The 60,948-nt window shown below is 39.0% G+C and overlaps 1 protein-coding gene across 1 annotated transcript; it reads right to left on the minus strand.

The window, feature by feature from the left end:
• Nucleotides 1-5,413: 5,413 nt before the first annotated feature.
• On the minus strand, nucleotides 5,414-56,554 carry NDFIP1 (Nedd4 family interacting protein 1). Its single transcript, XM_027546127.1, has 8 exons — nucleotides 56,210-56,554; nucleotides 28,870-28,957; nucleotides 22,872-23,002; nucleotides 19,013-19,100; nucleotides 17,943-18,067; nucleotides 15,670-15,736; nucleotides 12,444-12,549; nucleotides 5,414-6,458 (listed from the first exon to the last, which is right to left on the minus strand). Exons 1-7 carry the CDS (start codon nucleotides 56,270-56,272, stop codon nucleotides 12,446-12,448), a joined length of 666 nt encoding a protein of 221 aa, XP_027401928.1. The 5' UTR covers nucleotides 56,273-56,554; the 3' UTR covers nucleotides 5,414-6,458; nucleotides 12,444-12,445.
• Between the last annotated feature and the right edge of the window lie 4,394 nt (nucleotides 56,555-60,948).

The raw sequence follows: 60,948 nt of genomic DNA on the forward strand, positions 1-60,948 counted from the left end.
ACTTCTTGGAGACATAATCATATGTAAAAAAAAAAAAAAAAAAACTCGAATAAGAGAGAAATTTTTTAAAAAAATTTTAGTCACTCTTTAAATTTATTCTTCAATTTAGACCAATCCTCTTTTATAGGGGGCTCCCAGCAACTAGTTGGCAATCTTATCCTGTGAGTCTGAAGGATTAAAGCAGAAGCAAAGAACAAAAGGAATGGATTTGCTACACTCTTCCGCAGGTCTCCTCTCTTAACAAATCAGACTTCATTTCCTCCAGGGCCCTCCCTACCCACCTAATCTTTTCTTTCTTTCTTCCTCCCATGGTCCTTTAGGAAAAGGAGTCTTAAAGGTAACATCATGGAATGCCATCTTAACTAAAATCCTTCAGAATATGCAAAGGTTGAAAATGAATTTGGCAACTAGAGTGTGCTTTTTTGAGTCCTCATTTTGGGATTCTGACAAAGTACAATTTTTTGATTACTGGATCTTAAACTGTAGCAGCAGGTAAAAAGCCACCCAACTTAGGTTTCCCAGAAGTTTGAACACACTCCCTTCCTTCTTGCAGGCTATTTAGGACAGTGTTCACAGAAGGTCACGACATTAAAGACAGCATAGCCTGGGAACAGCAGACGTGACATCTGTCGAACTTACTCTTCCATCTGTCACGGACATGGGCCACATAAAAACCTCTAGAGCTCTCAGGGACTTTCAGGGGCCTGCTAATCCATTCCTCTTCCTTTACCCTTAAGCCATTCCAGAGAAGGATTGACCCTATTTTTTAAGACCTCCAAGGAAGAGTCTATGATCACTCTTAGACAGCCAAATATTCAGAAATTATTTTCCCTATGGCTTTTCCCCATGGATCTGCCAACACATTCCTTCCAATAGTGCTGCCATAAAAAGAAGAAAATATGGTAGCCATGGGCTTTGAGAAGACCTACATGAAGACAAAATAACTCTTAATTTTACTGAACAGTCAGTGCCATGAAAATACCCTAATGAAAAATTAACTCATAATTTTAAGTGTAGGTATACATGCTCTGGGCTTCCCTGGTGGCTCAGAAGTGAAGAATCTCCTGGAGAAGGAATAGCAACCCACTCCAGTATTCCTGCCTGAAGAATCCCATGCACAGAGGAGCCCGGGGGCTACAGTTCGTAGGGTCATGAAAGAGTCAGACATGACTGAACGACTAAACAACAACAATGCATGCTTTTCAGGTTTCTTCCATGAAAAGTAGAGGTTTGAGATGAGTACTTACCCATTATCCTTATTCGGAAGCTCTGTGGAACTGCAGCAAGAACCAAGCCTGACCATTGTAAATTCCACAGATGAGGATTAGAAAAACAAGTTTTAATACCTAAATCTAGAGAACTGCTAAATCACAGAAGCATTTAAGGACAAAAATAATTGGGAGACCTACATACAGATTAAAATGTATCTCACAAATATAGCCACAGGGAAAACAAATACAACTATCCCAAAAAGGGCTTTTCTCATACACATGACCACGGTTACAGGGACCCAGGGTTAGACACTCACTGAGCCAAACCCACACCCCCAAAAAAGAGACAGCTACTTTTGCTTCTGTAGCCCACCAGTAATCACTTTTTAAAAGAACTACACACACAGTACCAAATGATGCTAGTAATAAAAGGATTGGTGAAAATATTCATCTATCCAGTGGCTCACTTAGTAATTTATTGGCAATCCTAGTTAAAAAGCAAACTGGAAAAAAAAAAAATAACCCATGAGTATAAAACCCCTCAATGTCAATCGATAATCAGAGGAAAAAAACCAACATACTAAAATGACCAGAATGACATCTAAACCCAGTGACTGCCACATACAACCTAAGAAATGTTCTGTCAAAATAAAATGTGGAATCAGGAAGCAGATGGCAAAATTCTTTCTAAAATCTCACTTAAGGGGACATTTTAGGTATTTCGGACTCTTGTGCAAATGAAAAGAAGAATGTTTCATCAAGTGTAACTCTAGCCGAGTTATGATAATAGGTTGCTCCAATCCTCTTTCCTTGGCTCAGGAAGTAACTGGCTTAAATGGAGGAAGCAGCTCTCAGTAGGGGATGTGAATGCAAACCCTAACTAGCAAGGTGAAAAATCAGTGCAGCGCGGGATGAATTTCAGAAGAGAGGCTGGGTTTGAGTCAGAAGGCAGCACTCCCTTAGTTCTATAGTTTAGTTGATAATACTTTATGGCAAGAAATCAACTTCCCTATATCTGAGTTTTTTGTTTTGTTTTTTTAGGTTTTTGACCCACTGGTGAACCTTCCAGATAACTAATGAACAACAATGAATACGGACCTCTCAGCAGTTCCGCACTAATCTTTGTATAAGATTTAGGGAAACCGCTTTTCTCCGTTTTGTTGTCTATAAACCTGCAATCACATAAGGATGGGAAAAAGTCTGTGAAATATTTCATTTCTCACATAACTGGTAAAAACGAATCACTTGTAGAGCGGAATAAACACAACGCAGGGTTGGGAGATGTCTGTTTCACAAAACTACATCCCAGTTTCTGACCTGGATGAAATCCTGCATAAACATAAGATGATTCTCATTATTTAACACATTCTATATTCAGGTTTAATAGGTTTGCCTTTAAGTTTACATCTTACAAATCTGCCAACTGAATTAAAACTCTCAAAATCAGAATGCAATGCTTTTTGGTAAATAAAACATACTTTTAAGCAAAAAGAGGCATCAAAACAAAACTGAAGTAATGTGTCTATACTACAAGTGACAAAATCTGAGACTAACTGGAGAGCTGAGGGGACCAAAATGCCACGAAGCAGACGGGACGATTTCAAATTTCTAGACAGAGAAACTGTCTCAGGAGGACAGCTCTCCACTTAGGTTGTCCAAAGAGCAGGTTTTCTACAGGTTATAAAGCTGTACTTAAGAAAGGAACTGGGTTATCAAAGAACCCCTTTTTAGAATACAAAATCAGTTTCTGTAACTCCTTTCCTCCTGAAAGTCTTTTATTCTCGACCTGAACTTACCCTTCCCTTAAAGAATTTCGGTGTCTTTCTTTGAGATGTCCTGCATTTCAGCAGCAGAACATAGAGTCAATACTCAGAAGTTCCCTGTCAAACAGCACTTTTTGTGGGTGCTCTAAATGGGGACAACCACACAGTATAGAAAAGTTACACCTCCAGTACTTACCTTTAGTACTGGTGGTGCACCAAATGCTCTCACTTATCTCACCTTATCATCCTTAGAGACTGTAACTGCTATTTAGGCTTAATAATGTGCAAAGCAAGAATTTTTTTAAACACACAAACCATCTACAGAAACATATTTGCATTTTGCTACACCTCTCACCATCCCTCAAATTATCTTCAGAAAGCCTGAAAAGGTGAAAATCTAACTAGCTAAAAAACATCAGCCTAACTTGAAAATTATTAAGCTACATCTTATATTCATACATGGTTTTCCTGTATTCATAATTAAGGTTTCACAAAAAAACAGATTCAGGTAGGCAGTAGGACCCATATTACTTTTTCATAAATTATTCTCTCGTATTTTACATAAACGTACAGTTCTGTGTCTACCCTTGGCATGTTTTAAGTTAAAATTTGATTATCGGTGTTTACTAGTATTAGGAACAGGTGATTTTTCAGTATGGACTATCCAACCCCTCAATAAGGTCAGACATCCGTAAGAGGTGGTAGAGTTGGACTCAAAGCTGAGGCCAGCACTCCATTTGTTGGGTGTATTTTTCCTGATTCTTACCTAGAACCCTGACACCTCAGGCAACCGCTTACTTCATTTGGCCCTGAAATTCCCTTTCAGGAGTTCTTTCTACCTTTAAATATAGTGTAAGAATATAATGAAGGCCAAAAGAAATTTCATTTGGGTTACTAATAACCCACAGCGGGACACAGCTCAAGTCAGATAACTTTGTTTGCATCATTCCAATTGGCAACAGTAAGTCAGAGACAAGAGGGACCTCTGAAGTCATAGATGAGCCCCAGCTGTCCCTCAGCCCAAGGTCAGAGCCAATTTATTCCATAACCTTGTGCAAATAACAGTGGTTCCTCAGTATTCTCTCTCAAATAATTTAAACACTTCTCCTTTATCTGAAAGGGTTATTCTTAATAATGAACCCACCAAAGGGAGAGAGAAAAATAAAAAGTAATACTGCAGAACAAACATTTCCACCCTAACAGTGAGGACCCCAGGTAACTTATATATCTGCAAAGACTTGAATTTTTAGAACATTTAAGAGAGAAATCACCATCCTAATTAATTTTAAAGCATACCAACCTTAGGTTTACATATAACAAAGTCTTAAGGACTTTGCAGAAATATGCAGAAATAAGAATTCCAAATATTTCAGCCCTCAAATACAAAGTCAAATAAGGCATAAGACCTAAAGAGTAAACACAAAGCAAAACTACAATGTTTTAGTTAATGTGATCTAGGGCCCGTCTATTTTGTCCTGTAAGATAATTTAAATAGCTCTCTCTGTTGCAATGTCCAAATTTATTCAGACTGTTAGAACATGATAGGCTATAAACGCCTCCAAAGTCTATGGTTGGTACAATCTAATTCAAAATATTAAAAAAATCTTCAGAGACTTTCAAGACTGTATCCATTGTAAAATATAACTTGTAAACAAGAACATGATGTTATATTACTTACTGTAATCAATAAATGAGTTAGAATAAGTAGTCTTTGAAACACTGTTCCAGGAGGCACTCAGTTTTCCTGTTTGGCTTTCAAATAATGCACACTTCTATGCATTACCTACTGATACCCCTGAACATTCACTTCCTAAGCTGATCCTGGATGTTCACATGCAGCAAATAAATGAACATTTGCAGCTATCATACCATGCTAGTGCTGGTTTGTGTAGTTATTTAACCATCTTGCTACATTTTTTCTTTATATATTAAGTGGAGGGGGAAAAAACCAAACAGCTGATATTATAAAAACTACTGGTCTCTAAATTTAACACAACTGAGACAAGAAGAGAAAATCAGGAGGAAGGAGAAAGCTTTAGCTTCACCTGGGCACTTGCTCACAGGACTTAAACCAGCTGATTGTGTTCAACTGAGAAAAAGGGCAAATGCAGAGAACATGCAGAAAACATTAGAAATAAATTATCTAAGATTATGTCTAAAAATGAAGCATAATTGGAATTCCAGAATGACTTGCAATCTCTACAACTCCTCCCTTATTTTAGCCCATCGTCTTTTGAAGAACTAATACATTTTTAGAAATATACTGAATATGATATGAAAGTAACATCCCGTGCTAAAAAAGAAAAAAACTGGTCCAAGAGCAGTTTTTGTATTTATTGAATGATTGTGTATGTATCTATATGAATGAAGATTAGAAAAAACTGCCTTGGCAATTAATAAGTGCAAACCAAGAAATTAAATAGTAATCCACAGCAAAAGTTGCTACACAAGAGACGTTTATTAATGTTCTGTTGTATTTACAGCTTTAACATAGCAAACCAGGGTGAATTACCACTTGGCAGAAAGCACGTCACTCTACATTTATAACACATTGGTCTCTGCTAACACATTGTAAAAGCAAGTAGTACAGTATGTTAGGGATCATCTCAAAAGTTCCACGCTAATTCTTTCTTTGCTCCTAGTACCTAATCCCCTCTCTACTCCTAGCCCCTGGCCTAATCATCAGGAGACAAAAGAAAAAGAAAAAAGGGGGCAGGGATTCCAATCATATAGAAAGTGTCGAGAATTGCAATTTATTAGTCATTATGCTGCATTTGTCCTTGTCCTTTCTATTTTACACAATGACAACACCTTTACAATCCCTTAGGTACACAACACAGAATAAGGTACTGCAAAATTAGAATACAGACTATAAGAAATTAATACTTATTTTTTACCAATTAAGAACATATTCTTGACCACACTTTAAATGTATTTTGCACTATGATTTTGCTTCCAGGTGTTCACAGTACAATTAAATAAATTTCTAGATTAATTTTAACAGCAAAATGGATTATGTGCAGAAATGCAGTCATAACAAGTTTTTACTTTTGAGAAAACCCCCTTTTTAAATGGCCAGCATTATACATATCTTACACTAAAATATTTAATTCCAAATTCATTTTGAGATGGAGGATGAATAAAAGCAAGATTGCCCCCTACTGACTACAGGGACAAGGCTCATGCTATTTAAAATGACTACAAACAATAGATAAGGCATTATTAATACATCACAGACTTGACTGCGAGAGCTTTTTCAAACATTAACCACTAATGATTCAATGATTACAGAATTTTGCATTAACTATTAAAATTTTACACCTAGGAACAAATAGAGAGAAATGATCTTTGTCAACAGTACTTTATTTTTTTAAAGCAGGTGATGATTCCTCTGTGTTCCGCATCTTGATTCACTTCCTGCAGGTGTTCTCTTGCTTCTTGGGAGAGAATTCATAAATGCAGGAAGGCCTTCGCCAGAAAACATCTGCCAGAGAAGGATATTGAATATTGGAACTCTGGTTAGGTTGTTATTTTGGCTAAAAGAAGGATGTAGTCACAAAAGAAGGCAGGATGTTTGGAGACATGAGTACATTTTAACATAGCTTTAAGATTACTATACACTGACATCATAATATTCAAAAAACATTACATTTTTGGTTCTTAAAGTTATCAAGGTCTCCAGAACTAGGAAAGACTTCAATGCTTTCTCTAAATCCCATGAGGTCAGGGATCTCTCTCTCTCTCTAAACCTAACACACGAACAGAATTCAAGGAGCACTGCATCCCACACTTAACACCAATGGCAATGACTGAAACTTGGGGACAAAGAGACAGCAGAATCCAAATGCGTAGGTAATTTTCCAAACACACTTGAAGCTGTTTACCCTGCCAGATCTCACATGAAAGATTTCCAATAAGGATGCCAGTGATGTCATGCTATCCTTGGAGCACAGCAAAGTTAGAAAACAGCTGTAAACTCATAGGAACCACAGGTACTTCTTCCCAATAATTAGGGGAAAAAAAGTTACTGTATTTTGGGAGAGGTATCTCTGGTAGACAAAAAAAGTGTGTGCAGCCCCTATTCTATAAAGCAATTTATATGACTGACATAAATACTCTCAAAACAATGTCCATCTATTTATTATAAATGCAATTTGCATATAACACTTTGATGAATTTTTGTATTGGCATATAAACTGGTTTGGTTCTCATGGAAAAAATACAAATAACTCCCTGTATTAGTGTCAAAAAAAATACTCTAAAGAGATACATTATTGATGTATGGCAAAACCAATACAATATTGTAAAGTAAAAAAATAATAATAATAATAAAATTTAAAAAAAAGAGAGATACATTAACACTTAACAAAAGCTTATTGAGAAACTATGTCATGGTACCCTACACCAAGTGAAAGTTGGATGGGCTCATACCTAGGCCCTTCCATCTTTCAAAATTACTGCAAAAGCCACAAGCAGCCCTTTTATAGACCGATTAGACTACTGCATACATCTTTAAAAAGTTGACAAGATGCAGAGAAGCTACAACTCTGGAAGAAATCAACATATTCTTTTTGAACATTAATATTTTCCCAAACTCCAAATTCACTTGGTGTTTTGATCTGAAGCAAACCAATGATAGTGATATAAGAGCAACTCTTCTTTAGGGAGATTTCAGAATGTGCAAGGACAAAGACACAAGAATATAAGGATTCCTGAAGCCAAGTAGAACCAAAAATAAAATCTGTCTGGTAGGCATAAGACAAATAGAGATTTCTGCAATGAGGCTAGTTAGACTCATTACAAGCCTAAGTAAATTCACTTTTATCAGTTACCATTAATAAATAAAAATTGATATAATAATTACTATTAGGTCAAAACACTAGAGTTTTGCAAGAATATGAGATACAGTCCAGATAACTACCAGGCCACTTAGTTCACGCTATGTGCATGGAGATAAGTTAGTTTTAGCAGATCCCTCAAAGTCAGAGCCACCCAAAAGACACTAAAAAATCCATTAAGAGGTCCTACCTACTGTATAGCAAAAGGAACACTATTCAACATTCTGTAATATCCTATATGGGAAAATAATCTGAAAAATAATAGATATATGTGTATGTATAACTGAAAACAACACAACACTGTATATCAACTATTCTCCAGTATTAAAAAAAAATCCATTAAAAGGTCCTAGATAGGTCTACTGATGGGTGATCTCATTCATCAAACAAACTCCAAATGAAAAAGATTGCTATAGAGGCATTCACTGCTCTCTACAACTCAGGCCTGTTGAGATCAATTTGATTCACAGGTTGCTAAAAAAACAATGATGGAATGTAAACTGGAAAAGAGACAGGTTTTAGGGACTTTGAATATCACCACTAAGCTTTAGATTGGATCACTTAAGAAACAAGGGAATCCAACAGCCTACACAATTTCTTCTTGGACCCTGTGTGATTTTTTTTTTAAAGCAAAAATTCCACTGGCAATATTTTCTACTGTCTTGCTACTTTACACAGCCCAAATAAGTCAAACTAACCTGAGGTGAATTGGAAATAAAGATGTATTAAGGAGGAGGGGGAATATTATAGAAAAAAAGAAAATGAAAACATTTATCATCATATGCAAAAAAGGTAAGATATCTGATGCCTAGAATGTATAACTCACCAGATCACAGCAATTGCTATCTAATTATGAAGGGCCCCATCTCATTAATGCTATCAGGGCTTATACACTTTCTTCCCCTCCTATTTCAGAAGTAGTGAAGGTAACATATTTAAGATCCATTATACTTTGTATATATAAGTACTTTTGGAGTAGTGTTAGATATCAGGCTAACTGTGTTACCACCTTATAGTTACTATGTATAGCTAACTCCTCAATTATCTGGCGGTATCAGAGGAAGTGAAACTTGATGAAAATTTACTTTCCAGTTAACTGGTAAATAAGATAAAGTATGGACACTTTATATTTTTGACCATTTCAGATAAAGATGTTTCTAAAAGGGATATGTTTCTTTTCATACAACATAGAAGGAACATATTGTTTTTCCTGCTTCCTCATAGTCACACACCTCTTGATGCCACTGTGCCTCGCTCTAGCAGTGTCTTTTGGCTTTTCTTGCTGTGAGGCAGGAAACCAGATTTCCTGTATATGCTTAAATGAGCTCCAGAAGGGAACCCAAGAGCCACCCTATGACAGTAGTATATGAGCTTTAGTGTTCAGCTCTTATAATACCTACTATGGCTGGTAAGAAAGAAGATCTTTTGAGGGTATTTCCAGGTTTGTGTGTGTGTATCCCATATTTTGGGCAGCCTTGTGTGTGTGTGTGTGTGTGTGTGTGTGTACACTGTATTTTGGGCCGTCTAAATAGAAAAGTCACTATTCTTATACATTTTTCTAGTACAATGCCAGACCTTAGCATGGGAATTGAATTATTTTTATCTACAGCAAAGTTATTTTAGCAATTTCCTATCTGTGGCTTTCTGGCAAAAGTAAGCCCACAGCTAGCTTTTAACTAGTGATACCTCCAGTAAAGAAAGTAGAGGTCTCAGTGAAAGAAAATCTTCATATCTTACACAATGGTTTTCTACCACATCTTCAAGCTAAACTAAATTTCCTCTGAACTAGAGAAAGAAAACATTCTATTTTTGGTTCTGGATGAACAGTTCCTACCTGTGTCAATGAATAAAGGAAATTCAGTCCCATGGGATATTATAACTTTGTGGATTCCTTCTGAGGATACTGAAAATTAGTAAGGAAGTCATTAAAATTCTAAATGCTGCTCTAAGTCTCTAAACCCCTAATTTAGAGCTCTGAGTCCTCTAGGCATGTCAGGGATGATTTCAAATCAACTAGGATATCAAAGTCAGACAGGAAAGCAACGAAACCCCATTATGCCCTCGACTGAAACACCTCTAAGTTTCCGACAACTCCTAAAGCACTGTAATGGTTCTGACTCCCAAACACAGAGCACCAGGTCTATAATACCCCTTCACAGCTCCAACGCCATTACTGCTTAACTAAGGGCTGCCTGCTTCAAATCATAACTCTAAAGGCACGTTGTTTTACATTTAGAATATACCCATAAAACATTTCAGAAATTTTAGGAAGTCAAAACAATAACAACAAATTTTACAACAGGAAAACTGCCAAGTTCAGGCTTTCTCTCAACTTCCATTGTCACATCAACCTGTCCTGTATTAGATGCAAGATAAAGAAGGTATGCATCCCCTAAGGAAGCCAGAAGTTGCCTTCAACCAGATGAATGAAGTGACCAGACAGAGGTGTGGCCTCAGTCATTTAGAAATTCAAAGCCACCAATACACCAGACCTACAGAATCTGTGAAGGAAGGAAGGCAGAGAGGGAGGGAGCGATCTGTCCTCTCAGGGTATTGTGGGCACCAGTGGATGAGGGGAACTGTGGAGGTGGGTTCAGAAGCTCATCATCAGGAGAACTGTGACTACACCAAAGACTTAACTTTGAACCTATGGTAGGTAAGAGTTAAAGCTAAGGATCAGAAGTAACTATAAATTATAATCAGACACACAGAAGGAGAAAGAAGATGACAATGGTAACTACATAAACTACTAAAACCACACAAAACATCTGACAAGCCTCTTAAAGTTAGGATGTAACAGAAACATCACAGGGGTTAGGGCCCAGGTGAGCGTGTCAATGTCCATCTGCACCCAGCCTGTGTAACCCAATTCAAATTCAGGACACACCACCTCTCACGACATTTTAAACATGTAATAAAACATTCCTTTTCTTGGGGAAAAAAAAAACCAAAACAGTCATAAATGTAAGTGGTAATCTTAAAGACTAAACTGTCTCGCAAATAAAAGTACACACTCTTTTGAAGAAACTGACTTTAACCAAAAGAACATAGGTTCTTTACATGCTTTAACTTTATAAAAATGCCTTATGAATATACTCTACCACGCATGTATCTGAGCTTATCTGTCACTAATAACCTTTTGTTGTTTATACAAGCACATTGTACATGTATATGCACAAATACATGTATAATGCTTAATTCAGTATCTGACATATTGAAAAGTTGGCATGCTTGAAAAATTTTTATTTCACTTATGAAGTTATCGTATTATTCTGTTGCTTAAAGACTTTCAACACCCTCTCACAACCTGGCAAATTAAATATGATAGATATTTTCTTTTCTAGAAGCATATAGTCTGAGACAACCATGAAATCTTCAAAACTGAGAATGCTACTCTGCATCCTAAGACCACAACAAATCTTCAAAATTGAAAACTCCACTCTTAGCATATGATTACTTACAAAAACTATGAAATAACCCAACAGCAAATACAGGCTCACATGGAATCAGCCTTGTGTTGAGCCAATATGTGACTGGGTTTAAAGGGCTGCTCTGTGAGTTCCACTGCAAATGAGCTTAGTGCTCAAGATATTTGAGAATGCTCTCAGCTTGACTTTTCAGCCTTAATCCTCAACACTCCTTTATGTTACAAACTGCTTCTTTTGAGCCAGCTGCATACTTCCCTACCTCTCTTCCTCTTCAACACTGCCTCAGGTGACTCTAAAAGGCTTCCCCACCCAACGTTTTCCTATTATACTTTCTAGGTTTATCTCAAGGTTTATCTCAACTGTTACAACCTTCACAAATCCTTGCCTATGTCTCAACTAGCCTGGCTCTACCTGTCCTCAACAGTCTTAAGGAACAAAGAATCAGTTCCAAGGAGGCCCATCAGACCTTGTTACTAGAGACCTCTCTCTGGTGTACTCTTTCTCAAGATTCCCTGTCTCCTCCTTTTTGCAGCTGGTGATGCAAGATGGAGCCAGCCTCTGGGGAAACCCATGGGGGAACCAAACAGCCTTGGCAAGGCTTAGTCCTCCTGTTCTAGGCAGGGAAAAGGCCCTTTTCTCCCCTTCCTTTCTTTCCTTGGGTTTGACCCTCCCATCAGAATGGTAACATCAGGATGTGAACCTGAAGAAAATGCCCAGGAAAGTCCCTCATTGATTTTAGGAGATGGAAGCCTTGGTAGGCTTGTCAGTAGCCAAAAGGAGTTCCTCAAGTACTGTGGACTCTCCCAGCTCTGGATTTAGGGGCCCCACCAAACAGAGCTTAGTGATTAGGCCTGAAAGGTTCCTTCTCACTACTTACCTCTGGAACTAGTACAACCCAAACAGTGGCTTCAGGATTCATGATTCAAAGATTAAGGACCCTGAGTCCTAGTCAAATCTCTTCTGCATTGTCCAAACATGAGATAATGTCTCCTCTGGTAGTTTTTAAGATAGTTTTTTAAGATAGTTTTTTCATAGAAACACTCCTTACTAAACTAGAAACTAAAAGGCAAAGACTATGCCTTCCTTACTGTCTCTATATCCCCTACCACAGGTTGTTAATATTCTACTCTAAATGTGAACAGTAATCTACCCATGCATCACATGATTACACTGGGACTGGAATAAAGTTTTTTTCTTTAATACCTTTAATAAATAAAGAGAACTCTGGTCCTGGGGAGATTTGAGAAATTTTCTGGCATCTTCCGAACTTTTGCATAATTGATAAATCCTCTGAGAAACAGGAGAAAGCCTAATTTAAAAAAGAAAAGTCAAGAATGAGTTTATAATTCGCATATTAAGCCCAGTCCCCAGAAATATCCCTCCTGATACCAAATACTTCATTTTTCTGTTATCAGAAAAGCAATCAAAACATAATTTCCTCTAAAAATTTCAAAGGATTTGATTTTACACCAAGTTTTCTATTTCTCAATGAGAACATACAATCTCAAGAGCCAAAAAAAAGTCTCTTTTGCGCATTCATAATCTAATTTGTGTAAAAGAAAACAAAAAATAAGATGGGGCCAAACATTTACATCATTTACTTTTGGAAGTCTCACTGAGAAGCATCATCAAAACCTACTCTCCCTACCCACCCTAGGATCTTAGTTCCTCAACCAGGGACCAAGCCTAAGCAGTGAAAGTGCAGAGTCCTAACCAATGGACAGCCAGGAGTGCCAAAACCTTCTGAGCTCCCAAAAAGTATTCCAAGATAATTAACACGAAAAACAGAGAGGTTATAAACAGTGTTTTTCTCAAATAAAAAAATGTCATCCTTTCTTGTTATGGCTTCTTTTTTTTTCTGTCAACAGTACACAATGCTGTCCACTAGATGTCAGGCTGTCCTTACCTTTACAAGAATTCTGTCTCAACTCTAAATTCTATTTCTCTATTCTTAATTTAGGAGTCAGCAGGGAAGATGATGAGCTCCCTCCAGTGGTAGCTCACACACTGCTGGCCCTCCTCCTCCAGAGATGGCCCCTGGTCTTAAGACACATTTTTTTCAAATGGCTTTACAGAGCTATAATTTACATATCACAAAGCTTACCCATTTAATGTGTACAATTCACTGGCTTTTAGTAGTTAAAACTATAATCCAATTTCAGAATTCTTTATCGTCCCTAAAATTATCTGTACCCATTAGGTAGCCACTCCCCATTTCCTACCCTCCTCCCATCTCACCGGCTCTGAGCAATAACTTTCTTTTGGATATATTTTAAAATATACTCAAGCAGTGGAAGATGCTTTGCACTCAGTCAGAAATGATTTCTGGCAGCAACCAAGAGTCATCAGCACTGAGCACAGTGAAAACTACCCTGTTTGGCATCAAAATCATCGACAATACAACCTAACTCCAGTCAAAGGATGGGTGCCATGTGGGAATATAGGTCAGTTTTGCTAGATATTTCAATTTTAAAAAGGTAAAAAAATTCAGATATTTTATGTGAAAGTTCTTGGTTTTTATATGATGTGTGTGTTAAGTGTGTGTGTTAAATCACTCCAGTCTTGCCTAACTCTGCAACCCTATGCACTGCAGCCCATCAGGCTCCTCTGTGCATGGGATTTTCTAGGCAAGAATACTAGAGTGGGTTGCCATGCCCTCCTCCAGGAGATTTTCCTGACCAGGGATCGAACCCACATCTCATGTCTTCTGCATTGACAGGCAGGTTTTTTTTACCACTTGTGCCACCAGGGAAGCCCATTTATAATGACAACTAAAAAAATAACTTCTGAAAGTAACTATGGAACATACAAGTCACAACTACAGGCTAGATGTAGCTTATGAGCTACCAGCTCATAGACCTGGTCTTTGCAGGAAACCATCCCCCCTTAAAAAAAAAACCAAAAACAGTAACAACAACAACAACAAAAGATTCTCTCTGCAAGGAGTTCCAAAAATGACTCAAACATTGGATCCAAATGTATGAAGTACATCTGAAGTCTCACCATTTTCTGCTTACCACTAAGCAGTAAGACAGCAAGAATGATCAATTACAAAGTACTATAAACTCATCTCCCATGAAACTTTAATATAGGAAGGAAATCAGCCTATTAGATTTTTTAAAATTATCTATGTTGTCAACAATCAACCTAAAATTATGCTTAATGGCTCTTCTTTGGCTTATTCAGGATTTGCTTAGACTTTAGGCTTGGGAGAAGATGAGGAGTCAGACTTTCTCTTAAAGATACAGTCTGGAGAATAAGCAAGTCAAGGAACTACTTCTCTAAAGTGACTCCCCTGTAGGTTGTTTTTTTAAATTATTAAGTTTCTCAGTAATCAAGACAAGAAGTAAAAATCACTATGTCTCTTTCCTTGGAATGCTGTGACTAAGAGTAGAATAAAATGATGCTACTGGGGAGGTAGGGGATGGCATCATGAATGACTTGTATTCTCTAAGTAAAATTTAGAGTCATCAGTGCATGACTCTGTTACCCAAGGCAAAGCAGGTAGGCCCTGAATATATGAAGCAGCTTTTGGTCATGGGCTCTACACTGTGCTAGCCAGACCCATTAGCAACCCTGGGAACCAAAGATCCAAACTGAGGAGATAACAAAAAGACCTGAGACAGAAGAAATGTTAGGATAGGAGAAAATGACGCCACAGAAGCAGAGTGAGACAATTATACCACCCTTAACAGCCACAAGATGCCCCTTCTATTTTCTTGTAGAATGATAGCAATGATGATGGTCTGCTATTGTATCATACAAATTTTCTCTACAAAGAATGAGGAAGCCAACAGTATTCACCACACTGCTCATTTCTTTAAGATGTCTTGGAAAAAAGTTACACTAATAAGTACAATCTTAAGACCAACTACCTGAAATGGCCGGTATGTTTAAAAAAAAAAAAAAATCTTATTCTCATCAAGAGCAAACTAAAGAATTCTGGACAGCCAATGGTGGTTCTTCCAGAAGTTATGCAAGACAATATATTTTCTGTTTTCTACTGATATATTCAACTGAAGATAGGCCACATACACTCATGAGTAGTTCAGTAGGTAACAGTATACCTATAAGCAGTTTGGGGTTGAGCTTGTGAACCCTTTGAGGCAATAACCCACAAGGCGGGAAAAAATCTAAGGACTATAAAAAGTCATCTTATTGGTACACCCCTCTGGCTACATGGAAAATGTGACAAGTGTGTATGGATGGGTTAGGAAAAATTTACCACCACTAAGAGACATTCTATAAATATGTATGTTACTCTGATGGTGATAACAGCCTAACCTTTGACATATTTTTAAAATTATACTTATTATCACTAATATATTACTGTATAGTAGTAAGTGAGATGAAGGTTTACTAAAAGTAATTTTACTTCTAAAATTTAACATAATCTTTTCTCTCCTTTGTCTTTTTTAAAAGCACTTACCTAGAACAAGGAACACCCACCAGAGCCAGTACTGACCATCAAAATATCCAGGGAAGTAAGTGGAAAACTGAAAAATAAAGCAAAATACTTTAGAGAACCTCTGCAGATATTATTTCACATTTTAGCTTAAGAGTTTACAAAACACAAGATTTTACCTTGTACACAAATGCTGTTGCTCATTTAGTCTTACAAAAACTTCTAAAAATTTAGTCAAAGTATTTTATATAGTACAGATTTGAAATGATTACAATATTTGCTAATAAACTTCCTTTCGTGGAAAAGCAATCTTGAAATATGGTAGCTTTCAGCTTTACATACACCTTGTTTTGAAAGTGCTCAAACCTGTTTGTTTTTTTAAAAATATTTTTCCTCTTTTAGAAATATGTCTTTTTTAAAAAGAAATTTTATTTATTTTTGGCCTTGCGGGGTCTTCGCTGCTGTGCAGGCTTTCCTCTAGTTGTGAGAGCTGGGGCTGCTCTCCAGTTTCAGCACACGGGCTTCTCACTGTTGCGGCTTCTCTTGTTGCAAAGCACAGGCTCGAGAGCACGCAGGCTTCAGTAGTTGGTGGCCTGTGGGCTCAGTAGTTGAGTCTCCCTGGCTCTAGAGCACACGCTTATTAGTTGTGGCACATGGGCTTAGTTGCTCTGTGGCATGTGGGATCTTCCTGGATCAGGGATCAAACCTGTGTCTTCTGCATTGGCACACGGATTCTTTACCACTGAGCCACCAGGAAAGCCCCAGAAATATGTCTTGATGATACTTTCATTTTGCTTACACAGTGCCAAACTCAACTATATTTGGCCTCCTTTCTAATGATCCCTGATTTTGTTCCTGCCCTTTCAGCCATGCCTTGACCTTGGAAGCTTTACCATGTACATGATGATAATCCCATTCCTTTGCCAGGGACTATATAGGACATGATACTATTGTGGCCAGTGGGAACTAAGAGCTGCGAGGAAAGCTTCTTAGCTCTTAAAAAGAAAGGGAGAGGAAATAGTTTCCTTTCTTCTGCTGAGCACTGTTGTGTTTCTGACGAGATGCCTGAAACTGCCATGGCCAGCTATACCAATAGGTTGAGCCACCTGTCGGCTGTCCTTGATATCAGTGAAACATTTAACTGACCTCCATGTCAGGACTTATTTTCACTGGAAATAAAATTTCCCCAATGTTTTCTAAGCCATTTTTGAGCTACATGTTCTGTTACTCCAAAGACCATCCTAATTGATAAAAGCTGATTAATTCTTTTAAAAATTTAGTAAAAATAAAAAGATTGGTAACTACTTTGATCTTGCTTTCTGTTGAAGACTAGAGCTTAGCACAGTTTGAGCATTCAAATAGTTTTACTTCTTGATTAATAAGATTTAGAGAAGGAATGAAAAACTTCTTTATGGCTTGAGTTCATAACCTAAAGACCATGTTTTAGGAGAGTATATGTTAGTTGTCTAGGAGAAAAGCCCATAATTTTTATCAGATTCTCAAAGGAACTTGGAATTCTAAAAATGTTAAAGGCCATAGAATAAATAACTTTGAAAAACTCTATGGCTCAGTCAACACCCATTAGTTTAATAATGCCAGTTTATGATAAACACCTTGCTTTTATATTATAAAGCTAACAATGGCAGTAAACTTATCTCAAATCAGAGGACACTTTAAGAAACTAGATCTTTTACAACTTTAAACTACTTCATGCAATTCTAACTAACTGGTAACTCCTACATCACTTAAGATCTCTCTCTTATTTACTTTAGAGATAAGGGCCCCTAATGGAGTAGGGCTTGTTGAACAGTTCTGGCTCTCCAAATATCCTGGCATAACCAATGATGCTACTTACAACCAATCTTGGAAGAGAGGAAGGTTGAGAGGGAGGAAGGAGGGAGAAAAGAATAGAGGGGAAGAGAGAAGAAGGACTCAAACTTCAGCAGCATGAATGAGAGAAATGTCTGCTTTTGATGAGATACCAGAAAGTTAATAGACCCTTATTATAAAAACAACTAATTTCAGAACAAATACATGTAGTATCACATTATAAACATTAAAAACAGAGAAAGCAGCTGAACAAGGATAGATATCCTAGGGCCACCGATATTTTGCAGATTTGACTACAAAACTTGTGTGCATGAACCAACTACAACTGATCTAGGTTCAATTTTCTGAAACCAAAGACAAACAAAAAATCATTTTAAATGTTGAGATAATTCCGAAGTCAAATATTCAAAATTATTCCACTCGTTCTTCTCCAGAGACTATCACTGCTGGTGTACAACTTAACTTACCCTCACAATCAGGATCCACTTAATTAGAGAGAGACCAAATCCTGAAATGGCCCCATACCTTCCTGCAGCTGAAGTGGTCAGGCAAAAAGACAGGAAGAACCCAATCCAGTTAAAGAGGAATGCCACTGTAAAAGCCAAGAGAAGAAAAGAGGCAGGTCAGACACATCCTGTTATCCAAGAAGCAAGAGTTCTAAGGGTGCACTCTGGATTTACTTCTGCTTAAATGGCTTTCTCAAGGATAAACGAGCTGAGCCCACCCTCCACAATTCTTACCTCACCTCCCCAAAATGGCCATCCTCTGTCTTCCTCCCAAAAGCAAACAAGAAAGCACAGTCTCTAAATATCAGGTGTTTTATTATTACATCTACTGCTATACACTTTAAGAAATAACTTAATATCACCAAACTTCATACTTATGACTTGCACCCTTTACTGTATGTGTTATACCTGAGTAATTAAACATTATTTGAACATTAAATTAATGCCCCTAAATACTCTGATTCAAGTCATTCATCCTCTTGCTTCTGTAAACTTTGACAGCTTACATAATTCGTTACCTTTAAAAGCACTACATTTCCTTCATATCTTTTTAATACAGCAAATAGAATTTCTGAAATGGTTGCTCACTCCCAAGTCAGGCATATGGAAAGTTAAATGCAAAATAACATCAAGGGGGAAAAATCAGGCTGACTTTGATGTGTTAGAAAATAGAAGCATGCAAAACAGAATTCATCAGACAAAGGCATTTAATTCCTATTTTACTGGTCAAGAATGAGTAGGAGGAATGCTTAAGGGGTTCTGAAGATCAGAAAAATGAAGCTCAGCTCAAGAAAAATGTAGCATCCCCCATAACTGCTTTAAGTATATTTTCCATAGATATTCACAGAAATTGAAGACAGAGACAGGAAAGATGAAAGTGTACTGTGCTTTGAATGTGTCAGTAAAAGGCATCAAATACATATAATTATTAAAATATTATCTTAATTAGTTCTTTTAATTCAGTCATATTCACTCAGAATCTAAAGCACTCTGGTTTGCGGGAAGGGGCTCTGCTGTGTGTATATACTTACTGAAGAAAGTTAACATGAAAATCCCATCGTTTCCTATCCTCATCTGGTCAGGATCATCAAACTCCTCCCGACCTGCAAACTCCTCATCCTAAATGAAAAGAAAAGGTAAGTTCACAATAAATTATTTCAAGGCAAAGGAAAGACATCAAAAAAAATTGAGAAAGGGACAAAAGTGACTTCCAAGGGTAAAACGTACTGCTTTGGCTCAATTTAAAACTAAGAGCATTAAGCTTTAGTATATGTTAAATTTTTCATTGGTCTTCTAATATAAAATTTTTTTCTGAAATGAAAGGAATTTTTCACTTTCTAACCCAAGTTCTTTAACAATATATTTCAAAAATTATAAAGTTCACAAAGAACTATTCACTCTTCCTTATTCATACACACACACATATATATAAAAACATAAAGAAATATACGTATAAAGAAAAAGAAAATTCTCTTACACATTTGGCTTTAATGCTAGAATATCAGTAATCCAGGGCCTGTTTAGCCCAGAATATTAGTAATCCTGGACCTATTGAGAAAATACCATTGATTAGCTCAAGAGTTTTATGAAACTGACTTGGTGGGGGCAGATGGAAGAAGATACTGTGATCACATATGAAGAGTCTAACAGTGTTGCCCATGCTCAACTCCAGAACTATTTATACCAGTATACAGGTCTGAAACAACCTCACTTCCAATCTTACTGGCAGAGAGAATCCTTTCCATCCTAACCAGAAAACATAGTGTTGCAAGTCTAGAAGGAACATGATCTTGACCAACACTGACACCAACATATGTAGCCTACCTTTTTCTTTTCTTTTTAATTTTTAAAATTTATTTATTTATGGCTGTGCTTGGCCTTCGATGTTATACACGTGCTTTTCTCTAGTTGTGGGGAGCGAGGGCTACTGTTCATTGAGATGCATGTGTTTCTCACTGCAGTGGCTTCTCGTTTCTTCTCTTGAGCACGAACTTCAGTGTGCGTGGGCTTCAACAACTGTCTTAGTTTGCCTGCACGATATGGGATCTTCCCAGACCAGGGGTTGAACCTGTGTACTCTGCACTGGGACGTGGATTTTTAGCCACTGGACCACCAGGAAAGTCCCCTACCTTTTCAACTAATTGTAGGTATGTGCTGAAATATTGAAAAAAAAAAAATGAATACACACTTAAAGTGGTAGACTTGTACACAGTCCAATGAGGGTTCCTCAAATGAAAAATAAACAAACAAATAAAGAAAACTTTAAGGAGAACCAAAACTTGCCCTACACAGAAAAGGGACTGGGACATTCCTAATAAGCTGTTAACTCATTCCCCTGAAGAGGGGAACCAAAGAAGAAGTGGAAGTAGCAGCTTCATCTAATTTACTATCTTTCCTCTAATGTTTGAAATTTATACAAGAATGGGTTCTTTCATATTTTTAAAAATAAGAAATACTTAGTATTCTGAATTCATAATAGCAGGAAGAACAGGCTTTGCCAAAATAGAAAGTAACTGTTTTGTGGGCGTCCCTGGTGGCTCAGTGGTAAAGAATCTGCCTGCCAATCCAGGGGACATGGGTTCTGGTCCTGATCTGGGAAGATCCCACATGCTGCAGAGCAACTAAGCCCATGAGCCCAAACTATTGAGTCTATGCTCCAGAGCCCAGGTGCTGCAACTACTGAGCTCATGAGCCACAACTACCGAAGCCCATGTGTTCTAGAGCCCATGCTCTGCAACAAGAGAAGCCACTGCAATGAGAAGCCTGTGCACTGCTATAGAGAGCAGCCCCCACTCACAACTAGAGACAAGCCGGCACAGCAACGAGGACCAAGCACAGCCAAAAATAAAGATAAATAAAATACAAAAAGAGAAAGTGTTTTGTGCATAACTATTCAAAATAAACTACCAAAATACATGGAAGTAATGCCTAGTAATACTATAAATGTTTTCTAACCATTCTTTCTATCTTGGTATCTCTAGTCCCAAAATTCCTCCTAAAATTGTCACCAGGTTAATGTTTCTAAAACACCATACTTGTCTTATCATACCCACACTTAAAAACTTTGAAGAATTCAGTGTGACCTACATGTAAGTCTAAATGTCTCAGCCTAGCATTCAGAAGATTCTATGACCTACAGTTCTGGCCAAACTCTTTGCTGAAGCAACACCAATCACTACAACCACAGAAACTGCCCTGTACTTGGCTGAATCACATCTGCTTTCCGAGCTTTCCCCTCTGGAATGTTCTTCTCCATCAAAACTCAGGGCCCACTTCAAATCCCATCTTCCCCATGATCACAAGGTTAAAGTCACAATTCTTAATGCTCACTGCTCTTGTGCTGCCCCTTAGATAATAGGTCTTTGTGGGCCTGTTCCCCAGCTGGACTTTAAGCTCTTGTATGGCAGGAGCATTGCCTTATACAAAGCCTTCTATCTATCCACTGCAAAATACATAGCAAATTATATATAAAAGTGTTTCATACATATTTGTTGAATAACAAAACCCCTTAAGAAGTTCTTAAATGTGTATATTTGTCAAATAAAACAGAGTTCTGTGATTAAGCCGCACTAATCTCCTGGTCTATTTCTATGGGACAGTTATCATAATTCAAGAGATCTAGAGAGTAGATACAAGGACTTTGGAGTCTAAAATGTCTGGGCTTGACTAACCTATGCTACTTATTAGCTATATGACTTTGGGCAATTTTTAATCTCTCTGGGTCTCAATTTTTGCATCTGTAAAATGGAGATAATATAATCTCTACCTTGCAAGGTTACTGTGAGGACTGAAAATAATATATACTATATACATAAGCACGAAACACAGTGTCAACCATGTTGTTTGCTTCCAATACATGTTAACTATATAAACACTGTTTTCTCTTTAGACAATGAGCTCCATGAGAGTTCTTCTTCCTTGCGCCTGTAAGAAGTGAATGCATGTCACCATGCAGAATCAGCGTAGACTACGCTCATCAACTGTAACTTCTGCCAATCAGTGGTTTTAGGAGTGTTACCCCTCATGGAAGATGTGACCTGCAAACAGTCTACCATCCTAAGGCCTGAACTTCTGGGCCTTGTGTCACTGCACTGCCCAGACTGAACTTATATTCTTATTCTTATATTTTACTCTAGCTTCCTGCCAGGCCTAGGGTCTGGAGCCCTGACTGCCCCATTTCCAGGGACTGGATGCCACTCTCCTTTCTCTCAGTATCAGGCCCAAGGTCCCACTTGTACCAGCTTCAACCTGAATGAATATGTGTGATACCACAATTGTATCACTTATAGGTCTGACATTATGAATCATGAGTGCCCAAAATTCTCCACTGGTTTTCATGACATCCCACCCCCACTCCCAAGAAGTAACATCAGGCCAGACAGAATCTGAATTCATTATGCCTCCACAGATGGCATCATCTGGATTGCTGGTGGCACAGGGTTCAACCAGATGATTGTTAGAGCCCCTCTGAGTTTAATATTATGAAGCTGCACTTATTTATTCTCTCCACAAATTCCTAAGCAGCTATCTACTTAACACCAAAATATTAAGTGTGCAGAATCAAGGCAAAATTGGTATATTCCTATATCAGCTCTGCTCCAAGATGTTTCAGCCATGAAAGGAGACTTGAGAAAGTGAAGGTAGTAGTAGAGATACAGGGGAAATGAGCTGGTTTGACTAGTGATTTTTCTGCTCTTTTATACTGTTTACCTCCATCATCTTCAGGAAAAGATAAGAGTCTATTATCCCAAAAGAAAAACGTATCTGATTTTAAAGATTAGTTGTACTTTTACTAATCAATTTAATCTAAGTAATATCACAAAGTTGATAACGCAAAGAACTTAATTCCCATAAACTAGTACCAAATAACAAGGTCTAAATTGGACTTACTCTTCCAGGAACCAAAGGGATAGTGGCTTCAGCTTTGGTTCTCTCAGCTTCATCATAACTGGGCAGTGTGGTAGCCACATTGTAAGATGGGGGCTTTGGAAACCCAGACTCGTCTTTGTAGTCAAAATATGCTGCAAAATAAAAAGAAGTCGCAATTACCCAGTGATTAGCTGAAATGAGGAAAAAGGATTTCTGCTAACTCTGGCAAACAAAAACCAACCATTCCTCTAAAATTTTGCTGTTCTTTTAGTCGCTAAGTCTGACCCTGCGACCCCATGGACTGTAGCCCACTAGGCTCCTCTGTCCATGGGATTTCCCAGGCAAGAATACTGGAGTGGGTTGCCATTTCCTTCTCCAGGGGATCTTCCTGACCCAGGGATCAAACCCATATCTTCAGAATTGGTAGGTGGGTTCTTTACCACTGAGCCACCAGAGAAGCCCTCCTCAAACATTATATATAGAATAACTGAATCAAAAGATGCTTAAAGATGAACATGGGATTGGGAATAATTTTTAAACTTATTGGCTTTTCAATTATTTAAATTCCAGATTCACTTTACTTTCCCTGCCAAGTGCTTTTGAACACTTTTTCTGGCTCATTATGTGGTGGCTTCTCAGGTGGCATTAGTGGTAAAAGAACTTGCCTGCTAATACAGGAGACATAAGAGACATGGGTTTGATCCCTGGGTGGGGAAGATCCCCTGTAGGAGGGCACAGCAACCCACTCCAGTATTCTTGCCTAGAGAATCCCATGGACAGAGGAGCCTGTTGGGCCACAGTCCATGGGGTCCCAAAGAGTTGGATATGACTGAAGCAACTCAGCACATATGTGGTGTGTTCACAAAAACATACAATATTAATAATAGCATAAGGTAAAGTTTAAGCTAAAAATAATTCACCTGTGTGTTTGGAAATCTGTACCATGGTTTTCTCCCACTTATAAACATCAAAATAAACTTGAAAACAAGGTTAAAATTAGTATTTCATAGATTTTTGCACTTTGATTCTTTCACACTATTTTTACCATGGATTGTTTCCTATGACATGCCTAAGGTAATCACAGGTTCAGTTAGAGAATCGTTACTGAGTGAAATCTTGCCTCACCTCTTTTTAAATTTACATCTTTATTCTCACTGACTTCTATTATAATAGATTCAATATGTATTATTAGAACAGATCTATTTACAAATGGATTAAATTTTCTACACAATTTTTTTAAAACTTAAGAATTTTGAAAAAATTTCTATGCTTCAAGATTAACATTTTTTCTCCACCTTGCTTAACTATAATTAACTTCCAATTTTACTGTAGTATATTACTGAAATTATCAATCAATAGAATTCACCTCATTAACCAAAAATAAGGAGAAAAATTTATTGTCTTCACATGGGCAGAAGAAAGGATTGATAAAATCCTTTCTTTATCTTAATTGATAAAATAAAACCTAAAACTGATTCCTTAATCTTTTCACAAATCTCTAAGAAAAATCGAGAGTAAGTATCATAATTAATGGTAAGTTATTAAAAGCTTTCTCCCCTAAGATTAGAAAATCAGACAAAAATGGCCCACTATTACCACTTCAATTCAAACATTATCTTAGAAGTACTATCAGGTTGGTGCAAAAGTAATTGCAGTTTTCCATGGTTGGACTTTGCTGTTTGATACTGGAAAGTGAAAGTCGTTCAGCCGTGTCCAATTCTTTGCAAACCCATGGACTATATATAGTCCATGGAATTCTCCAGGCCAGAATACTAGAGTGGGTAGCCCTTCCCTTCTCCAGGAGACATTCCCAACCCAGGGACTGAACCCAGCTCTCCCGCAATGCAGGCGGATTCTTTACCAGCTGAGTCACAAGGAAAGCCCTTGATACTGGAATACATTCTTAAATAAATGTAGTCATGTTATACATCATTTTACTGTGCATTTCTCGCTTTGTTTTTTTGCTAATGATTTATTACTTGCTGTGTATTTTATATTCATTTTAGACTATGGAAATGATTTTAGACAAAAAGCAAATTCGAGCGATTTTCTTACTCAAGTCGTAAAGCAGCAGAGACAACTCATGATATCAACAGTGCATTCAGCCCAGGAACTGCTAATGAACATACAATATGGTGGTGGTTCAAGAAGTTTTGCAAAGGAGATGAGAGCCTAGAAGATGAGAGCAGTGGATGGCCGTCGGAAGTTGGCAATGACCAACTGAGAGGATCATCAAAGCTGATCCTCTTAAAACTACACGAGAAGTTGCACAAGAACTCAACATCCACCATTCTACAGTTGTTCAGCATTTGAAGCAAATTAGAAAGGTGAGAAAACTCGGTGAGTGAGTGCCTCATGAGTGGACCGCAAATCAAAAATTGTCATTTTGAAGTGTCGTCTTCTCTTACTGTACACAACAACAAATCATTTCTCAATAAGATTGTGATGTGCCATGAAAAGTAGATTTTATATGACAACCAGCAATGACCACCTCAGTGGCTGGACCAAGAATAAGCTCCAAAGCACTTCCGAAAGCCAAAACTGCACCAAAAAAAGCTCATGGTTACCGTTTGGTGTCTGCTGCCTGTCCAAACCAATACAGCTTTCTGAATTTCGGCAAAACCAATACATCTGGAGAAGTATGCTCAGCAAATGGATGAGATGCACCGAAAACTGCAAGGGCTGCAGCCAGCACTGGCCAACAGAAAGGGCTCAATCCTTCACAGGAATGCCCAACTGCACATCACAAAACCAACACTTCAAAAGCTGAATGAGCTGGGCTACGAAGCTTTGCCTCATCCGCCATATTCACCTGACCTCTTGCCAAGCGACTATGACTTCTTCAAGCATCGTGACAATTTTTTGCAGGGAAAATGCTTCCACAATCAGTAGGAGGCAGAAAATGGTTTCCAAGATTTCACCGAATACCAAGGCAAGGATTTTTATGCTACAGGAATAAACAAACTTCTCTTGGCAAAAATGTGTTGATTGTAATGGTTCCTATTTTGATTAAGAAAGATGTGCTTGAGCCTAGTTATAATGATTTAAAATTCACGGTCTGAAATTGCAACTACGTTTGCACCAACCGAAGAATTGATGCTTTTGAACTGTGGTGTTGGAGAAGACTCTTGAGAGTCCCCTGGACTGCAAGGAGATCCACAGTCCATTCTAAAGGAAATCAGCCCTGGATGTTGTTTGGAAGGAATGACGCTAAAGCTGAAACTCCAGTACTTTGGCCACCTCATGCGAAGAGTTGACTCATTGAAAAAAGACTCTAATGCTGGGAGGGATTGGGGGCAGGAGGAAAAGGGGACGACAGAGGATGAGATGGCTGGATGGTATCACCGACTCGATGGACGTGCGTTTGAGTGAACTCCGGGAGTTGGTGATGGACAGGGAGGCCTGGCGTGCTGTGATTCATGGGGTCACAAAGAGTCGGACACAACTGAGTAACTGAACTGAACTGAACTGAATACTAGTTGATGCAGTATGGCAAGAAAAGAGAATACAAGACAAAAGGATTGGAAAAGAATAAGTCTTAAGTCTATCCTTAATCATGGAAGACATAATTACATATGTAGAAAATCCAAGAGTATCTACAAACAAATGATTAGAATTAATATATGAATTTAGGAAAGTCTCTGAACACAGTTAATATAAACCATCAATTATATTTTCATATATCAGTAACAAACAGAAAATAAAATTATACATGGACCGTTTACAACAGCACCAAAACAAACCAAATACCTATGAATAAATCTAATTAAAAAGATGCAAGAAAAAAATATGTAAGAAACAAGATGCAAGGTCTCTATATTGAAACTCACAAAATATTATTCAGAGAAATTAAAGAAAATCTTAATAAATGGGAGGGATTTAACACAGACTGGAAGACATAATATGATAAAGATGCTGCTGCTGCTGCTAAGTCGCTTCAGTCGTGTCTGACTCTGTGTGACCCCATAGACGGCAGCCCGCCAGGTTCCACCGTCCCTGGGATTCTCCAGGCAAGAACACTGGAGTGGGTTGCCATTTCCTTCTCCAATGCATGAAGTGAAAAGTGAAAGTGAAGTCGCTCAGTCGTGTCCGACTCTTAGCGACCCCATGGACTGCAGCCTACCAGGCTCCTCCGTCCGTGGGATTTTCCAGGCAAGAGTACTGGAGTGGGGTGCCATTGCCTTCTCCGGATAAAGATGCTAATTATCTTCAAATTAATAAACAGATTCAGTGCAATCCCAACTAAACTTCCAGCAGAGTTTTTGTTTATTTCTTCCCATTTTATGGAAACTGGCAAGCTGATTCTAAACTGTAAATGAAAGCCAAGAAGTACCAAAGCAATCTTGAACAACAAAAAGATTAAAGGACCTAATTACCAGATATCAAGATTATAAAGCTCTGGAATTAAGACTGGAGTATAGGCACAAACAGACCAAAGAAAGTACTGAGTCCAGAAAACAGATACTCATACACATATATGGTCACCTGATTCATGACAAAGGTGCCACTGCAGTACAGTGGAGGAAAAATGGTCTTTTCAATAAGTGGTGTGGGACCAAATGGATATCTGTAAGGGAAAACAATCCTGACCACTACCTCATACTATACAGAAAAAAACAACTCCAGATGGCATGCAGACCTACCTAAATGAGAAAAATAAAATATCAAAGCTTTTAGAATAAAATAAGGAAAATGTATTATTGAAACTAAAGCTGCCACCTAATCCAATTCAAGAAACTTATTTTTCTCTATGTCAAAATAACTACTTTAACAGATGCACACATATACATGCATATATAATTTCCTTAAAATTTTTTTACTTTTAATTAAATCACACTAAAAATCATATTACAAGTTGATAGGTACAGTCTGAATTGCCCATAGCCACAGTAATTCTGAATATGTGAACAAAACTGATACCTACCACTTTAAGGAAAGCTTGTTTTGGCCACACCACACAGTTTGCAGGACCTCAGTTCTTCAATTAGGGACTGAACCCAGGCCATGGCAGTGAAAGCCTGGAATCCTAACCAATAGGCCACCAGGGAACTCTCCTTACTATCTTAAGTTGAGGGAAATCAAGAATATTTATATTTCCCTATTTCAAAGGATTTTTTAAAAATGGGATCCATCGATATAGACACCTCACATAAAATTTTAAGTTTCCATGAAAAGTTTAATGACAATGTTTTCTAATTTAGTACATTCAAAACAAAAATCCAGTATTTGTTTACCACAATTTACATACCACAAATTAAAACAGGTAAACTGAATATACAGAACAGTGATTTTTGACTTTTTCCCCCTACCAACATGTGTGCACCACTCTATTTCTAACCATCAGTCACGTACTTGCCACTCTGTCACAGTTCTGTTTCAGAGAATATGGAAGAGGTTCCATCAAAACTGCTCAGTTTTCAGCAATTAAAGCAGAACTGGTATCACAAAGATCTAATTACCAAAAGTCCTAAACTATCACAATTTTCTTTCTTCTCCCCCATCTCTTCTAAACATGTGTGTGAAAATTATAAAGATAATCTGGCATAGGATGGAAAGAAAAAAATTAATTAAGGAGGGTCTGAACTATGAGGAAGAAAATGGGAGACTTCTAGCTTTTTTTAATTAAGGATTTATCAGCCTTTTATTTATTATAAAAGAAATCGAACATATTATATTCCAGGTCATAGGTACTAGAATCAAAGAGCAGAACAACTAACAAGAAAACTATAAAAAGAACAAGAGAAAAAAACGTGATCACTTGGTTTCTGAATTCTATCCTTATATTAAGAGTGTTGAAATGAAATTAAGTTCCATAAAAGTCACATTGGAATGGGGCCTTTATCTGTTTTTCAGAACAGTAACATGAGTTTTTTTCACCTCAGGCTACACACTACAAATAATGTTAAAGACTTCTTACAGAAAGCTGAAGCAAATACCAACACCAACAAATACTTAGTAGCCAAAAGTCTCTGGCTAATGCATTTCAAGAGCTCAGCAGTCATCTCACCCTGTTACCTACCTGCACTCTCTGCAGAGATGCTGCTGTAAGGTGGAGGAGCATCCCCTGCAGCCTGTTCAGGTTCTCCAGGCTCTTCTTCATTCTGCAACTAAATAAAAATTTCACATTTTAATGCAAGCATAAGGGCAATTAGAGAAAAACCTGAAAACTGGAATAGCTTTTCTGGAAAGCTATTTGGCAGTGGGTTTCAAAAGTGTTAAAATGTGCAGATCCTTTACGAAGTAGTCTACTCCCAGGATTTATCCTAAGGAAATAATCAGAAAGAGGCAAATAAGGTAGCAAATAAATGCTATTCAGGAACAACCTAAATACCAATCACAGGGGACTTGTTAAATAAATTACAGTTCACCTCACAAAGGATTACTAAGTAACCACAAAAATGAAAATGAAGAAAATTCGATGACTTGAACAGAAAGATTTGTGTTGTACTGTTATATTAAAAAGTTAAATTTATCAAATCATGCTGCTGCTGCTGCTATGGCACTCAGTCGTATCCGACTCTGTGTGACCCCATAGACGGCAGCCCACCAGGCTCCCCCGTCCCTGGGATTCTCCAGGCAAGAGGAGTGGGTTGCCACTGCCTTCTCCTATCAAACCATATGAATCACATAAGTTGGTTTTGAAAGACAGTTACGTGATGGAAAGCAGGTCTATGAATAGACATCTACAGTTTACATTGTTTATCTCAGGAGATGCATCAGAGGAGATTTTTTTTCCTTGTGTATACGTATGTTCTAATGTTTTGTAATGAACATCTATCACTTGTATAATTTTTCCAGTTAGAATAATAAAAATCTGTTAAGACAAAGACAAATCACAGTAAAACCAAGGTTTACTCAGTTTGCACAGATTGTATCTTAAATAATTGAGATATTTTCAAAAACATAAAATTCTACATACAATCTCTGTCAATACATCTTCCTCTTCTGTATCAGTAACTTTCTCACTGGCCAAATCTATAGCTCCAGTTACTTTACATAGCTGACACTGAAAGTGTCTTTCTGCCACTACCAATCTACCCAACTCATCTTCATAAACAAAGACGAGTGATTTAATTTTCCACTGTGACAACAGAATACAGCTCATTTAAAAGATGAACTGGCTAAGAGTCAGTCTACTGGTGGGCAGATGAGAATATGCTTCAGAGGTGATGGAAGTACTGTTTCCTGATCTGGGTGTTGGTTTTGTGGATGTCAACTCCATTCATGTTTAGTAAATGCTACGTAAATATATGCGATTTATTCAGTTTTCTGTGTCTATATTTTATAAAAGAATTTTAAAGAAAAAATTAAAAACATAAAAAAAAAAGATTAACTGGTAGAGAACGGGAGTCAATCTATAAAGTACTAACATAGTATTTATCAGTGTAACTGACCTGGGGGTCTGGGTACCAGATGTATACCATCAAGCTATATAAAGCTGGACTTGCCTGGTGGTACAGTGGATAGGAATCCGCCTGCCAATTCAGGGAACACGAGTTCAATCCCTAGACTGGGAAGATTCCACATGCAGCAGACAACTGAGACCGTGTGCCACAACGACTGAAGCCTGCACTCCTAGAGCCTGTGTTCTGTAGCAGGAGAAACCACAAGAAGAAGCCCCCACAAGCTGCAAATAAAGCCAGCATGCAGCAACAAAGACCAAGTGCAGCCAAAAAGAAAATAATAAATAAAATTATTTTTTAAATGGCCCATATCTTTTAAATTAAAAAAAAAGACATATAGAGCCAACTGAGCCAATGATAAAATACAAATCCTTCTAAACCAACTGCTGCAAAGAACTCTATCTTGAATTGAAACCTAAGAAGAGAAAGGCTGACCTGTCCTCACATGAAGCAGGTATTAAATCTGAAAGATCTCAGTCTCCAATTCCCACGCTGTTCAAAATTAGAAGCAAACAAAACCTTTCTGATTAATACTGCAAAGCATGTGTGCGTTTTAAGTTGCTTCAGTCATGTCTGACTCTTTGTGACCCCACGGACTGTCGCCCACCATGTTCCTTAGTCCACATGATTTCTCAAGCAAGAATACTGGAGTGGGTTGTCATTTTCTCCTCCAGGGGATTTTCCTGACTCAGGGATCAAACCTGAGTCTCCTCTGTTGGCAGACAGGTTCTTTACCACTAGCGTTACCTGGGAGGGTAATATTGCAAAGCATTCAATTTCAAGTGAATTCTGCCAAATTTTCATCAACATCTACCATTTGGGCACATTTTTTTTTTTTAACACTAGCTATCTAACATTAAACTTAAGGCATTCCCAAAATAATTGCATTGTAATGTAAGATGAATTTTCTTTTCAGAAGTGGTGCATGCATGTATGCTCAATCTATGTGACTTTCTGTAACCCTATGGACTGTAGATTGCCAGGCTCCTCTGTCCATGGGATTCTATAGGCAAGAATACTGGAGTGTGTTGCCATTTCCTTCTCCAGGGGATCTTCCCAATCCAGGGATCAAACCCGCATCTCCTGCATTGACAGGGAGATTCTTTACCACTGAGCCACCTGGGAAGCCCTTCAGAAGAAGGGCTTCTGGGCAAAATAGCTACAGTAAATCCAAATGTTTCTGGGAGACCAAATCAGTAAATTATTCAAATAGAGTTCCTGGGGCCAGGTTCACTTGGAACAGTTTTAACGCCTGCATACCTCCAGACGAAGCATTCTCAGTTTACTCCCAACCTACCACTCTTGTGCACTGCAGAAAGTGCAAAAAACCCCAGCAAAAACAAAGCTGCAAAAAGCAGCAAAAGTCAGCAGCAAAAGCAAAGGCAAATAAGAGTTTTACGAATGTCGCCTTAATTTACTATAGCCAGTCATGTTCTTTATTTAAACCTAGCTTCTCATTTTTTATTTGATTTTTTTTCTATTTCTTGAGGTTGGTCAAATAATCCCGTTACCTCTGCATAATTAAGATTTTAGAAAGAAAGCATGACAATTCTAAGAAATACAGAATTCTAAGAAATAAGGAGTTTTAACACCTGTATCTGCAAGCTACGTTGCTTGTCTCCTAGCAACCTGGAAATGTGAAATTTGATCATCCCACACCAGGGTAACAGATAACAGAGCAAAGAAATTCCAAATGAGTCAGAAACCCCCATTTTCTCTTTAATGAGGAAAAAAGAAAACATTTCCAGGTAAAATTTTTTACTCCATTAAAATTCAACACTTTTGAATCATTAATTAATAAATAGTAAGTAATTATTAGTAACCAATCATACTAATATTATTTCTAGCTGAAAAAACAACCAACAAAAAGACACCTACTACGATTAAGGAGGCTTGCCGTATTAGGAAGATCTCAGGACCTCACTGTAGGGTTTGCAACTCTGACTTCCTTTCTATAATGCTGGTGATAAATTTAGGCTCCATCAAGAAAGGTGTTTAAAATAAAACACTACAATGTTGGAGAGAAAGAGGCAATCACCTTCAAGAAGTATTCAGTGACCACCAGAGTGTGAATAAAAACATGCTATACAACAGAATCCCTAGGTGTACATCTTTTTACACTTTGGGGGTATCTACTGCCATTAATTTGGTTCTGCCAGCCAAACAAGCCAGACACTCACTAACAGGGATTGTGGGGGGACTGGAAAATACTGCACTAGAGCCCAGGGATGGGGGAGCCTGGTGGGCTGCCGTCTATGGGGTCGCACAGAGTCGGACACGACTGAAGCGACTTAGCAGCAGCAGTAGCAGCAGCAGCAGAGCTCATAAGGCTGTGAGACTGGTTACATGGTTTCATAATGTATTCTTAAGGTTCTTCTTTTCCATCCTTGGAAACCTTTCCTATGCAGTCCTCCCTAACATATCCCTGGGGCTCGGGGATCCTCAGGCTCTCCCAGGGCTCTCTAAGAGAATAAGTGTCATTGTCAGTTTGAGGCTGCCACTGGAAAGATGCCCAGTCTCTTCTAGCAACTGGGTCAGTGGAAGCCTGATTACAACCTACCTGTTGCAGATTTCCTTTGTAGGGATTATGGACAGACAAGTTTGAAAAGTGGTGGGACTTCTGCCCTCTCCCTGCACTATGCTCCTGCAGGCTGCTGCCGCTAAGTCGTCTCAGTCATGTCCGACTTTGTGCGACCCCATAGACAGCAGCCCACCAGGCTCCCCCATCCCTGGGATTCTCCAGGCAAGAACACTGGAGTGGGTTGCCATTTCCTTCCCCAATGCATGAAAGTGAAGAGTGAAAGTGAAGTTGCTCAGTCGTGCCCGACTCTTAGCGACCCCATGGACTGCAGCCTACCAGGCTCCTCCGTCCATGAGATTTTCCAGGCAAGAGTACTGGAGTGGGGTGCCATCGCCTTCTCCATGCTCCCGCAGGGGAGGGTGGTTAATTGTATAATTGTGACAGTTAATAAATACCTTTGGGGCTCTGGATTCTTTTCTGTCACATAATTTTTTTTAAACAATTCTCATCAATTTTACTTATCTCCAAATAAGATTTAAACTGTGGTTTTCCCTTGGTTACACGATTACCTATACATGCCATATAAAGTACTGAGTACAAAACTGCATCTTCACTGCTGATCAAGGAATAACTGAATCATGTGAAACTTCAGATGGTCTTTCTCTTCACCACACTCCTGACAGTGCCCTCACTCCTATTTCCTGATTACTTGCATTCCTCCTTATACCATGAGCAGAATCTGTTATGGCTCCCCAGAAGATCCCTAAAACTCTTCCACATCCCCACTTTATATGGTACAATCTTCTAGGTACTTCTTAGCCTTGATTGTTGTTCACTCATTAAGTCGTGTCCGACTCTTCAAGACCCCGTGGGCTGTAGCACGCCAGGCTTCTCTGTTCTCCAGTACCTTTCAGAGTTTGCTCAAATTCATGTCCATTGAGTCGGTGATGCTATCTAACCATCCTCTGCAACCCCCTTCTCCTTTTACCTTCAATCTCTCAGTTTAAAAAAAAACAAAACAAAAAAACACCTACCAACAGGTGCTGAAATGTTTTGTCCTGTATATTAAGCCTATGAAATACAGCACAACTAAAACAAAGGATGTTTTTTCTTGTTACTACCTTCCTCTGTATCCTAGCCACACTGTTCCTATCAGAAATAAATACATGGTGTTTTAAACAACAGAATCTCCCATAAAGAAATCATACATAACTCAAGTTCTAACAGAAGCATACTTCAATTAACAAGTTTAAAGACACAAACCCTACAAGTTTAAATTATTTGAGCTCCTGCCATAGTAAAAAGGTTTCTCGCTACCCTCCCAAAAGCAGTTCTGAAGCAAGTGTTGGTAGCTCACTCATGTCCGCCTCTTTACAACCCCATGGTCTGTCCATGGAATTCTCCAGGCAAGAATATTGGAGTTGGTTGCCATTTCCTTCTCTAGGGGACCTTCTCAACCCAGAGATCAAAACCAGGTCTCTTGCATTGCAAGCAGATTCTTTATCAACTGAGTCATCGGGAAATCCCAGTAGTTTTAAAGATGAGCTTCAATTTAGAAATGAGCTGTTTTTAAGCAACAGAAGAGCAAGGACTCAGATTAGGCCAAACTAAGGTCAACATTTACAACTGTACAGGATGGCAGTACCTAAAGGCACATAAAGTCATTCTTGGATTCTCTCTACTAAGAATGGAAGAACAATTTAAAAAAAAATTCTACTAAACATCAAAGAGAAGATCAACCCCAAAACTCATAAATCCATGAGAAGAGCTATCAAAGTATACCTCATAATTCACACAAACATAACAAGTATGTGGAAAATAATGCTGAACTTATCCTATAAATCCATAAAGTTACAGTATTTTCATGACTCATTTTTTTCTTGGGTGAATCCTATTTAAACAGCAAGAAAATTCTGATAAGTTTAGATACCTCCTTTAAGTAGTAACAGTCTCAGAAAATCCTTAACTTTAGCTTTAAATGCTATTTACACTTCTAATTTTAGCGTTAATTTCTAAAACATTTACCTTAAAATGCAATATTTTAAACCTCTAATGATCAACCCACTATTTTTGCATACTCTTTAAATCCCAACAAATGAGACAGTATATTTACCAGAAAGTAAAAGCACATTTCTCTAGGTAAACCACTGGGGGTGCTATTTTACTCTGTTGTTCAGAAACAGTCAAAGTTTGTGAGAACTAAAAATTTTCTATTGTATATGGACTAGTTTTTTTTTTTTTAATTGAAGTATAATTGACATTCAACATCATATATTAGTTTCAGGTACACTTTATAGTAATTCAATATTCATATACATTTCAAAATGATCACTGATATCTAGTTACCATCTGTCACCATTCAAAGTTGTTATACTACTACTGACTGTATTCCCTATGCTATATATCATTATATCCCCATGACTTGAACTCTGTACCCCTTAATCGTCTTCATCTAATCACCTGCCCCCCAATCCACCTCCCCTTTGGCAACCACCAGTTTGCAAATCTTATATTTGTATATAATATACTGACTATAAATTATTCCACCACCACCAAATTCTATCCATTCAAGAATAGTTTTCTACTAACTTACTATTAACTAGGGGATGATATTTATATAAGGTAATTTTGACAACAAAATTCAATAATTAAAAGACCATCTAATTTTAAAAGACATTTCTCTGAAGAAGATATATAGCCAGTATACATGAGATGTTCAACATTATTAGTCATCAAGAAATGCAAATGAAAGCCACAAGATATCACACTGCACCCAAGCATATGGCCATAAACAAAAGGGAAAAAAAATCAAAATCAAGTGGTGCTGAATATGCACAGAAATTAAACACTCATACACAAGATGGAAAATAGTTTGGTTGTTTCTCAAAATAAAGTTAAACACAGAATTAAAAAAGGATCCAGCAAATTCCACTCCAAAACATATATTCAAGAGAACTGAAAATATATCTTCACAGAAAAACTTGTATATAAATGTTCATAGCAGCATTATTTATAATAGTCAAATTGTTCATCAAATGATGAATGGATAAATAAAATCTGGTATATCCATTCAAAACGAAGGGCTTACCTGGTAGCTCAGATGGTAAAGAATCTGCCTGCAATGCAAGACACCCAGGTTCAATCCCTGGGTTGGGAAGATCCTTGTAGAAGGAAATGGCAAACCATTCCAAAATTCTTGCCTGGAAAATGCCATGGACAGAGTAGACTGGCAGGGGGTGGGGGCTACAGACTATGGGGTTGCAAAGAGTCGGACACGACTGAGAGACTAACCACACACTTTCAAAAGGATGGACAGAAATAAATAATCCTAACCAAAAAAAAAAAAACCAAGAAACAAAAACGATGAAGCACTGATACATTCTAAACCTGAGTGAACTTTGAAAACATTATGCTAAGAAAAAGGAGCCAATCACAAAACACCACATAGTGTATGACTTCATTTATATAATTTCTCCAGAAAAGGCAAATATAATAGAGACAGAAAGGCTGGCAGATGCCAAGTGCTAGGGAATGGACAAGTGTGGAGTTACTGACTGCTAGTACTATGTTTTTTTGGGGGGTGATTCAAATGTTCTGGAATTAGACAGCAGTAACAGTGGCAAAACCTGTGAATACGGTAAAAACCACTGACCTGTACACTGTAAAAAGATGAACTATATGGCATGTGGATTACAACTCAAAAAAAGGAAGAGTATTTTCTAATATTAAAACTGCAAACCTGTATAATGTATAATTTATTTAAAAGGACACTGAAAATCAACTATTCCAAATGAGTACTTCCTTGCTAAATCAATGTCTATGTCCCTTAATGGGAGGGGGTGGGTCCTGATCCCATCAATATCTTCAGAGTTTAACACAGTACACCTATAAGTGAATGGATAAAAATAATAAAGGAAAATAACACATTGAGTTGCAAACTAATCACACTTTTAAAAAATCCCCTAAAATTTTTTTTCCCTGAAAAGAAAAATATTAGGATTAGGTAATTAAAAGAGAGTTTGACCAACAATGTCTTTTAAGAGCAAAGAATAAACATTATTTTTTTCTATTGTTTACCTGAAGATAATTTAAAAAACAAATCACCACCAGATCTAGACTATCCGTAACATATTTAATGGCAGAGGGAAAAGACAAAATGCAAATCCTCTTACTAGGAAGATAAAAACACAATTAAAAAATCAAAATTCACCAAAGCAAAGGAAAAGCAGAGTAATTAGGATAATGCTTTAAATAAGACAATGGCAATAACAGATGAAAAGAATACCACAGTAAATTTCCTTAGAACGGCCACCAGTTTGTAAAGCTTTCTATTTAAAGATTTTTGTGGTTATCACCATTAACATGTATAAAAACAACTGATGTCTCGTACACAGGGTTATTGTTACCATCTTTCTAAATTCCATATATATGCGTTAGTATACTGTATTGGTGTTTTTCTTTCTGGCTTACTTCACTCTGTATAATAGGTTCCAGTTGGGGCTGGTGCACTGGGACGACCCAGAGGGAGGGTATGGGGAGGGAGGAGGGTTCAGGATGGGGAACACAGGTATACCTGTGGCGGATTCATTTCGATATTTGGCAAAACTAATACAATATTGTAAAGTTTAAAAATAAAATAAAATAAAATAAAAAAAATCCACAACTAATGTAAGTATATGATGCTATCATATACTTATATACATTAGCGTGAAATTATACATATATATATGTGTATGTGTAAACTATAAAATAACATTAAAGAAAAAACATAAAATAAAGCAAACAATGATTTGTATTTCAAAAAAAAAACAACTGATGAATACAATTTGGTTTGGAAAGAGAGAAAATATTCCAAGTCAATATTTACGTTAGTCCTTAGAAATGAGAGCAAATGCTACGAACTATGGTCATCAATTCGATGGCTTTTCTTCTATTTTTCACCTGAGGTCCAAGTAACACGTGAAGGCATACCATGGAGAGAGAAAAGAGGAAGGCAAGATGGTAGCCACTCATCTCCAACTTCAACTTTTTAACAATTCTTTTCTTTAATTAATTTAGCTGCAGCACACAGGATCTTCGCTGCAGAGCACAGACTCTCTCTAGTTGTGGCGCATAGGTTTCAGAGCCTGCCTGCTCAGCAGTTGTTGGGCACAGGTCTAGGTGCTCTGCATAATGTGGGATCTTAGTTCACTGACCAGGGATCGAACCAAGTCCCCTGCATTACAAGGTAGATTCCCAAACACAGGACCACCCGGAAGTCCCTTCAACTTTCTTAAGAAGCCAAGGCACTAGGAGAAATAACTCCTCATTCATTTAGGCACTAAACTGGCCAACTATGGCTAGGATAGTGGCACTGTGAGATTTCTGGGTGGCACCAGAAAACTGCCATCAACCTGTCCACCTCTGGGATCCATATCTTCTCTGTGCGCTGTCATGTTCCAACTCTTTGCAACCCCATGCACTGCAGCCCACCAGGTTCCTCTGTGGGATTCTCCAAGCAAATATACTAATATGGGTTGCCGTTTCCTACTCCAGGGGATCTTCCTCACCCTGGGATGAAACAGATCTTATGTCTCCTGCATTGGCAGGCAGGTTCTTTACCACCAGCACCACCTGGGAAATACATTGTGAGATTTTTGGGTGGCACCAGAAAACTGCCATCAACCTGCCAACCCCTGGGATCCACATCTTACATCCAACTGAAATATTTTCACCACTGATGGCTTCATCAAGACCCTGTCAAGTAAATGGTGTCCAATGTTTCCGGTCACCTAGCTTAGGCAAAGTCTACAGCTAAGAAGGAGCCTTCCGGGTTAGCGATAAGTGCCCCCCACTCCTTATCACTCTTCATGATTTTATAAAGATTGGGGAAATACGGAACAATCACACAGCTTTCAATTAGTTAAGCCCCTCTACCTCTGAACATAACATCCTTTAAGAAGTGGCATTCAATTATGTCTTGAGTCTTACCTCTTCTCCACTTTTTAGTTCCATATGGAAACTCGGTTCTTAGTTCAGAGCTCCAGAACCTATTTGGAGAAGGAATTAAAAGTCCCAGCAAAGATAAGTTGAATTGGAGACTAAGCTCCTGGCCTGTTGTCCTTGCCTTTGACAGGACGGTTCATCTTTTGGTTACAGAATAAACAATATGAAAATAGGAATTAGACAAGAGTCATTTTAAGATGGGCTTCCCTGGTGGCTCAGACAGTGAAGAATCCACCTGCAATGCGGGAGAGCTGAGTTGGATCCCCGGATTGGGAAGATCCCCTGGAGGAGGGCATGGCAACCCACTCCAGTATTCCTGCCTGGAGAATCTCCATGGACAGAGGAGCCTGGCGGGCTATAGCCCATGGGGTCGCAAACAGTAGGAGACGACTGAGCAACCAAGCACACATTTTAAAATAATTTATATAAAATCTAGTCCGTGAATGGTAAATATTCTTTTGTGTTTTTAAAATCCTCATGTTGTCTTCTCTCTAAAATACCATCATGAAATAAAAAATGAACTCTTAATCATTCATCATTTAATGTATTAAGCAATGCTTTATGAAAAAAACTTTGTCCCAACAGAATATGGATTATAACTGGCATCTATTTAGATTTCAAGAACAATTTTAAAAAATTATTTGTTCCTATTTATAAACTCACAACAGAAATGAAAGGATTCTGGACTTGGCATACAGAACATTTCTGGTCTCCATTAAGATTTTATACACACACATATATATAACCAGAACTCTCAAACTTGGAACATAAAGTTGTAGAACCACTTTAGAAAACTGTTTAGCAATATCTACTAAAGATGAATTTATATATACTCTACGACCTAGCAATTCTACTCTAGTTATATACCCCAACAGAAACACATACATTCACCAAAAGATGTTACCAGGGTATTCAAAGAAACACTATTCATAATACTGGAGACTACTCAAATGCCCATTAACATCAGAATGGGTTACTAAATCATGTTAACTTCACACCATGGAATATCACACAGTCACATAAATAAACAAACTATAACAACATATAATATCACAGGTGAATATCATAATTATGTTGAGCAAGAGAAACCAGACACAGAGCTTTTATTGTGTGACTACACTTTATATAATAAAGATCAAAACCAGGCAAATCTAATCTGCCAGTTGAGTCGTTACCCTGGGTAGGGGCCCAACTGGAAGGGCACTTGAAATGAGCTTTTGGAGTGCTGGTAATGCTGCTGCTTGAACTGGGTACTAGCTAATGCGAGTGTTTAGCTTGTGAAAGTTCACTGAGCTACAATACACACTTATGATTTGTGCATGTTTCTGCAGATAAATCACACTAACAATTCCAGAAAGGTTGAGAAAAGGAGACTAGCAGAGGATTTATGAAACTGAGTCCCCCTAAAACTGAGTGCCTCTGCTCAGTTTATGATTAATCTCTCTCCTAAACTTTATCTATTCCTCTCAGAATTGAGGGCTATCAAAAAAAGGGGGGGGAATGGAACAAAGCGGGACCCTGTGGGGCCTTTCTAGATATAAAAGCCCCTCTCTACATCCTGTTTCTTATTTGTAGAAAGGTTTCAGTCTCCCAGATCTTCCCGAAGTTCCAAAGACCAGACTCAAGCATTTAATGATTAGGAGAATAGTCAAAGGACTCCTAGTTCCTCCTGAAGGAATATAGATAACAATCTGATGCATACCTTTGAGCTGTTCTGCAGAAACTAGTAGAGTTTAGTGACTATGACATTAGAGTTTGTGGTAGTAGACCCCAAACCAGTTGGAACAAGAAGGTTGAGATTCCCAAAATATCACTGCTACCTCACGACCAACCAATCAGAAGGAGATCCAGGATCTCATCACATACATATCCAACCACCCTCCTACCCAACACCTATCTTTAAAAAGCCTTGCCTGAAAGCCATCAGGGAGTTTGGATCTTTTGAGCATGAGCTACCCAGTTCTCCTCGCTTAAAACCTGTAAATAAACCTTTATTTTTCTGTAAACACCTGCTGTCAGAACCTCACTTTCTGCACCACAGGAACATGCACCCTTGCTTGATTAACAGTTAATAGAGTAGACTGTCAGCCCTCTGCAGACTGGGACCTTTGCATGGTTCACTACTGTATTCACCCCAGCACTTAACAGGGAGTGGCAACAGCATGGATACTTTATTAGCACATGCTGACTAAATCAGGCACGGAGGTGTAGCTTTAACAGAAACCTACCTAAAGAAATGACAGCTAATCTTAATGCCATTTTAACTTACTAGTTTGTTTAAAAGTATTCATGCTGCTGCTGCTGCTAAGTCGCTTCAGTCGTGTCCGACTCTGTGCAACCCCATACACGGCAGCCCACCAGGCTCCCCCGTCCCTGGGATACTCCAGGCAAGAACACTGGAGTGGGTTGCCATTTCCTTCTCCAATGCATGAAAGTGAAAAGTGAAAGTGAAGTCGCTCAGTCGTGTCCGACTCTTAGCGACCCCATGGACTGCAGCCTACTAGGCTCCTCCGTCCATGGGATTTTCCAGGCAAGAGTACTGGAGTGGGGTGCCATCGCCTTCTCTGAAAAGTATTCATATTACTTTACAAATCACCAAATAAATACAAAGCCAGGTATTAAGCCATATGGGGCTTCCCAGGTGGCTCAGCAGTAAAAAATCCACCTGCAATGCAGGAGACACAGGTTTGATCCCTGGGTCAGGAAGATCCCCTGGAGGAGGGCATGGCAACCCACTCCAGTGTTCTTGCCTGGAGAATTCCATGGACAGAGGAGCCTGGCAGGTTATGGTCCACAGGGTCGCAAAGAGTCATACATGACTGAAGCAACTTACCATGCATGCAACAAAAATAGAAACAAAGGAGAAATAACCTCTCCAATCTTTGGAAATAAAATATTTACCATAGTGTATTGGGTACAACTAGGTATTCAATAAACATTTGTGGTACATATGAAGGAAAACTGGTAATTAATCACACTGTAATTCCTGGAAAGTCTTCTGTTCTAAAAACCACCAATTGGTATATCAAAAAATGGAATTAAATTAAAATGGAGTCTAAATTAAAGAGTATAGTCAAATATACAAACCCTGAAAGTGACAGACATGTCCAGAATCCAGAGACTCATGCTAACTGCAGCCTTCCTGGCTCTGCTGGCCTCATGAGCTACCAGAGTTCTCTCAGTTATGCTTGCTTACTATCAGATGACACTTAGAGTAGAGCACAATGGGGCAGAGATTATGGATGGGAAAAGAGTTTGCTGTAATTTAGGCCTCGTCTGGAGTTTCCCTTCTCTTGGAAGAACAATGAGAACCAAGAGGGAAATGCATTAAGCATTTCATATCTTTCCTTTTACCTCATCACAGAATGTTCTACTATGCAAGTGTGTAACTGCTTGCATTTTATAATCAACATCATTCAAAGACTTTATCAGGCCATGACTGATGCTTTTGACCTCATTAAACCAAAAACTTATCAAAGAAATGATAATCAAAAGAAGTAATTACAATCATAAGGTTCCAGTTAAAAATTGAACACATAGGTCTGTCTCTTATCCCTTCAAAAAAAGTGCAAGTGTTAGTCGCTCAGTCATGTCTAACTCTGCGACCCCATGGATTGTAGCTCGCCAGGCTCTTCTGTCCATTGGATTCTCCAGGCAAGAATACTTAAGTGGGTTGCCATTTCTTTCTCCAGGGGATCCTCCCGACCCAGGGATCAAACCTGCATCTCCTGCACTGCAGGCAGGTTCTTTACCATCTGAGCCACCAAAGAAGCCCCTTTATCCCTTCCAAAACCCTCTCAAATGCAAATGTTAGTCATTTTTTAATTTCTTTTTTGCCTCAAATTTAACAAAACTTTACTAACAGGAGAGGAAGCAGCAATAAAATCATGCAAGTTAGAAGCAGGATAGGTGAGAACTTACACAGCAGACCCAAGAAACCTGAATCCTAAACCAGGAAGCAGGAAAGCAACCTCTCTTGCACTGTACCCTCTCAAGGCTTAAGAACTGGTGGCAGCAGGTACCAGAGAAAGTAAGAGTGAAAATGAGATTTAAAAGCAGAAAGAGAAGTTGGAGACCCAGTTAAACACACCCAGCTCCCAGAATCCCCATTAAGAGACTGGAGGTTTACTCTCTGGAGAGTGTGAGGCAGTAGAAGTCTGGACCAGAGACACCAGAGATTTGGATAAAGAATGGACTGTCGGAAAGTAGTGATTAAGTGAGAGACTTAGTTACTAAACCTTGGAATCTCCTAGTCTACCTCTGCCAATCAGCTCTTAGAATAGTAGCAGCCAGGCCTAAGCTCTGGGGAGAGACAGAAGAGAGACAGAAAAACACTGTCACTTAAAGAAACAATCTAGTTAGATTAAAAGGTAATAAGGCCTGTCAAGAAGCTCCATCACTCATAGTGAGCTTCCAAATTGCTCTACCAACTGTGTACTTTTAACCAAGCAGGCAAAGATCACCTACTTCTAACTCAAAGATCATAAAATACCAAAGCAAGGAGAATAAACGCAACACAGACGAAAGAATTATGCAGGAAAGCATAAACTTTAAAAAGAAAAACATTTCAATAATTTCAGAGAAACAAGAGAAAAAAATTAAAACCATAAAACATGGACAGTGTGCTACTAAAGGAAAGATTCTAACATTTACTGAGCATCTACTATATGTTGAACTCCATTCTCTGTCCTCAGACAGTCGTGTCCGACTCTTTGTGATCCCATGGGCTGTGGCCCGGCAGGCTTCTCTGTCCATGGGATTCTCCAGGCAAGAATACTGGAGTGAGCTGCCATTTCCTGCTACTAAAAAAAAGGGGGAGGGGGCAATTAAAGAGTTTTGAAAATTTTTTAAAAATATTAAAATTTTATCTAAGAGTTATAAAATTGAGACTATCCCATAGAAAGCTGAGAAAAAAGTGAAAAATATGAGATTAAAAAAATTTTAAGAATCAGTATAAAAGAGTCAAGATCCAAAGAGAGAAAGGGTGGTGGGGGGAGCACAGCAAAAAAAGTCAACCAAATACTTTTTAAAATTTCCCAGAACTGAAGGACATCAGCTTTTAGACCAAAAGGGCTCACTGAGTGCCTGGCAAGACGGACGTAAACAGATCTATACCAAGGTACACAGTGAGATTTAACAACACTGGGAACAAAAGGAGTTCCTAAAGGCTTCCAGAAAAACAGAAAGTAGGTCACATTTAAAGAATCAGATGTCACAACTGGCTTCAGTCTTCCTAATAGTGGAACCCAGAAGGCAATGGAACAAATGGCTTCAAAATTCTAAAGGAAACTATTTTCAACCTAAAAGCCTAGAAATCAAGTAAGGGTACAGACTAAAAAAAAAAAGTCTTAGATGTTCAAAGTCTCAACAACAACAAAAAAGTTTAACTCACACATTCTTTCTCAGAAAAGTACTAGAGGGTGTCTTCTATAGAAATGAGACAATAAATCAAGAAAAAAAAAAGTGTGAATCAAGGCAGGGGACTTCAATTCTAAAAATTGGAAAAGGAAGTCTTAGGATGACAACTGAACAGCAGACCTTGAAAGCAGTCTTATAGTACAGGTCAAAAAAACAGGAAAGAGGGACTTCCCTTGCAATCCAGTAGTTAAGACTCCATGCTTCCACCGCACAGGCCTGGATCTGATCCCTAGTTGGGGAACTAATACCCACATGCAGCCAAAAACAACCCAAAAAAGAGCCACACATCCCCCACCCAACAATGAAATCAATAAAATACCTGATGTTTGAACATATCAAAAAATTAAGATTAAGTGAGAGTCTGAGGATGATTCATGCCATAAGCAATTTATGATATATACCCAGAAAATTAGGCAAACAAAAAAAATTGTGGTTAACTTTAGGGAAAATAAGGTACTGTTAAGCAAGTAAAACTAATCACAGCATACAATATATCTCAGCTGTAAACATTATTATTTTAAATTACTGTAAATACTGAATATTGATCTAACTACAATATGGATATAACTATACTAGAAAGATGGACCTTTGTTGGCAAAGTAAAGTCTCTGCTTTTGAATATGCTATCTAGGTTGGTCATAACTTTCCTTCCAAGGAGTAAGCGTCTTTTAATTTCATGGCTGCAGTCACCATCTGCAGTTTGGAAGGAATGATGTTAAAGCTAAACTCCAGTACTTTGGCCACCTCATGCGTAGAGCTGACTCACTGGAAAAGACTCTGATGCTGGGCGGGATTGGGGGCAGGAGGAGAAGGGGACGACAGAGGATGAGATGGCTGGATGGCATCACTGACTCGATGGACATGAGTCTGAGTGAACTCCGGGAGTTGGTGATGGACAGGGAGGCCTGGTGTGCTTCGATTCATGGGGTCGGCAAAGAGTCGGACATGACTGAGTGACTGAACTGAACTGAACTGATACTAGAAAGGTACAGAGACAGGAAATGGAAGCATACGCAGTTGTGGTAAACCAGAGCTAAACCCTTAAATCTCCTAGTGGTCAATTTTTAAAATGCTGAAAACTGAAATCAAGAAGTAATATCTTATGGTTTTTACCTTCACAAATAATAACAAAACAGCAAAAGAAAGAGCTAAGAAACAGGCAAAAGTAAGCAGGAGACTGCTGTCTTTGGTAACAAGCCTGTAATATCTGATTCTAACCTATATGTAAGAATAACTGTATGTAAGATACGAAAACAAAATATTTAGGTTGGTGCAAATGTAACTGCAGGGCTACATTCTTGCCTGGAAAAACCTATGGACAAGGGAGCCTGGTGTGCTACAATCCACAGGGTCACAAAGAACTAGACACAACTGAGCACATACACACAAACGTAATTGCAGGTTGGGACTGTAGGAATTTTAAATTATTGTAACCAAGTTCTATATAGTTATATGTCATTATAACTATGACAAACCTAGACAGCATATTAAAAAGCAGAGACATTACTTTGCCAACAAAGATCCATCTAATCAAAGCTATGGTTTTTCCAGTAGTCATGTATGGATGTGAGAGTTGGACTATAAAGAAAGCTGAGCGCTGCAGAATTGATGCTTTTGAACTGTGGTGTTGGAGAAGACTCTTGAGAGTCCCTTGGACTGCAAGGAGATCAAACCAGTCAATCCTAAAGGAAATCAGTCCTGAATATTCATTGGAAGGACTAATGCTGAAGCCAAAACTCCAATACTTTGGCCACCTGATGTGAAGAACTGACTCACTGGAAAAGACCCTGATGCTGAGAAAGACTGAAGGCAGGAGAAGAAGGGGATGACAGAGGATGAGATGGTTGGATGGTATCACCAACTCAATGGACATGAGTTTGAGCAAGCCGGGAGTTGGTGATGGACAGGGAAGCCTGGCATTCGGCAGTCCACGGGGTCATAAAGAGTTGGACATGACTGAGCGACTGAACTGAACTGATAACTAAGTTCAAACACACCTTTATTAATCAAAATAGGAACCATTATAATCAGCACATTTTTGTCAACGAAAAATAAGTTTGTTTATTCATGTAGCATAAAAATCTGTGCTTTGGGATTTGGCAAACTCTCGGAATGCATTTTCTACCTCCTGCTGTTTGTAGAAGCATTTTTCTCTGCAAAAAAGTTGTCAAGATGCTTGAAGAAGTGGGAGTCAGCTGACAAGAGGTCAGGTGAATATGGCAGATGAGGCAAAATTTCATAGCCCAATTCATTCATTAGGAGCATTGGCTGTGTGACATGCAGTCAGGCGTTGTCATGCGGTAAAACTGGGCCCTTACTGGGCCCAGCATCTGTTGACCAATGCTGGTTGCAGGCATTGTACTTTTTGGGGCATTTCATCGATTTGCTAAGCATACTTCTCAGATGTAATCATTTTGCTGGGATTCAGAAAGCTATAATGGATCACACCAGCAGCAGACCACCAAATAGTGACCATGACCTTCTTGGGGTACAAGTTTGGCTTTGGGAAATGCTTTGAAACTTCTTCTAGGTCCAACCACTGAGCTGTTTATCACTGGTTGCATAAAATCCCTTTTTGTCACAAGTCACAATCTGATAGCGAAATGGTTTGCTGTTGTTGTGTACAATAAGAGAAGACAATACTTCAAAAGGACGATTTTTTTATTTGCAATCAGCTCATGAGGCACCCACTTATCAAGCTTTTTCACCTTCCCAATTGGCTTCAAACGTTGAAGAACCATAGAATGGTCAACACTGAGCTCTTCGGCAACTTCTCGTGTAGTTGAAAGAGGATCAGTTTCACTGCTTGCTCTCAGTTGGTCGTTGTCAACTTCCGATGGCTGGAAACTATGCTCCTCATCTTCAAGGCTCTCATCTCCTTTGCAAAACTTCTTGAACTACCACTGCACTGCACATTCATCATCAGTTTCTGGGTCAAACATGTTGCTGATGTTGTGAGTTGTCTCCAATACTTTATGACTCATTTTGAACTCAAATAAGAAAATAGCTCGAATTTGCATTTTGTCTAACATCATTTTCCTAGTCTAAAATAAATACAAAATAAACAGCAAGCAGTATCATTAGCAAAAAAATATAAAGTGCAAAATGTACATTAAAATGATTTATAACAATCACATTTAAGAATGTATTCCAATAACAAACAGCAAAGTCCAACAATGCAAAATTACAATTACTTTTGTATCAACCTAATAAACAGAAAAAAGGTTTAAAATGTGGTTACAAAATGTGTCATGAAAGGGGAATCTAGTATTCATGGGAAACTAACCAGAGAGAGGGGAGGAACTCAAACTCCCCTTAGGACAGACTACCTAAACTGAGAGGGGCACTGGGAAGAAGGCAGCATTCCAGGTAGAGGAAGAGGAGGGTTCCTGGCCAGAAAAGGTGATAGGTGATTTTTCTAGCAAGTGAAACAAGTTCCCCAGGGAAACAACAAATCATGAGAGTCCATCTCTACCCGCTTCTCCCAAGTCCTGGTCTCCCCACCTACCTCTTACCCGTCCTTCAAGGCCAAGCTCAAGCTCCATCTTCTCAGAAGCTTCCTGCAAGTCTCTGGAAGAGATGATCTCTTCCATCTCAAAATGATGCCATTTATCCACTATCTTATTCTCTTAATTAATGTAATTAATATTACATACCATAATACATTCTCAGGGATTGAAGTCATTCAACAGGTATTTAATGAATAGTTACTATATACAAAAAACTGTGCTGGTCACTAAGAGTAAGGGAAGGATGAAAAGGAAGGAAAGAAAACAAAAAAAGCAGGAGTCTTCAGGTGCAATGAACACAGACTGTGGTTTCTAACATCATTCTCCAATAAAAGGAACCAGGGTTCTTTGAAGAAACAGCTGATCCCAGGATGGTTCAGGAACTATACATGGTAAGTCTGGTGCCAAAAAGTTAAGAAGTGCTTTAAAAACCACAAAGATGGAGCTCTGTCAAAGGGATACAAGTACCAACTGAAGGAGATCCTAATGGCAAAAGCTAGAACAACCTAACAAAATAGTGCTGGCTTATAATTCAAATAACATTAATGAGCCCATACCAGTATTAATGAATAAATAAAGTAATGAAGAAGAGACAAATGTCCCATGCAGAAAAATTCCAAATAACTTAATGTAGACACATTACCCTCAATGAGGTGGTGGAACTTCACTCCCCAATCCTTAAGTATAAGCTGTACATAGTGAACACAGTGATTCCTTCCAAAAAGCACAGTACAAAAGGGGAGGGGAAAGGTGGAGTCATTTTATGTAGAGAGATTTGACAAACACTACTTTAACCAGGTGATCAAGGTCAACATCAACCATGATAAGTTGTTGATATTATGTTGACAGTATGCATTCTTGATATGATGTGATGAAAACAGCAGTTTACCTCTGTGTGGCTTCCTCCCCAAATCTAATCATGAGAAAAGCATCTAACAAATCCCAAAGAAAGGACATCCTACAAATAACTGACTAATACTTCTTAAAAATGTCAAGGTCATCAAAAACAAGGAAAACTTGAGAAACTGTCACAACCAAGAGAAGTCTATGGAGATATGACGACCTAATGTAATGTGGAATCTGTACAGACTCCTGAAACAGAAAAAAAGACATAGATAAAAATTGAAAATCTTAATAAAGTATGGACTTTAGTTAATAATTGGAGAAGGAAATGGCAGCCCATTCCAGTATTCTTGCCTGGAAAATCCCATGGACCGTGGAGACTGGTAGGTTACCATCCATGGGGTCGCAAAGAGTCGGACATGACTGAGCAACTTCACTTTCACTTACACTTAGTTAATAATAACATATCAATATTGGTTCATTGCTGCTGCTGCTGCTGCTAAGTCGCTTCAGTCGTGTCCGACTCTGTGCGACCCCATAGACAGCAGCCCACCAGGCTCCCCTGTTCCTGGGATTCTCCAGGCAAGAACACTGAAGTGAGTTGCCATTTCCTTCTCCAATGCATGAAAGTGAAAAGTGAAAGTGAAGTCACTCAGTCGTGTCCGACTCTTAGCGACCCCATGGACTGCAGCCTACCAGGCTCCTCCGTCCATGGGATTTTCCAGGCAAGAGTGCTGGAGTGGGGTGCCATTGCCTTCTCCAATTGGTTCATTAATTGTCAACAAATGTACCATACTAAAATGTTAGTGGGAAAACTGGGTCTGGTGTATACAGAAACTATACTACCTTCAATGTTTCTGAAAATCTAAAAATGTTACAAAAAGTAAAGTTTATTTAATATTTTTTTTTTAAGGAAAGGAAAAAAGCCTAAAGAACACACCCCAAAGGTGCAAAGCAGTCAGGCCTCTGGGGAAAAGAATGGGAGGGAAGTCAAGCTTTCCTTTACAAGTTACTATTTGACTCTAGAATATGAAGAATGTATCTGTGTGCTATTCTGTAACAAGAAATGTGCAACGTTATTGCCACATTTAAGTACTGAATGACAAATAAAATGAAATTGTTATTAAACAGAAACCACTCCTTAAACCTTTGTACTTTATTTATTTGGCTGCATCAGGTCTTAGTTGCAGGAAGAAGTATCCTCGCTGCATTATGGGAGATCTTTCGTTGTAGCTAAGGGCTCTAGTTGTAGCCTGCAGGCTCAGGAATTTCGGTGTGCAGGCTAATCCTACAGCATGTAGGATCTTAGTTTCCCAACCAAGGATCCAACACGCGCCCCCGGAATTGAAAGGCAGATTCTCAACCACTGGACCACCAGGGAAGTCCCATCAACCTTTATGTTTCTATTCATAAACTATCCAATCTCCAGAAAGACCTCCAAATCACATTTAAGCCACTGATTAACTACCAACTGATAATACTGCAATACACAAATTTAAAAGAAAAACTGTCAAAGATTATACTAAACTGCTAGGGGAAAATATATAATACAGTAAGAAAATATTTCACTAGAAATGTTCTTAAATTTGATCAATACTGAGAGCTAGTATCTAAAACTTTAAATTGTGGTACTCAAAAAAAAAATGAGTCAGTCTAATTGTAACAGCAGGACGTGCAAAGTGAAGTCTGTTAAGAGTTGGTGAAGGCAACAACATACACTATACATCTATCTACACAGCCATGAGAAGCAATTAATTACAATTGGACTGTGTAAAATTCAACAGATTCAATACATGATATTCACCAACTGCCTGGTATACTGGCAAAAGTAACCTGAGAATAAGGATGAGATCACCAAGTTGATTCTTTGCATCAATCTCTAATTAAAGTGTTAAAAGTTGTTTTATCTAAATGAGCATTATCCATTACTACAAGAATATGGTTCCACTAAACAGTTATACTGTTCAAAGATAATATAAGAATAAATTATTAAGAAACTGAAGTAATCATTTTAAAGCCCTAAGAACAAGTAAATCAGAGAATGGCACTTGAATTTCTCTAAGTCTTTCCTCTTTTAATTAGCAAAATACAATATTACTCTCATGGTAGGGTTATTTTATAATCTAATTTAATGTAGAGTAATGTTATATTGGTGATGTTCAGGATAATGTAATTTGAAGTTATATGCAGGGAAACCAATGGGTGGCATCAGTTTAGACAATGCCAGATTTTCCTAGAGTACTTCACTGAGAGTTAGATACAATGGAGAGTTGAAGATCTGCAGCTCCTGTCACTCACAAATCCTGGTTCTGCATTCATGACAAATTATACAAAAGTGCTTTCATGATGTACTTCCTCATGTGATAATATATGCTTAAAATATCATACCATTGCCTTTTAGAGTTACACACAGAAATATTTATGGATGAAATGACGTGATTTCTAGAATTTGCTACAAAATAATAGACAGTATAAATGAAAAAGTTAACTATTTGTTGATTGTTGAAGCTGAGTGATGGGTGCATAAGTTTTATTACACTAAATTTTTGTATATGCTTGAAATTTTACAAAGTAAAAAGTTGACAATATAAATAAATACTAACAAATTACTCTTAGAAGCAACCCAAGTGCTCATCAACTATTGGGTTAAGAAGACGTGAGATACAAACACACACACACACCCCCCACACCTTCTTAATATATACACACAACGGAATATTATTCCACCACAAAAAAGAATGCAATACTGCCATCTGCAGCAAGTAGGTGAACCTAGAGAATAATATGCTTAGTGAAGTCAGTCAGATAAAGACAAATACTGTATACCACTTACATGTGGAATCTGAAAAATAATAAAAAGAATGTAAATGCCAACGAACAGACTCACAGATTTAGAAAACAAACTTGTAGTTACCAAAGGGGAAAGGGAAGCAACCACAAACTAGGGGTGTGAGATTAATAGATACAAACTACTATATGTAAAATAAATAAGCAACAAGAATATACATATACAGGGAATTATACTCATTATCTTGTAATAACCTATAATGGACTATAATCTGAGAAAATACCAAACCACTATGCTATACACCTTAAACTAACACAGTATTGTAAACCAATTACAATTTTAATAAAGAAAGAAATTACGCCTACAACTCAGTAACAAAAAGCAAACAATTAAAAAATTTGAATGTTTGAATTTGCCCAATTCAAAAATTGGCACAGGATCTGAATACACATCTCTCCAATATGTACAAATGGCCAAGAAGCACATAAAAGATGTTCAGTTTCACTGATCATTAGGGACATGCAAACCAAAATCATTATGAGATGCCACTTCACACCCAGGCTTTATCAAAAACAAAAACAAAACACAAACGGAAAGCATACGTGTTGATGAGGATGTGACAAAACTGGAATTCTTATGCATTGCTGGTGGGAATATAAAACAGTGCATTGCTATGGAAAACAGTATGGCAGTTTCTCAAATAATTAAAAACAGCAATACCATAGTGAAAGTGAAAGTCACTCAGTCGAGCCCGGCTCTTTGTGACCCCATGGACTGTACAGTCCATGGAATTCTCCAGGCCAGAATACTGGAGAGGGTAGCCTTTCCCTTCTCCAGCAGATCTTCCCAACCCAGGGATCGAACCCAGGTCTCCCGCGTTGCAGACAGATTCTTTACCATCTGAGCCACCAAGGAAGTCCAAGTAAAGTGGAGTGGTAACCTATCCCTTCTCCAGGGGACCTTCTTGAAGCAGGGAACAAACTGGGGTATCCTGCATTGCAGGTGGATTCTTTACCAGCCAAGCTACCAAGGAAGCAATACCATGTAATACCAACAATTCCACTTCTGCATATATATCTAAAAGAACTCAAAGCTTGGACTCTTTTGAAACTTATTTACCCATTATTCACAGCAGCATTATTCACAATGGCTAAAATGTATTGACAGATGAAATAAAATATAGTATACACATACAATGGATATTATTTAGCTTTAAAATGAAATGAAATTCTGACACATGACACAATGTGGATGGACCTTGAGGACATTATGCTAAGTGATATAAGCCTGTCACAAAAGGATAAATACTGTATTACTCCACCTATATGAGGTACTCAGAGTAATCAAATTCACTGATAGAAAGCAGAATGGTGGCTGTCAGGGGGTTGGGGAGGGGGAAATAAGACAGTTACTGTTTAAGGGGGTAAGGATTTTCTGGAAATGGATGCTGGTGAAATTAAGGCTGCACAACTAAGTGAGTATACGAAACAAAATAAAAATTAAAAAAAGAGCCACAGAGGCGCCATTCACTCCTTCCTCCAGAATCATGACATCATTTTACACTTGAACATGCAAAATGTTTGGCCTGCCCGAGATGAAATTCTTTCCCTCATTTCTCAAAACCTTCCTTCACGATCCTGAAAGAACGTACCCAAAGCCGATCTACAACGCCAGCAGACTACAATACAGACTTATTAGTGATGCCATAAGCAACTCACTTATTTAGCAGGCAGAGAGTCATCTAAAACAAACATTCTGCAGCCTGTTTTTAAGCAGATCCAGCAGTGTCATCATTGCCTACTTTCACTGGTTTTAAATCCAAATATCTCTAAACATATCAGGAAGTAAGTATTTGGGAAGATGCACGATATAGCCCACGATTTACTACAGTGAGGCAAACGCAGCTTGGAATGGATGAACAGGGTAAATGGCCTCAGAGAGGGCAGCACACAACAAGGTTTTCAACACTAGGCCTCCCTAGAGCTTTCTGAAAGCGCGTCAGAAGGTATGGCCACACAAGCTCATGTTTCAAATCGCAAAAAGAGAAAAAAATAAAGCCACAGGAAATTTATGAGCCCCAGCTATCTGTGTGGTCTGGGGTGATGCTAAATTCCAATTAGGGACATACTGCTCTACCAATCAAAAGACCATAAAGGCAAAACAATTGGTTGCAATTATGAATGAATCATAGTTTTCTCCTACATTTACTTCATTAGAAGACCAGCTCAATTTGACTAACCATATCAAATAGAAGTCAGAGGTCCCTTTGTGACACCCCAAAAGTACCATGCTATCAGGCTGCCTAGACAATTTAATAACATTCCATAATTCGAAAGCCTTTTAAATATGTATATTCTCTGACCAAGCATTTCCACCCACTAGAAATTTATACTAAGGAAATAGTTGAAGATGTATGTAAAAGAAACTTTAGTGATTGAAAAAAATTATAAACACCCTTAGAGACCAACAATAGGCAACTGATTAAATTACGGTCTAGCCATACAATTGCATGCTATGCAGATGTTAAAATATGAACCCATCTCATTATACAGCTATAGTGTCTGCCTTTCTACACACAGGTGCTCAATACACACACATGCAAACTTGAGAAGGCAAATGTGTTTCAGAACATGTGGGTATGTAAACACACATGTACACATATGCACAAAGTGTGTGAAAGTATCATCAGAGGCCCATAAAACTGCCATGTATGTACAAAGATGTGCCTGTGTACGTATGTATGGGTGTATAAGACAATACAAATGTATATGTATATATCTGCTAACGTACATGCTTATATTTGGGCCATAAGCCTGTGTTTAAGTAGTTGAGTGTGTATTTACCCTTGTAATCACTGCTTAGAAGCAGTGACCTTGAGCAAGTTACCGAGCCTCCAGAGAGTCTTGACTTCGTCATTTAACGTCATCTATACAACATCAAACACTGTCTCAAAGGGGTTCTGTGAGGATTAAGTGAAATAATGGATGTAAAGTACTTAGTACCATGACTGGCACAGAGTAAATGCTCAATCAATATTAACTTTCCTTATCTGGACACATACACTGATCTACCCTTGTGTATATTTACACAGCTGTAAGTACACAAAGATACACAAAATATTAACTTTGGTTATCTATAGGTGATAGGTTTTTGGTGTGGGGTTTTGGTTTTGGGGTGGTTTTTTTTTTGGCTTTCGTATTTTGCGTATTTTCTAGGAATGTCAGTTCTTTTTTTCATTCTATTTTTGAAGATTTCTTCAAAACAATGATTTTTTTTTTAAGTAAAAAAGATGGCCTGTCCTTAAGATACCTCAATTTTGCATATTTAAAGCTATTAACCACTACACCAAGAAATACGTAATTTTAATACTTCACCATTTTTTGCTTCTAGCAGTATGTCAACATTACCTAATAGCTCAAGAAGATGGCAGTAAAAAGAAAAGCCTCAGCTTTTTGCTTGTTTGCTTTATCCTAGGCAGGATGAAAGAATGAACTAGATCACAATATGCGATACATGTGACCTGTGAACACCTCGGTGACAGTTAAGTGATACCTGTCATTTGTATTTTACTAAAGCAGAGAGGAACCCAGGGCCTTGCCCAAGGTCATACAAAAAAGCACGTAGCCCAGGCTGTGAGAGAATTAAGGACTAGACTGCACTGCCACAATTTGAGCGTGCTTATGAAACCAAAAAGCTAAATTCTTAAAATTAGTCATATGAGGAGTCAGGCTGTAGGAGGGAGGAAATTACAACACTGAGCTGATGATAGCAAAAAAACCCAGCAACTGGCCCCACCAGGATTAATCTACATGTTTTAATCATATTGGTTTTCCTCACTTATAAAACATAAAACTGTAGATCATCTATGATAGGACATTTAATTTCATAAAAGCACAATTCCATTTATATGCAAATTAAACTGAAAGCATCTGAAAAAACTGCACGCAGATACCTGCGATTCCAGTCAACATCAGTTAGCCACCTGGATCAATTCCCACAATTACGATGCGTTAAATACCTCTAAAAACCCTGCAAAATGTCTCCCTCGAATTTCCGAGGGAAATCAGGCTACAGACAGGCGAGTAAAACAAGCAGCTTTTTTTCCCTAGGGCTTCAATTAAGAAATTATACCCGAGATAATAATCCACCCATCCCCTATACATTTTCTCCCCAGCTATGCTATTCAATTTCTTTAAACGTCATTTCCAAGCTTGGAAAACACACAGCCGGGCACACGCCCTGCAGCCTGCAATGTTACGTAGTTCGACATTTTAGGGGCATCACTAGTTAAACATCGCGTTTTCCAAATCTATTGCGAACTGGGACTTGTCCCTCGTATCATTTTGTCTTTAAATGCAAGCGAGGGGAATGGGTTTTGACGAGCAGACTAGGCTCTGAAACCCTGAGTAATCGCATCTCACTGCGGAGAGCTGTCGGCAGCAGCAGCAGCGATTTTAATCTTCTCTCCACGTAATTTCCTTTACATTTCACGTTTTTGGCTTGGTGTTTTTTTTTTTTTTCCCCCTTTTCCAGTGACATCAAATTCAACGTGGAAAAAGGCAAACTGAATGCCCTCAGGTCAAAGCCTCCGGAGGGTGTCGGGTTCTGACTCGGCGACCCGCCCGCCGTGGGAAATGCGGAAAACACTGCAGGGCGGAGGTTTTTCCACCGTCCGACTCCCGCCCCGCGTCGCGGAGGGACGGTCCCGGCCCGCGGCCGCCTCGAATCCGAGCCCGGGGCCCGCCCGGCCGGCCCAGGCCCAGCGCGGCCTGGCAAGCCGCGGAGTCGAGTTGGCTACAGGCGGGGCCGGAGAGGAGGCCTTAAGCGGCCAGCGGGCAGGGCCGGGCCGGGGTCGGGGGTGGGGGTGGGGGGGGCACTTGGGCGCTGCTCACCTGCTGGTACCGGTTGCCGCAGGCTGGCTCCACCGCCGCCAGAGCCGCCAACGCCAACGCCATGGCGCAGCCGGCTGCAGGGAAGGAGGGCGAGCGAGCGAGCTGAAGGGGCGCGGGCGCTGCGGCCTGGGGGCGTCGGGAGGCCGACTGGGACGCGCCTCGGGTGGGTCTCGGTGGCCGCCGCCGCTACCAGGCCAGCCGCTCTCCTCGGGTAGTGAGCGCCGCCGCCGCCGCTGAGGCTCAGACGCGGCCCCTGGGGAGGAGGCGGGGACAACGACGACGACGCTGCGCCGCCGCCCCGCCCCCGACTCGCGCAGCCCGGCCCGTCAGGCCCGGCCTCGCCCGGCGGTGCAGCTGCCAGCCGTGGGCTCCGCCCGTCGTTCCGCTCCCCGAGGCTGAGGCGTCGGAGTCGGTTCCTTCCAAAACAGGTTGCAGGTCACCGCAGAGAGGGCGACGCTGATGATGGGTGCCTGGTTCTAAGCACCAAGCTTTCTCTGCGTGCTACTTTGAACCCTCCTCACACACCCCAGACAGAAGCCACAGCCCCATTTTAGAGGTCGTTGGTGCCCAGGGAGATTGATAGTCTCCCACAGCAGCCATCTGACCCCTAGTATCTATCTGGCTGCAGTATCTCAGTTCTTATCCACTTCCTTCTTGTCTGCCATCCTCCGTAGACTAGTGGTCAGTTCACTACAGGGCAGAGGCTAAATCCGGTTCAATGACTGTGGAAAGCATGTGTATTTCACCTTTCTGTGTCTATAAATTGTTTTATTTGGAACACAGCCGCTCCAGTTTGTTTACTATGGCCTGCAAATCCTAAATTACTTATTATCTGGCCCTTTATCGAAAAAGTTTGCTGACCCTAAATCCTGGAAAACTTCTTGACCCCTGGGTGATCATAATAGCATCCCCTATTTTTATGTAGTCCTTTAGTGTTTTAACAGCCTCTGTGGATATAGACACGATGTTTTCTGAACCAAAGCTCTCTGAGGTGGTGTCATGAAAGGCAAAACTTCAAAGATATAGACTTGTGAAGAGCTTTCCAGGAGGAACATATATGCAAAGACGGTGAGGAAAGTGAGAGGTTGCCTTGTGGAAGAACGGAAAGGAGGCAGCAGAAGGGCCGTATAGGAGATACAGTTATTGATGTTTCACAGATGGGGGGAGTTATGCTTGAAGACATTAGATATTTTATGCAAGAACGCAGAGCTGGTAAGGGGTAAAGTTGGGTTATAAACTCATCAAGCTAGCTTTCTTAACCATTATCATACAATCAAATTATAAACTTTGAAAAGATGACACTATTTATCTTTGAAATATTTTGGTATCTCACATAGCATCTAGCACAGTATAGTTATTGATCCTGGAACAGGCATTTGAGGTCTGCTGTTTCTATCATATCCAGCCACCTGGATTGCTTCTACCCACATGGCCAACACAGAAAAATACTTGATCTCTGAAGCTTGTTGTTATTCCAATTTCTTCTTGATTGCCCTTCCAAGTTGGCAGTCTAGAGTTGGCACTACTATCACTATTGTTTTATCTTCCAATATTCAAATTTAGGTAACTACATGTTTTAAACCACAACTGTGTGTTTTGAGCCTACCCTGAGGTCTCTGTTTGTAGGAGCCAGTCATAATCAACAAAAATTCTGTATATTTCTTATCCTCACTTCCAATTCTGTGTGTGTGCGTGTGCACATGTGAGTTGTTTGTGTGCTCAGTCGTGTCTGACTCTTGCTACTCCCATGGAATGTAGCCCACCAGGCTCCTCTGTCCATGGGATTTACCAGGCCAACAATACTGGAGTGGGTTGCCATTCTCTTCTTCTGCAGGGGATCTTCCCAACCCAGGGATTGAACCTGCGTCTCTTGCGCCTCTTGCCAGTATCCAAACTCCAAGAAGTCAGTTCCTATTTCCAAGCACTGGTCTCACAAATTTTCACTGTGGGAGAGTGAAAAAATCCAGCAAAATGCCAATCTGAGTGTTTCCAAGTGGTCTGCTCCTTAGTCTGTCCCACAAATATTCTTTTTTATCTGGAAAAACAACTTTCAAATGTAATGATGTACAGTGAATCAATCCAAACATAATCCTACCTTGTGGTCTTATATAAGGGGGAAAAAAAGTCTAATTTGAAATTTAAAAAAAATCTCATCAATGGAAAGTAGAAATCCAGACTTCTTTGCCCAGATTTTCTAAATTTACATGTAAGAAGGAATAAAAAAAGAAGATGTCTGTGCTGAAACATATGGCTATTGGAACAACAGCTGCCATCTTCATGCGTGTCTGCAGCACTTTTGTGGCTTTTGTGGAAAAGAAGTTGCTGTCCTTCTCATCTATCTCTTTCCTAAATTACTTTCTCCTTCAACAGCTATTAATATATACTCCCTGCATGTGGACATACATATTTATCATAAGGTAAATACTGGGTTTTCTCACAGGAATATTTTCTCTCAAAAGAAAAAAAAAAAAAAGTTGATATTCAGCTTCCAATCTCCCTTTCCTACTCTTTTTCTCATATCCTGAACCAAGATGTTTTGTGTTAACCATTAAGATATTTTTTTTTTCCTCTGAGTTCCCCCAAAGCCCTTTGTGAGTAAACTGGGAACCCCCTGGAGATCCAGGGGTTAGGACTCAATGCTCTCACTGCCAAGGACCCAGGTTTGATCCCTGGAACTAAACTCCCATAAAAGGAGCACAGTGTGGCAAAAAAAAAAAAAAAAAAGAAGAAGCCTTTTGTAAGTAAACTGAGGTGATGTGTGTTGATTCAATGGCTGGGTGAGCTGGGGAATTGAGAAATTGAGTCACCGCGGTAGAAGGTCTGCAGTTGGCAGGCAAACTGTACAGTGAAGGGAAAACTCTGAATTTCTGACTCACCGATCCATGCCTGCTGCCAGCCGAGCAGACAGAAAAGATAATCCAAGGCTGTAAAAATTGCACTCTTTGGCTTTATCTCGAGGTGTTGTCAAGAGAGTTTCCACACAGAAAGTTATTAATTTCATATTGCTGCACTTAGAAGCTTATTTCCCCACAGAATAGCAGTAATACTTTCCATGTGCAATACTTTTTATGTGAACTGCTGGCTCTGAATCATCCATCCTGAGAGAGAAAAGAAAGATTATGGACAAGTAAGAACACAGCTCATGTCTGTTTCCCTACCCCAGTTGGACAGGGAGGCCTGGTGTGCTGTGGTTCATGGGGTCGCAGAGTCGGACACAACTGAGCGACTGAACTGAACCCCAATTTGAACAAAAATTTCCACGATATAGTCTTCTGTCTTTCACCTGAGACCTGTCCAAGGCAGTACTGAGCTCAATGAGTAACCAAGAAGGGTTTGTTAAATTTTAAACAAAGTCTCACTGGTCTAATATCTCATTTCAGGCCTTGAATATCTCCAGTTAATCTTTTCAGGGCTCCAGCTGGACAATGCATTGCCATTTCTACTGACTTACTATTTCTTTTAATTCTCACTACATCACTATGAGTTTCCTTAAGGGCAAAGGTATTGTCTTGCTATTGCAAATAAAGAAATTATTCACTGATAATTACTACTGCTTGTGGAGCACCTCCTGGGTTTTGGACCTTTTCATACATCATCTCTGATGTATGAAACATCAACAATCATCAACATTCATAGCTAGATCAGATCAGATCAGATCAGTCGCTCAGTCGTGTCCAACTCTTTGCGATCCCATGAATCGCAGCACACCAGGCCTCCCTGTCCATCACCAACTCCTGGAATTCACCCAGACTCACATCCATCGAGTCAGTGATGCCATCCAGCCATCTGATCCTCTGTCGTCCCCTTCTCCTCCTGCCCCCAATCCCTCCCAACATCAGAGACTTTTCCAATGAGTCAACTCTTCGCATGAGGTGGCCAAAGTACTGGAGTTTCAGCTTTAGCATCATTCCTTCCAAAGAAATCCCAGGGCTGATCTCCTTCAGAATGGACTGGTTGGATCTCCTTGCAGTCCAAGGGACTCTCAAGAGTCTTCTCCAACACCACAGTTCAAAAGCATCAATTCTTCAGCGCTCAGCCTTCTTCACAGTCCAACTCTCACATCCATACATGACCACAGGAAAAACCATAGCCTTGACTAGACGGACCTTTGTTGGCAAAGTAATGTCTCTGCTTTTGAATATGCTATGTAAGTTGGTCATAACTTTCCTTCCAAGGGGTAAGCATCTTTTAATTTCATGGCTGCAGTCACCATCTGCAGTGATTTTGGAGCCCAGAAAAATAAAGTCTGACACTGTTTCCACTGTTTCCCCATCTATTTCCCATGAAGTGATGGGACCAGATGCCATGATCTTCGTTTTCTGAATGTTGAGCTTTAAGCCAACTTTTTCACTCTCCACTTTCACTTTCATCAAGAGGCTTTTGAGTTCCTCTTCACTTTCTGCCATAAGGGTGGTGTCATCTGCATATCTGAGGTTATTGATATTTCTCCCGGCAATCTTGATTCCAGCTTGTGTTTCTTCCAGTCCAGCGTTTCTCATGATGTACTCTGCATATAAGTTAAATAAACAGGGTGACAATATATAGCCTTGACGTACTCCTTTTCCTATTTGGAACCAGTCTGTTGTTCCATGTCCAGTCTTAACTGTTGCTGCCTGACCTGCATATAAATTTCTCAAGAGGCAGATCAGGCGGTCTGGTATTCTCATCTCTTTCAGAATTTTCCACAGTTTATTGTGATCCACACAGTCAAAGGCTTTGGCATAGTCAATAAAGCAGAA

This window comes from Bos indicus x Bos taurus, chromosome 7, assembly GCF_003369695.1.
Source record: "Bos indicus x Bos taurus breed Angus x Brahman F1 hybrid chromosome 7, Bos_hybrid_MaternalHap_v2.0, whole genome shotgun sequence".
In the NCBI taxonomy this organism is placed as follows: domain Eukaryota; kingdom Metazoa; phylum Chordata; class Mammalia; order Artiodactyla; family Bovidae; genus Bos; species Bos indicus x Bos taurus.

Coding starts and splice junctions, on each gene's coding strand:
- NDFIP1 (XM_027546127.1), bottom strand. CDS start 56,272: ATGGCGTTGGCGTTGGCGGCTCTGGCGGCGGTGGAGCCAGCCTGCGGC. Junction 23,003..28,869: donor CATCTCTGCAGAGAGTGCAG/GTAGGTAACAGG, acceptor TTTATTTTGCAG/CATATTTTGACTACAAAGAC. Junction 12,550..15,669: donor GTGGGTGTTCCTTGTTCTAG/GTAAGTGCTTTT, acceptor TTTTTAAATTAG/GCTTTCTCCTGTTTCTCAGA.